The sequence below is a fragment of the Erythrolamprus reginae genome, chromosome 1 (assembly GCF_031021105.1).
Source record: "Erythrolamprus reginae isolate rEryReg1 chromosome 1, rEryReg1.hap1, whole genome shotgun sequence".
Taxonomy (NCBI): domain Eukaryota; kingdom Metazoa; phylum Chordata; class Lepidosauria; order Squamata; family Dipsadidae; genus Erythrolamprus; species Erythrolamprus reginae.
Window position 1 is genome coordinate 151734117 of NC_091950.1, and position 72089 is coordinate 151806205.

The window sequence follows — 72089 nt, forward strand, 5'->3', positions numbered from 1 at the left end:
CAACATCAAGCAGGCTTGCATCCGTTGAGTTTCTGCCTGTCGCATGGCATTTCAAGACAGAGCCTCTATCAGAGAAAACTGAGCCACACCCCATGAATCATCAAAGGGGCTAGTATTCCATTAGTTTCTGGAGATTTGCCAGATTCCACATAGAGAAAGAAACTGACCACTATTTAGGCAACTCACTCCCCGCCCCCATTGGTTCATTTATTTCTGAGGGTTATAATCACATCTAAGTGGCAAGAGACAGAAAGAGAGAGGGGGGAGAGAATTTGAGGCAGTCCTCAAGCAATAAGGTAAGAAGTATAGTCAGGTTAGCAGAAAAGTATTAAAATACATTTTGCAGACAGGGTGGAGGATTTATCATAGATTAGGGTGCTTTCTAGTGGCAGAAATATAGTAATGCAGGCACTGGTCTGTCCAGGCTGCAAGAAAAGAGCCTGACATCTAACTTGAGAAGTCTGCTTGCGATCTCAAACAAACACACAAAAAAAGACTCTCCATCGCACACAGACCCCTATTTTTCTTTAAATGATTCATTGCCACTTTCCAGATTTTAGGCAAAAGACAAAGCTTGAAAAGAGAAGAACAGGACTGTACTTTTTTCTAAGTACAGTAGTTACTGAATGTTAGGGTCCTGGGAAGGCCATTATTTGAACAGATTAACAGAGTTGGAAGGGACCTTGCAGGTCATCTAGTCTAACCCCCCTGCCCACACAGGAGGACCTTACATCTGCCTCTACCTAGGATCAAACTCACAACGTCCTGAGATTGTGAGGCAAGATATTGTTCCATCAAAGGTCAAGCGACATCTCAAAGATCATCGCATCATTTATGTATGATAAGATTTGTATGCCACCCTGAGTTCTCGGAGAAGGGCAGCATACAAATCTAATAAATTATTATTATTATTTATTATTATAAATAAAAATTATTATTATTTTAAAATAAAAATTATTATTAAAAATTTATTATTGTTGTTGTTGTTTTGTTGTTTGTTGTTATTGTTGTTGCTGTTGTTGTTGTTGTTGTTATTATTATTATTATTATTATTATTATTATTATTATTATTATTATTATTATTATTATTTAGGGTTTAAATAAAAAACATTTCCAAGTTGTGGGATGTTTTGGAAAGTTTTGTGAGGAGAAAGGTGGAAGAAAGGAAAGAAAAAACTTTTGTAGCATTGTAATGTGCCTTACCAGTCAACCCCCTCCCTCTTGTTATACACTGTGTAACTGATTCCCCTCCCCATAGGGTTCACTTTCATGGATTCTTCCTCCGCCCCCCTCCCTTCTCCATCCCCAGTTCCTGCTTTTAATTTAAGTCGGTTATGGCGAAGGGGGGAAGAGGCTATCATGTTATCTATCTCCTGTCTATCTGTACATCCAAACACAGAGGGGCAACAAAAGCCTCGGGGCTAAGCCTCAGAGGACAGATTGCACATCAGCAAAATCCACCATGCAGGTCTTAGTCTTGGGGGGGGGGCATATATCATGCCATATATATATATAGCCACACCTATCACCCAAAAACCCAGAAAGCCAGAGTTGATTCCAAAGGAGGTGTAAACTTGATCCTGCAAAGAACCCCCTAGCTGAAATGCATCCCTGCCTGACAACAAATCTACACAATGCTGCCCTTGGGCATGTATTGTATCTTGTTGTGTATTGTGTCATATTGTGAGATATACTGTCTCCGGCCTATACTTTGTTTGATTGAATTGGATGAATGTGTATGACTGTATGGGGTTTTTTTTAAAAAAAAATTAGTTATTCATATAATTCTTTTATTGTAATTTAGATTTCCTACATATTGTTACATTTATAATGTTGTACGCCGCCATGAGTCGCCTCGAGAAGAGCGGCATAGAAATCTCATTAATTCATTAAACAAACAAATAAATAGATAAATTTTGGAGCATGGAGCATGAAGACAAGGCAGTGGTAACTGGATCCAAGTTACTCTTTTGTAGTGAACATTGCTAGCTAACTACACGCAATTATAATTGCTTGGCTTCTAGGCTTTCAGAAACACTGCTGATAAAGCTTTTCATGGCATAGAGATAAGCCCTATCAAACTCCTGCGCATTATGGCTACTCTAGAAGCAAATTTGTGCATAACCCAAGGGGTCTTTCTGTTTTTGTTTTAAAGGTGGCAATATGATATGCTCCTCCATTCTCACACCAGCTTAACTCGGAATAAAATCCCAAACAAGTTTTAATGAGATTTTGCTCCAAAGTATGGGGTACACATGTTTTACAATTTTGGGGGCACTGAGAATAATAAACATGACACCAGTTGAGCCCCAACTTCTGAATGTTTTGAAAAAGAAGCAAAAAAAATTCCCTGCAGTTTAAAAAGTGGGAGGGGGAGGAAAAAAAAACCCCACTTGGTTTCTTCTTGCCCAGCAGAAAAGGTAGCAATTGGATGCCTTTGGGTGGTGTGCCTTGGAAGCCTAGAAGTCAAAAGCTGCACAGTCACCCCACCCCACCCTACTCCCTCCCCTCCCTACACACACACACACACACTTGGAGTGCACTGAGCTTGCCCTGGTTCCTGGCACCAATTCAGGCTGAGGTGTCATTGGGATCTCAGATTGCAGCAAGGGTCTGGCAGGCAGCCAGAGGCAGTCTATTTAAAAGACATGCCTGCTCCGCACTATTCAGTCTCTTTAGAAACTTCTCCAGGGGGAAAGTGTTGGGAGATCTACAAAGTGGAATTCCTTTCTTTTTCCTCTTTTCCTCCTTTGCTCTCTTTGTCAAAGAGACTTTGTTTAAAAAAAAAACCAACCCTTCAACAGAAAACCTCTTTGTTGTTTTTTAACCCAATCTAGGAAAAAGGAGGGGGCTTTTTTTAACCAAAAAAAAATATATATACAGCCAGTCCCAACCTAAAAAAAAAGAATCTCTTCTTGACAAAGCTCAGCTTTACCTGCTTTTAAGTGCTACTCCAGGCATTTTTTTAAAAAATTGCTGCAGATCATATCAGGATAGTCGAAAAGAAGCTCGTTCAGTCCTCTGCTTCCTCCCCAGCCTCTTGCAGACTTTGCTTTTTTTTTAGTGGGGCGTGTGGATTATTTTATACTTCTTTGTGCAGCCTCGCCAAAGCTACTCTTGCTATTTAATTTTTTTTTCAACCTCTTTTCCGGTGACTTTTTTCCCCCTTTTTTGAAATTACCAACCTGTTGCATCTGCAGTTCTTTACAACTGTCAGCTGCAGACAAACCTGTGATAGCCCGTTTCTTTTTATAACAATCTAGGTATTCTTCTGTTTTTTTCCTGGTTGCTTAAGCCTCTTTTGGAATCTTAAAGGAGAAGAGACTTTTTTTTCCCCTTTTTTTTTCTTTGGTCTCCAAAAAAAAAAAAAAAGAACTTTGTTTTGCCTTCTCACAACTCCTGCACCGGCCGCTGCTGCTGCCCGTCGAGAGCCTTGAAGATGTTCCTGATGCAGGCGCTGCTCGTGTCTCTGTGCCTGGGGCTTTCGCAGGGCTTGGGTTCCTTTGTGCACTGCGAACCTTGTGACGAGAAAGCCCTCTCCATGTGCCCTCCCAGCCCTGTGGGCTGCGAGTTGGTGAAGGAGCCCGGTTGTGGATGCTGCATGACATGCGCTTTGGCTGAAGGGCAGTCCTGTGGGGTGTACACAGAGCGATGCGCCCAGGGCTTGCGCTGCCTGCCACGTCAAGGCGAGGAGAAGCCCTTGCACGCCCTGCTCCATGGCAGAGGGCTCTGCCTCAATGAAAAGAACTACCGAGAGCAAGCTAAGAATGGTGAGTTCTGCTCTGGGCCTTTTTGGCTCAACTTTGTTTCTTTGCTTTCTTCTGCTGGAGGCGGGGAGGGTTGTGGGGGGAGAGAAAGGGCTTCCCTGTCTATTTGTTGCTTGCTGTGCACTGAGCATCCTTTGAACATCTGTCTTGACTTCCTTCAAGCAGGTTTAGGCATCATCGGGTCCTTTCTCTTAATCCGATTAATGCTCAGATCTGGTGCTTCTCTGGCATTCTCCTCCCTTCCCACTTGTCTTCCGCAGTGTTGTTTCTTTCTTCAGAGCTACCTTCCCCTTCCCCAGCTGAGTCTTCAGAGTACAACTTGCATAACTTCTGTGACCCTGGTTTCTCTCTGTGTCTCTCTCTCTCTGTCTCCCTCTCTCTCTGTCTCTGTCTCTCTCTGTCTCGCTCCCTCTCTCTCTCTTTCTCTCCCCCCCTCCCTCCCTCTTGAATTTCCCTTCCAGCTCTTCAAACATCACACCTCCACCTTCTTCCATCATTCCTATGTTCCTCTCTGCAGCCCAAGCCAACCACCTTCGCCATCTGTTGGTGAAGGACCTTTATAGGACAGATAATTTGGGGTACCCAGGGAAAAAATGAGCAAGACATCCCTAAGAAAAGGGTGCCAGCTGCTCCTCCCCCCCCCCCATTTTGAAATAAATGCATGTTCCCATCTGCAAGGAAAGATTAAGTCTCCAGTTCTGCAAACAACTGTCTTTGGTACTTACCCCTGGATCTCCATTACCATGACCCTTCCCCAAGAGTGCCAGGCTTAAGCAGCAGTCTATCTTCTCAGGCCTTTGTGAATGGATATATAGCCCCCTTGGCATCAATGGGGCAACAATACTGATATCCAGAGGACTCCCATTTGACTTGATTTTTCAATACCTGCCTCTGTAGCCCCTTTCCCAATCCTCCGAGGGGGTTTCCCCTCTGACTCCATCTGTAGGTTGTTGCATGGGAAGGCAGGGTGGCATCAGAATGAAAACAGGTGCAACAGAATAACGAAAAAAGAGTTGGGAGGGTGGGGGGAAAGAGAGTTTTGAAAAGAAACCTTGGTCAGCCTTTCTGCCTGGGAAGAAACCTTCAAATCCAATCCCGACTCTACTTTTTTTCCCTGGCTTATTCGCAGCCCCCTTCCTCCTCCTCTTCTTCCTCTCTCCGTAACAAAATTCCAGAGAGCTTCTTTGTTTTCTTCTCTCCCACCCATCCGCCCCCAAACAAAACCCACTCTTTTATAAGTTTGCAAACCCCCCCCCCCCCGCAAAATGCAGGGAATGATTGTTGCATCTAGCGTCCGGGGAAGAACAACAAGCTATAAGCAGCACTTCCTAACCCTCAATAAATCTTGTTCCATTCATTATATCCACCACCACCACCTCACACCCACCCAGCATCTCTTCTTTGAAAGCACTGGTTCCGTTTGGTTGTCATTTAATCTGGCAGAGCAAAAGTTTCTTTAAAAAAAAACCGAACACATTTGCCAAACTTCCATTGCTGCTTTTTCGGGGGAGGGGGGCAGGGCGGAAGTTGGAAGAAGTTAAAACCAGAGATTTCGATCAAACTACTGTGGAGGGAGGGGAGAGGAGGAAGAGAGGAGAGAAGATTTAATTTCGATTTTCCTGCCGCCTCGGAACTTGGGGGACTACTCAAAGAACTAACTTCCGCTAAAGTCAAGTAAAATATCCTCCTTGAACTCATTTGCGCTTCTTTAGATTGTGAGTACGTGTGTTTGTGTATGTGTGTGTGTAAGAATGCTGGCCAGGAACACAAGCAGAATCTCTACCTATAGGAAGAGAGAGCAACAGCAACGCTGAGCAATTCTCCTTCCTCTCTTTAGAGTTACAACACTGCCCCTTACAGACTGCTGAAACCTGCAGCATTTTAAGTTTGAATTAAATCTGAATACACCCCTGCATTTTTTTTGTCTATCTGCCCCTTTCTCGCCTTCTGTTTCCTCCCCCCCCCACACACACACATTTTCTGGTCCCAGCTGAGCAGCAGGTGCTCCAAAGTGGTGGGTGTCAGCCGAGGGGCCACAAGCTGATGCATGTCTCGTGAAGACCAAAGAGTGATTAAGCAAAACATAGCACCTCCCTCGCTTGCCCGTGGCTGTTTGAAATAACTTTTTATACTGGCTCCTGAGGGAAGGGAGGGGGCAAAATCACTGTCAACCTTGACCGAAAGGAATCCAGAGGTTGGTATATTATACTCGGGGGTGGGCTGCTGCCAGACCGGGGGGGGCGCAGTGGGGTAGCGAAAATGGAGCTCCGCCCCAGAGCACCCAATTTGCACGGTAAGATGTTGAAATAAAATTTGCCTTTCGTAAATTGCTTAAGACCCACCTATATCGCCAGGCATGGGGGAATTGAGACATCTCCCCCAGGCTTATAAAGTTTATGTACGGTATGTTTGTGTTCTATGCTTTTTTAAATGATGGGTTTTTAGATACTTTCTTTTAATATTAGATTTGTTACATTGTATATTATTATTATTATTGTTGTGAGCCGCCTCGAGTCTGCGGAGAGGGGCGGCATTCAAATCAAATCAATCAATCAATCAATCAATCAATGCAGGATGTCCTGCATAAGCCACGCCCACAGTGTGGTAGTAAAAAAAATGGTAACCCTTCACTGATTATACTACACCGTTTAATTCTTGGGGGGGGCTTAATGTATCGTAAACCACTTACAGGTAGATGTGTAGATTCGCTGAGTAGAAGCCACCTGCTACCAAGGACCAGTTCCATTGCTCCCAGAGGTACCTGGCGGTGGATCAGCGTGAGCCGTTCAAGTGCCAGGCAGTCAGTTTCATCCGGTATGGGTCTGGATGGAAGACTGACCCCAGGCTGAGTGAGGTGGACGACCAACCGGGAGAAACAGGGTTATGGCTTACTGTCTTCTAATGATCCAGACCATTGTAGCTTATTTAGTAATTGACAAATCATGGTGTAGCACATATATCTTCGGTCAATGCATCTGAATCACTTGTTTTCCTTTTGTCTTTTTCATATAAATGAAATGTCTGGATTTGTCTAATCAGTTGCATTGTGGTTTAAAAAATTACTGACCAATGGAACGAATGTGGCACAAATAACTGCCCGGCTAACCTCTATTGAGTTACAGTGAACTTGGATGGAATTGCATGGGGTTTGCAGATGGCTGGGCTGCTGATCTGTGGTGCGCAATTGTTTCTGATGCCTTCTAGGTCAGGAGGCATCAGAAACAATTGGGAAACAATAAGAAACAATCAACAGCCTGATCCACACCAACCAGATTATCCTTGGTAGCTTGTATTATTAAAATGCAAGGAAACACTCGCAAAGTTGGCTCTTCTATGACTTGTGGACTTCAACTCCCAGAATTCCTGAGCCAATTAAGCTAGCTCAGGAATTCTGGGAGTTGAAGTTCACATGTCATAGAAGAGCCAACTTTGCCTACCCCTAGGATAGACCAATTCATGTCTTGCCTCTCCGGTTGGATATCTAATATCTAATGTAGATACTATCAATACCAGGCATCTTCTTGAGATACCTGACGTATTTCAAGGGTTTGGAAATATTTTAATGGAGCTGTTAATTTCTAAATAGTTCTTTACTTTTTAAAAAAATACTTTGCTATTCCATCAGCTTGCCAGTCACCTTGTTCTCTATTCCCAAATCTTGAAAATTAATTTCAAAATACCTTGTTTTGCTTCTCATTTAAACTTTAATCCAATAATGCTAAAGGTGGACCACCAAGGACTTCTTTACCCAAATACAGAAGCTTGGTGAGAATAAATGGTTCAGATGTAATCAGATATTTATGTCTGGTGTGTGTGTGTATGTGTGTGTGTGTTAAAAAGCAGGATCTTTTTTCGAGGGCAAGAGTTGGGAGGGAACCTCTTAGCCTCAGAACAGCAAAATGTGAGAACTGTGAAGTATATTTTTTTGAAGTGTGTTTCTAAGCAACTGGTGAAAGGGAAGAAATAAAGTTTGACTTGAACTCAAAAGCTCATGCCAAGGTTGGAGAAGACTTCAAGGCGTTGAGTCCTGGGGATGGTTTATTCATCAGAACTGGCCCTGAGCTTGAGAACAATGAAAAGGGTAAAAGTCAAGGCTCTGTCTAAATGGAAATCAAGTACTTTTTAAAAAAAATAACATTGAGCACCTGTTTATTGCTTTGTTTCAGTGCATGATTTCCATTTGGACAGAATATGAATTATGTGAGGAGATCATTAGAAACTTCACTGATATTAGATCCACGGGGTGAAGCAACACAGAAGAACATCCATTCCAGGAAAACTAAGAGCAGTGAGCCCTCCATGTCCAAATATCTAAGTGGACTTACACCCTTTTGTCCCAGAGGACAGGATTAGAACTGTGAGCCAGAGAAACAGATTGCCACATGAAATAATGAATTTGCTTTTGCTGCAGGTCTTCAGACCAACCCTGGGTGATAATGTATGGAAGTTGCTGCATGGATTTTGCACTGAGCTAGGGCAGTGATGGTTAACCTTTTTGGTGCTGTGTTCCCAAAGTGGGCGTGCGCACACGCGAATTCACGTGCATGTGCCACAACTTACAAAATGCGAGTATCCCCTGCATGCATCCTGCACCCAATGCAAGTACCTCCTGCATGCATGCTGCACCCAAACATGCATTATTATTATTATTATTATTATTATTATTATTATTATTATATTATTATTATTTATTAGACTTGTATGCCGCCCTTTTCCGAAGACTTGGGGCGGCTCACAGGGTTAGTTGGGGAAAATATTTGAAGTAATGTGAGAAAATATTGTTTTATTGAAAGAGTCGTAGATGCTTGGAACAAACTTCCAGCAGACGTGGTTCGGTAAATCCACAGTAACTGAATTTAAACATGCCGGGGATAAACATATATCTATCCTAAGATAAAGTACAAGAAATAGTATAAGGGCAGACTAGGTGGACCATGAGGTCTTTTTCTGCCATCAATCTTCTATGTTTCTATATTTCTAATACAAAAACAATGTGTACACAAATCTAATTAATTAAAATTATAAGCTAAGGTCCCACTATGTTAAAACCAGTCAATCAACTCAGTCACAACCACACATCACATTTAATAGTTAGGGGGTGGGCATGATCTAGCTGCCCCATGCCTGGCGATATAAGTGAGTCTTAAGACTCTTGTGAAAGGCGAGGAGGGTGTGGGTGGTACGAATCTCTGGGGGGTGTTGATTCCAGAGGGTCGGGGCCACCACAGAGAAGGCTCTTCCTCTAGGCCCCGCCAGCCAACATTGTCTGGTCGATGGGACCTGGAGAAGGCCAACTCTGTGGGATCTAATCGGCCGCTGGGATTTGTGCAACAGAAGGCAGTCCCATAAGTAATCTGGTCCGATGCCATGTAGGGCACGTCTCCCACGCATGCGCTGGCTGCCCGCCACATATGTACCAGGCCCAAAATGCGGTGTGGGGTGACCTTGCACGGCATCCCATGCCCTGTTTTGGCTTCCAGGTTCATGTGGGGTGGCAGAAATGGAGTAGAAAGGTAGGGCACCAGTAGCAGGTTGCAGCTGGTACGGCCCAATATGGCATCCCGGTAGCAAAAATGCACAAGATTTGGCTTCTGGCTCGTGTGCCGAAGCCAAATCTTGCACCAACACACCAGTCATCAGGAGTGCTCTGGTAGTGACAGCGAAGAGGAACCCCTGCCTGTACGGCACACTGGCGGGGGAATCTGCCCGCCCCTGCGAATGCATGGCAGAGCCCCAAAGACTAGCTGCTGGATGGGAGGGTGTGTGCATGCGTGGTGGAGCTGGGCTGGGGCGACAGCTGCCGTGCCCACAGACAGAACTCTGAGTGCCACCTGTGGCATGCATGCCACAGGTTTGCCACTACAGAACTATGGGTAGGATTAGATAATCTCTAAGATATTTTCTGAGCCCTATACAGTGGTACCTCTACTTAAGAATGCCTCTGCTTAAGAACTTTTCTAGATAAGAACCAGGTGTTCAAGATTTTTTTGCCGCTACTTAAGAACCATTTTCTACTTAAGAACCCGAGCCCAGAAAAATTTCCCAGGAAATTTGAGAGCGGCACAAAGGCCCGGCCAGTTTCCTGCCATTCCCCCTGGGTTTCTCTCTCTGGCGCAGTGTATGGGAGGCAGCCTTGCGCTGGGTGTATTGGAGGCTCGTGCTCCTCCTCGCCGCCTCAGAGTCCCTCTTTTTTTTTAAGCCTTAAATTTCTGGATTTTTTTTCATTCCCCTCACCTCACCTTCTTCCTTCGGCAGCGACTGTCCTCCTTTTCTTCTTCCTCCTCCTCCTCCCACCCAAATTCTGAGTTTTTCTTTCTTTCCTAATGGGTTTGCACGCATTATTTGCTTTTACATGGATTCCTATGGGAAAAATTGCTTCTACTTACAAACTTTTCTACTTAAGAACCTGGTCACGGAACGAATGAAGTTCTTAAGTAGAGGTACCACTGTATTTTAATTTATCTGATACAGTTGCTGGTTAAGCTACCGGTATGGAGGAGGATTGCGCTGCGCTGGGCACACAGCTTCTATTCTCCTGCGTGAATGTGCGCATGGCCCAGCTTTTTTTTGCTTCTGCATATGCGCAAGAAGCAAAATCTCGTGAGGGGGATGCCCACGCATGCACACAGGAGAACAGAAGCTACACGCTGTATCAGTAGCAGCAGTAATGGGAATCCACCCCTGAGTATATGGTGTAAGTTCTATTCCTTTCTTTATGCTCCTTTAACTTTAAACTCACCACACACAGATTTTTATTTCTGGGATAGGAGACCCATAATGTATGCAGTATGTGGGTGTGTTCCACATACTTCTTCCTCCGTGGTTGTTTTTTATATTTTTCTTGCCTGTTTAAAAAAAAAAGATAAAAGGGAAGTTGGTGTGTTTAAAAAAAAATTCCTCATACCCTGGGAGGTTTTGAGTGGCGACTTTTGAGTCCCCATCTGCATTGTGAAAGGATTCCACCCCCCTCCCCCCAAGGTTCTTTAAAACATTTATAGCTCTCTTTCAAAAACCATCCACACCCTTTAGCCCTGGGAGGGAAAGGCTCCTTCCACACACTTGCCTTTGTGACAGAAGCAACCCCTGGTGGCCACCTGCTGCAATTGCAGCTCAGTGGAAGAAATAAAGCAGTACCCTCCAGGTCAGAATAGAATTCTCTTTTGTCTTTGGTGCATATGCTCTCAGGGTACTCAATCTCAGTGAACTCAATCTGTATAGTCTGGAGGACAGAAGGAAAAGGGGGGACATGATCGAAACATTTAAATATATTAAAGGGTTAAATAAGGTCCAGGAGGGAAGTGTTTTTAATAGGAAAGTGAACACAAGAACAAGGGGACACAATCTGAAGTTAGTTGGGGGAAAGATCAAAAGCAACATGAGAAAATATTATTTTACTGAAAGAGTAGTAGATCCTTGGAACAAACTTCCAGCAGAGGTGGTAGATAAATCCACAGTAACTGAATTTAAACATGCCTGGGATAAACATATATCCATCCTAAGATAAAATACAGAAAATAGTATAAGGGCAGACTAGATGGACCATGAGACCATGCCGTCAGACTTCTATGTTTCTATGTTTCTATGTACATAAAATAAAATATACATTTGCCAAGAATCATGAGGTACAATACTTAATTATTGTCACAGGGGTCAATAAGCAATGAAGAAACAATCAATATTCATACAAATCTTAAGAATACAAGCAGCAGGTTACAGTCATACAGTCATTAGTGGGAGGAAATGGGTAGTAGAAATGATGAGGAAAAAATAGTAGTAGTAGTAGTGCAGACTTAGTAAATAGTTTGATTGTGTTGAGGGAATTATTTGTTTAGCAGAGTGATGGTGTTCAGGAAAAAAACTCTTCTTGTGTCTAGTTGTCTTGGTGTGCAGTGTTCTGTAGTGACTTTTTAAGGTAGGAGTTGAAACAGTTTATAATAACAATAACAACAACAACAATAAGAAGAAGAAGAAGAAGAAAAACAATAACAGTTGTTAAGTGAATCACTGCACTTGTTAAGCTAGAAACAGAGTTTGCTTAGTGAATCTGGCTTCCCCACTGATTTTGCTTGTAAGAAAGTTGCAAAGGGTGATCACATAACCCCAGGACAATGCAATTGTCGTAAATACATGCCAATTTCCAAGCATCCAAATTTTGATCATGCAATCATAAGGGTGTGGGAATGCTTCCACAGTAACATGTATCAAAAACCAATCCTAAGTCATTTTGGCAATATATCATCATAACTTTAAATAGTCACTAAGCAAATAGACATAAGTTGGGGATTACCTGTAATTGCTGTCCCGGATTTTCTTTTCTTTTTTTTCTACTGCTTGCTTTGGCCTTGTGACACCACACCAGCTGTTCTCTAACTTAACTTTCCAGGAGGAAGTTAGTAGTCCAAGCCTACATTTACTTCTTAAAAACAAGAGCAATGGTGAGTTATTATCATACGCTGCATTTTCAACTTGCCCATTAAAAAATGGGAGAGAGAGAAATGTTTACAGCAGAATATATTATTTCTGTGTACATGGTTAGTGCATGTAATTTGTAAGCAGGGGCGGGCCACATTCCAGGTCCTACCGGAACGGGCCGACACTGCATGTGCATGCCCTGTGCATGTGTCGCCATGGGGAGTTCAGCTTCTGTGCATGCACAGAAGCCGAATCTCACACAAGGATACATGCGTGCGAGATTTCTGGGTTTTTTAGCTTCTGCGCATGCGCAGAAGCGAAAAAACCCAGAAACAGACAAATATAAGGTAAGCAGCCACCCACACTGCCGTCATTCACCTCCATTTGCCCCGCTCACCTCTCACTCTCGGGGCAAACGGTGGCAGCGCGGGCGGTGGGGGGAAGGCAAAATGAGCATAGGGAGCCGGTGAGTGAGGAGCGAACAGCAGCAGCGCAGGCAGTGGGGGGGAGCCAGCGCCAGTGAAGTTGGTGGGGAAGCCAGTGTGAGAGATGAGAGAGAGGGGCGAACGACGGCAGCACAGATAGTGGGGGCAACGACCGCAATTGTAGGCGGTGGGGGGCAGCCAGCACGAGAGGCGAGCGAGGGGTGAACGGTGGAGGAAGGCAGCACTCGCAATGGGAGAAGGATGGGCTCGAGGTGGGGGAAGGCAGCGCTCACGGCAGGTCAGGCCAGGCAGAGGTCCAGGGAAGCACCAATTGCACATGCACGCCCGGTGGCGCCACCGTGGCTAAGCTACATGCTACATTGCTGCCACTGGAATCGTATTCCCCACCATTCTGGATCCGGCCCACCCCTGCTTGTAAGGATGGCTGATTGCAGGAGGTTCCCCTCCCCCTCCCGCCTCCATATTGCAAAAAGGAGGAAATTTCAACATACAGTATGTTGATTATATTACACTGGCTGAAATGTTTGCTTTTAGCCTTCTGTTAAAGGCAATAGAGCCTGTTCCATTTTGTCAAATCTCCCAAATGAAAAGTCCCCATGTTCTGCTTCCGTTGCTACTTCCTATCCATGAGTAACTACCATTCTTGGCTCAGTAAGGCAGTGTCTTGGTTCAAATAGCTGACATTTGGATCAAGCCAAACGTATTTATAATAACCATGATTTGTTGAACAAGTCACAGGGAAACCATAAATGCTACTTGCCCACCACAATTACTGCCTAGCCTGTCTAGGTGAGGAGCCTAGTGATTAGTGATCCCTGCCACCTATTTATAGCTTTAGCTACATGCATTTGTTGCCTGTGTGGCATGATGCTCACTTAGACGAGCGGAGTGACACAACTTAGTGCAGTTTATAAAACACTGCCAAAAAAGGGGGGGGGATGCTTATTTCAGAGCTGTCCAACTGGTGCCCTGCGGGCCAGATGCGTCATGCGCAGACCCAGCCCAGCTCCACGAAGGGAGCATGATGTGATGGCATGATGCAGCAAGTTTGACCCCCTTGGCTTATTTGGATTTGCAACGCTATTTATTGGGGAGGTGTCTCAAAACCCAAAATTTTCTGTTCTGTGTTCATTTCCCCTCCCCCTACACACACACACACAGAGAGACATAGCAAAGCTGGCTGGAAAATTCCTCCAGGCTTAAAGTTGCTTAAAGTTGCCAAAGTTGGAGACCCCTGATTTTGAAGAAGGTTGCTTTATGACTATTTTTTCATCTCCCGTTTTTGCTATGTTCACATATTTATTTATTTGATTTCTATGCCGCCCAACTCCGCATGGACATTTGCAAAAAGCATCAGGAAGATAGTTCCTGTCAGGCTGCGGGTCTATTTTCTTTTGCCTCAGATGGTGTGTCGTCTTGCTGCCTCCGTTCAAATGAGTTTGCTTGGGCTGGCAATCCCAGAGGCAAAAGAGCAGCAAAGGAGCATCTGTGACTGAAAAGTGCGGGCAGGTGCAGCATCAGAAAGGGGGAAGGAAGGTTTTGGAGGTTGACCTGAGGATTGGCAGGGTAAGGGTTGGGGCAAGGGTCATGGGAGCAAGTAAATGACATGCCTTCTGCATGATTGAGAATGTGTTGTCTGGGATGCAACCAGCAATTCTAGCTGGGTGTTTTTCTTTCTCCCCATGCAAGTTTCAGATCCATGTATGGTAATAACCAAGGCTGGTAGCGACAGGCCCATTGCTCCCCCAAAAAACTGGGAAAACTCCATTTCCCCCCCTTTGTTTAATCCGCTATGATATATATACATAAGCGCGCTAGAGTGCCTTCCATCCCCTGTCCTATAGTCTCTCCTATATCTCGTATTTCTTCTCTACTATATCCTCTAAAACCTTCCTTGTGTATTATTGTGTATTGGACAAAACAAATAAATAAATAAAATATGAGGGGAGGGGGGCAGGAATCGAGAAGTTTAATCCATCAGGTCTGAGCAGGAAAGTTGAGTTTCTTGTCTTTTGTGGGGAAATGGAGAAATGGGGGGGGGTGAGAAACACCCCCTGGATTCCAACTACAGGAACAGGTTTCTGCAAAACCGCTACAGCAGATGATTTCATGTTATTTGATAATTTCACAGAGAAGCAGTAGCAGCAGCACTGGGATACCGAAGAACTACGAAACGTGACTGTCTTTCTTTGGGTGGGAGAATGGCAGCCCCGCCCTTCCATTAGTTCAATGCACAAAAAAGGTGGGGGTGAAGGGGGAAGAGTCTCCACAAACATTCAATTTCCAAGGACAGACTACTGGAGGCGAGACCTTCACACTGCAACCGTTTGCAGTAAATACTTGTTGGTTGATGAAGAAAATCTAGCACTTGCACTGAGCAGCAAATCAATGAGTCCCTTGAGCAGGGCATTCTCCTCTTTGCACTGACAACCAGGATTTTTGGCAGAAGGACTGTTTCTGAATTTTTCCTGGAGATGCTAGAAAACGTTTGGACTGACTTCACCGGTGGGCAGTTATGTCCTCTAGCAGCTGATTTACACCATTGCTCCACGTGGCTGTTATCAGCTGCATAAATATACCTTTAGCATCTGCCCAACATCCCGGCAGATAAAGACCTACATGCCATGGTGGTGCAGTGGTTAGTGTGCAGTACTGCAGGCTACTTCTGCTGACTGCTGATTGCCAGCAGTTTGACAGTTCGAATCTCACCAGGCTCAAGGTTGACTCAGCCTTCCATTCTTCCAAAGTGGGTGAGGACCCAGATTGTTGGGGACAATATGCTGACTCTGTAAACTGCTTAGAGAGGGTATAAGAGCTGGGGTGGCACAGTGGTTAGAGAACAGCACTGCAGGCTACTTCCGCTAACTGCTAGCTGTAGTTAAGATTTCACCACTGGCTCAAGGTTGACTCAGCCTTACTTCGGAGGTGGGTAAAATGAGGACCCAGATTATTGGGGGCAATATGCTGATTCTATAAACCACTTAGAGAAGGCTGCAAAAGCACTATGAAGTGGTATATAAATCTAAATGCTATTGCTATAAAGCACTGTCAAGCGATATATAAGTCTAAGGGCTATTGTTATTGCTATTCCGGCTAAACAGCTGCCAGTTCAGCAGCAGGAGGGGATAGGAAAGATTGGAGCAAACAATTTTTTAAGTTCCAGGCTACTTTCACTAAAATGAACTTTCTCTTCCAAGGCTTTTCCTCATTACTTAATCCAAGCGTGGTCCACTCTTCTTGAAAAAAACCAATGCTATCAAAAAATATACTCAGGTTGTTCTCAGCCCTGTCCTGGCTATACAGGTAGTCCTTATGACAACAACTTATGACAACAACAGAGCCCAACATTTATGCTGCTCAGTGATAAATTTGTTAAGTGAGTTTTGCCCCATTTTACAGCTTTTCTCTCCATATATGTTAAGTGAATCACTGCCGTTCTTAACTTATTAACTTGGTTGTTAAGGGAACTTGGTTTACCCTTTGACATTGCTTGTTAGAAGGTCACAAAACAGGATCCCACATGAATTCTGGGACACTGCAACCTCCATAAATGTGAATCAGTTGTCAAGCTTGGTCCTAAATGTGAAAGGTCTTAAGTCACTTTTTTCGATGCCTGAATGGTCACTACCTGAACTGTTTAATCAAAGTAGAAGATTCCCTGTATTGAATTAGTTCCCATTTGTGTTGTCCTGATTTATTAGCATACCTGTCAGTATAGGTAGGGAGATTAACTGTTCTCCTTTGCTGCTCTGTCATTCAGAACTTTATCAAGGGATGCTTGAAGACTTGGCCAGGATGTCAGAGTAAAAATAAATTCAGAGAGGCAGATATTCTATTGTAGCAGGATCCTAGAATTATTGCAAGTGACTAGCTGCTGGGCCACCAATCTTCTACAGTATTTTCATTCCTATAGGACAGTCGTGGCGAACCTTTTTTGGTTCGCATGCCAAAAGGATGTTTATGCATGCACTAGTGCCTGCACACATGCTCGGGGTGGGCAGCAGGTAGGACGGGGTGGAACGCAGTTCTACCGGTGGAAATGATGCTGCATGCACAGCTCTAGCTGACCAGAGGCAGTGACTTCCTGGATTACCGATCTCAGCGCTCCTCACTTTTTTCCTCTTTCCTCCTTCCTGGCCTCGGACGAGCTTCCCTCTCTCCTGCCCTGCTCCCTTCCAGCCTCACACGGCCACGTCCCAAGGCCAGGAGAGCCGGACCACGCCAAAGCAGTCTGGGCTACGGTCTTTTTCCCGTCGTGAAGCCCTTACTTTGCCCACAGCTGAGATGAAAAGGCATCGTGCAGCAATAACAATTCACTTGAACGATGATGATTGTTCAAGCCACTCCCACCTGGTCACACGGCTGGTAAGCCACTCCTACCCAGTCACATGATCATCAAGCCACACTCACAAAATAAGCCACACCCACAGTGTGGCAGTCAAAATTTTGGCTGCCCATTACTGCACATGCCCACACCTATTCCCTACCCCACACACATGTTCACCCCATGTGCTACACATGCGCACCACCTCTGCCCCCATGCATGTGCACAGGCCTCAATAAAGCCTCCAGAGTGTGAAAAGCAGCACAATAGGCAAACCAGAAGTCTGTTTTTCCAAACTTCCAATTTGCCCATCTGGTGGTTTTTCATACTCTGGGGCTTCCTTGAAGCCTCTGAAGAGCAAAACAGCTTTCCCCAAGGCCAAAAATCAGCTGACATACGTGCTGGAACTGACATAAGACAACGCCTCGCGTGCCCTTCGACATGGCTCTGCATGCAACCGGTGGCACACATGCCACAGGTTCACCATCACTGTTATATGACCAACAATCACGCTTATACTTTGTAGCTTTTTTTGAAGCTTTCCCCCCCCCCAGACCTAACTAGGTGCTAACGATCTTCCCAGCTCTTACCTTGCAGGTTCTTTCATTGTTACTCTTTGTGAAGAATGTTTTCCAAGCCCTAAGTCTTTGCAGGGTTTTTTTCTATTACTCTAACTTGCTCCGAAGAAGTTTCTTTCCAACCCTAACCAGGTGGTAACAATGTCCCCAGCTCTTACTAGCTTGCAAGCTCTTTCATTGTTACTCTCTTGAAAGAAGTTTTTTTAAAAGCCCTATCCAGGGGATGAAATAATGTGCTGAAGCTGACCAGACTAAGGATGCTAGCCAGATGAATGTCTGGTAAGCAGATTCTTTTCCCTATTTTCCTCCCCAAAAACTAAGGTGCATCTTATACTCCAAAAATACAGTAGATGGGAGGATTTTTTTTAAAAAAAGCCCCCATTCTTTCCACATCTACATTGTTAGAAGCCTAGAAAGAAGTTGTTTTTTTAAAAAAAATGGCTAGAGGGAAGGAGGTGAAAGGTATGCAAAGAACTAGAAAAAGTCCAGTGCTAATGGAGAAGACAGAAATAGCTGTGATTCCTGCTGGTGACCTAAGGGGAGAGAATGGCCCTCCTTCCCCCACTCACCCCACCCCATTCTGATATTGCCAAAGTACATCTCAGGTCATATTTAGCACAGAACATCTAAGCTTGCTTTATACACTATTAATCTTGTGCTGGGATAGTCTGGGCTTAGTATTTATTTACTCAGATCTTTGTTCGATTATTCCCCTTATGCACTGCCTGATTCCAGACTGACTCTGGGCAAACTCATAGTAAAAGGTGGTAGGGAGGGAGGGAGGGAGGGAGGGAGGGAGGGAGAGAATGAATGTGGGAACATGATATTCCCACAGTAGACTTTAAGCAGGACAGATTCTGAATGATATACTGGAGACAACCTCTTCCTCCACAAATGACTTAAAATCATATTATTATGAAAGACACAAAAACAGCTACAGTTCTAGAACCTGTGTGGTATTCTGATAGGTTCAGGAACTGAGTTTGTTGATTGTCCTAAACCAAAATGTGATTTGCCTGCTTGAATTTGAGTGTATTATGCAAATCAAGTCCTAGTTATTCAACAAACCAGTGTAACCTGGTAGACAGCAGACAGGCCTATGGTTGCTCTCAATACATCCAATACCATACGATGACAAAGTGTTTATTCTTTCAAAAGCATGGCATGCAGACATAATTAGCTAATCAAATCCAGCTATCTGTGATTATATTTGGATGCCAAGCCAGGGTGGGGATGTTGGGGTTTTTTTGTCCATTGGGAGGAAAGACTACCTAGATGGAAATTTTACCAGAGAGGTTTCCAGACCATAGTATTTTTCTAAATTTCCTGAAGTCTGAAATCACTTTGCTTCCATTTAACTTGAGCATTGTCTTCCAAGTTTGCATTTCCAAGAGGGACAGGTATTACTCTGGCTCTTCAACTTTCTACATCACCATCACCCATTCTGGTGATGTTGTTTTTTTTATAAAAGCCTGTTATGTTGTTATAATAGCTGCTGAGACAAAGATGGTATTCCTCTGCTTTTCTGTCCCTTAGCATTGCACTGTCCTGCAATGGATGCTACTTGAGAGTGGACTGCTAACAACTTGGTGTCCTCTTTATTAAGTGCTCAGAAATGTTAATATTCCTCCTGCCTGTATTTCATCACACTATCACGGAGCAAGTCCCAAAGGGATGAGTTTTGTCTCTTAAATAACTACCTCCGCTAAGTAACTGTCTGAAGATTCTGGAAGCAATTTACTCAGAATAAAGCCAACTGTGGCCTGCCCTGTACAGCCATTAGAACTAGGATAGGGAATCGGTGTCTCCAAATTTGTTGGAAGTTCAATTTCAATTAACCTCCGCCATTAGCAAATCAAAGAGTTCTTTGCAGCCTGCTTCTGTCAACGATCATTTTCAATTTGCTGGCCTTAAAAGAAATTGCAGAGGAGACTTCAAAACCTCCTTTTTCACAGTTTGCAAAAGTAAAACCACAGTTTGCAAAAGTAAAACTCATTCTATTGTGTCAGACTCCTGTAGCAGTTAGCAAACCTGAACGCAAGGGGACTTCATTATAACAACTGAGTGAGCTATAGCCTACTCTCTACTTAACACAGCAACATCTTTTTTTTTCTTCTGCATCACCACAACATTGCCTTCAGATCATCTTCAGCCCATGAGTGACACAAGCTAAAGCCATCCTAGGCTGCATCAGTGTTAAAGGAGAAATTACTGTTTCATTCCAACACCATCTGGGAGCAGCTGCAAGATACATTCGCATCTGTTGGGTTTTGGCATCCATTGTTAGAGAAAAAAGACAGATGATTGGCATTGACCAGGAATGGAGGCGGGACTGGCAAAGGAGAGCAAAGTCCAATACGTATATGGGTGATCCACAGTAGACATATTCCTTTCATCTGTAGATCCCTGCCATTTCTGGGAGCTGAGGATATATAAAGAGATTTAGACTTTAGTGCATAAAGTTTCCATGAAGGATTATATATTAAAAATGATCACCCTCAGGTACTGCAATCATATAGTTAACATTTATTCTGTTTAAGAAAACTTTAAAACTATTGTAAAATGGCAATCAGCTCAACTATAGTTGTCTCTTTCAATACTATTATTTTCATCACTGAAATGTGACAAGGCTTACCTCTTCCTGGAGGGGAATATACACGGCTCAAAAAAATAAAGGAAACACTTAAACAAAACAATATAACTCTGAATAAATCAAACTTCTGTGAAATCAAACTGTCCACTTAGGAAGCAACACTAATTGACAATGAATTTCACATGTTATCAGTACAGAACAAAGTATTCAATGAGAATATTTCATTCATTCAGTTCTAGGATGTGTTGTTTGAGCGTTCCCTTCATTTTTTTGAGCATTATATATTCTCCAGTCCTATCTGTAATCAGCGGTGGGCTAGGAGCCGCAACGCTAAATTGCGCTCACCGCTGTGGTTCATAAGTTCTTGTGGGACCAGCGCAATTTTGCTGCTGCACCTGTGGAGGTAGCAAAATCGCGCACAGAGCTGCAGGTAAAACCTCGCCGAAACACGGGCGCAATTTTGCTACCTCCACAGGTGCAGCAGCAAAATCTCGCTGGTCCCAGAAGAACTTACGAGCCATGGCGGCAAGTGCAATTTAGCGTTCCGGTTCATAGCCCATCGCTGTCTCTAAGATAGATCTTTGCCTTGGCCAAGGTTCTCTCTAGGCAGTTCTAGAATCCTTAGCATTCTGAATAATCTTTGGCTATATTTGTTACTTTTCCAATCAGTTATTGGATTAGGGATGACCACAGGTTTCTAGATTAGTACCAGTTATATTACTTTCATGACCTAGTCCCGTGATGGCAAACCTGTGTCAGAAGTGGCATGCATAGCCATCTCTCCAGGCATGCCAGTCATCGCCTATTGCTCTTCTGGGTTGCCAGCTGGTCTTTGTGCATGGAGGAATGCTGGAAACCAGAAGAACAGATCCCTGGTGCACATGTGAGCACTGGGAAGCTGAGCTTCCAGTTTCTACTGCACGCATGTGCACCAGCTAGCTGGTATTCAGACATGCATGTGTGGCAGAAACCGGAAGGCCAGGTGACCAGCATGCATGCACATGCCAAAAACTGGAAGCTCAGTTTCCTAGTGCCCACATGCACTCCAGGGAGCTGCTCTTCCAGTTTCCGGCACTTCCCCGCACAAGCGTGTGCTTCCATTTTGGCATTTGGTGCCGAAACCAAATTCGCCAACACTGACAATGACCTAGTCCATCTATCCTGAGAAAAAGGCAGAAACTATGCAGACTATAGGCCAGTGATGGCAAACCTTTTTTCCCTCAGGTGCGGAAAGCACGTGTGCATGTGCTATTGCGCATGTGCAAGTGCCCACACCCATAATTCAATGCCTAGGCATTTTGAAAATGGCCTCCCCCTCCCCAGAGGCCCTCTGGAGGCCTGAAACAGCCCATTTCCCAAAGGCTGGTGGGCCTAGTAGGCCCATTTTTCGCCCTCCTCAGGCTCCAGAGGCAAAAATGCCCACCCCCCCTCCCCTCGGAGACTCTCCAGAAGCCGAAAATGCCACCACCACCACCCCGAGTCTCTGGGCAAGCTGAAAATCAAATGGCTGGCACGCACATGACATTGGAGCTGATCTGGGGTAAAGGCTCACGCGCCAACAGATATGGCTCTGCATGCCACCTAGGGCACCCGTTCGCCATCACTGCTATAGGCTATCTAACATAAACAGACCAGCTAGGTGACATTAACTAAAATTACCTTTAGCAGCTGACTGCAGTTCTGTAGTACTCTCAACTATATGAATGGGGTGTTAAACCAGTGGTTTTCAACCTTTTTTGAGCCGGGGCACATTTTTTACATTTACGAAACCCGGGGGCACATTGAGTGGGGCAGGGGGGGGGGCTAAAAAAAGTTTGGACAAAAAAATTATCTCTCTTCCTCTTTCGCTCTATTTCTCTCTCCCTCTTTCTCTCTCTTCCTTCCTCTTTCTTTCTCTTTCTTCCTTCCTCTCTTTTTTGCTCTCTTTCTCTCTCCCTCCCTCCCTCCCTCTATGTCTTTCTCTCTCTCTCCTTCCCTCCCTCTCTTTCTCTCTCTCTCTTGCTTTCTTTCTCTTGTTCTCTTTCTCTCTCTCTTGCTTTCTTTCTCTCTCTCTTGTTCTCTTTCTCTCTCTCTTTCTCTCTCTCTCTTTCTTTCTTTCTTTCTCTCTCTCTTTCTTTCTCTTTCTCTCTCTGAGCTTCGCGGCACACCTGACCATGTCCCACGGCATACTAGTGTGCCGTGGCACACTGGTTGAAAAACACTGTGTTAAACAGTTCAAAGACAAAAAAAATTATCAGTTCTGCAACAGGAGACTGCAGCTGTGGTCACACAGCCATCTAACCTGTGATTTACTTGACTGTGGTTTATTGAATAGATCTCAATCAGCTGAGCTTTCACTACAGGGTAAGCCCAACTCAAACAAATCATTTTACAACTGAACATGAGATGTAAACTTACACTCTCTGTCCCTTTAACAGTGGTCTTATCTACAGCAATTAACACTTGATAATATATAGCTCCATTCTTTGAAAAGTTTCAGCTGCTTGACTTTTGCATACCAAACTACTGTTAAAGAGGCAGCCAGGCTTATTCTTCTCAGTCCATTTTTCCCCCTTGGGCAATCAATGCCTTTATTGTAAGTGATGGAGGCAACTTAAGGAGAATATAGCATGTAACAGATGGCAGCTGGAATAAATAGGCAGTGCCCTGGGAACCTAGGAAAGGTAAAGCTATCCTTGGTCTCAGGGGAAAGGATTTATTAGATGCAAATTAATGAAAAGAGAACTAAGCATTAAAGCTAAGAACATCCTCCAGAGTAGAGCTGCCCTTACCACGAGGTTAAAATTGAGACAACACTTATAGCAACAGAGGAAAGAGGAAGCACAAATGGGAACAAAATGTTAGAGAATACTGAAGTGCTAAATAACGAAGTAGCCCATACCATCTGAGAGTCTATTTTAGTAAGGGGCATCCTATAATCCCAAAGCTACATGTGCTGCTCAAATCCCCATTTTTTGAGCTCTACCCCCCACTCCCTCTGATTATGTCTACAAACTGATGCACAGGATTTGAGCTGGGAAATGGTCTAAAACAGCCACATTCCACTTTTAAAGTGATGAAAGCCCGTAAATCCCACGCACATCTATGATGGGTCCACATTTACTTTGCAGCCTTCTGTCATGACCTGTGTACTGTACCTCTTGACCAATCCTGGCCAAGACTCTTGCCCAAAACCCAACCTATATTTTTACTTTATGGTTCAATGGGTTGATGGAATAAGGGCTGGTTCACTTAACCATGAGTAAATGGATCTAAGTGTGCATGTCCAAGATCTGCTTAGTTATGATTGCTCTTAGATTTAGTGGAAAATACTCTGGAGACCAATTTTAAATGACATCAGATTTCCACTTCAGTTGATTTAGCTTTGGGCAGTAAAATCATTCAATCATCCAATCCTCTCTGGCAGATTATGAGCTGTGGTAGCACAGTGGTTAGAACGCAGTACTGCAGGCTACTTCTGATGCCTGCCGGATGCATGCAATTCAGCAGTTTGAATCTCAGTAGGCTCAGAGTTGACTCAGCCTTCCATCCTTCCCAGGTCAATAAAATGAGGACCCAGATTATTGGGGGCAACATGCTAACTCTGTAAACTACATGGCAAAGTGATCAGATGGCCTTGAAACTCCAGCCAGTATTTGAAATGAAAATGGGGCTGAGTTAGTAATAAGTTATGCTGATTAATCAAGTATTAAGCTTGGCAATGCCTGGCACGGAGACCTTATAAATTTGACTAGCACTAACAGAATCATGCACCCTCACCCTCCCCATCAAGGCAATCCTTTGGCTGCCTGGACCAAAATGTAAGAAAATAATGATGCTTCTTTTGAGAGCAAACCCTGCCTTTTAAGGAGCTTACTGTTTCAAGGACCCACCTATCTATCACTCAACTTCTCCACCCTGCAGCCCTTGCCTTTCAGGGATCTTGTTGAAATCCCTCTTTCAGCCAAAAACACCGGGACAGAAAGACACTGTATAAACAAACAGGATAAATACATTGTTATGGGTTTCCCAAAGTCACCAGGTGTATGTCCTCCAAGCAGCTGCCCTGGGGGAGGGGGGTGTTCCCATCCTGCTGAGTACTGAGAAGCCACTTCAGAAAAAAAGGGGTTGAAGGAGCTCAGGAATAGGGTGTGATTGAGACTTTGTTATGTTGAGATCCCACCTGTCTGTCTGTGTCATTTGTTTGAGCTGCATGGTTCCTGCTGGAGACAGTAGGTCTGCCTTTTCAACAGAAAGGAGAAAAAGAGGTTGGGTTATCAATGACACAGCTGGAGCTGCCTTAACAAGCAGAAAACCAACCCAAATGGTTACCATGTTTAAGACTCCAGCACCTTTTCCCTTTAAAATATTGTACAGTGTTCCCTCATTTATCGCAGGTGTTACGTTCCAGGACCACCCGTGATAAAGGAAAATCCACAAAGTAGGGGTGCTATATTTATTTAAGTATTTATGCACTATTTTAAGGCTTTATAAACCCTCCCCTACACTTTTATGCTACATGAACCTTTCCCGTTCCCTTAATAACCATTCCCACACTGTTCTGTGCTTGTATTGTACCCTTACAGTTACTCTAAAATGTTTTGAATTCATAAACCTACATGATGAAACGATGCTCCATGTGAAATGGCCGAGTGTAGGAGCAGACTCAAGATGGGGAAGCTGCGCACAGATGAAAAGTAAACAACGTGCTACTGTACTCAGCCAATCAGGCTCTGGGATACAAAGCAGTACTCTCTGGTTGATCACTTCTCCCTCAATCAACCAATCGTGTGGTGTTTACAATCTCATGTAGGCAAGTAGCATCTCATGTCCCGCAGAAAACCCACGAAGTAGCAAAAATCCGCGATATATTTTTTCCATTAATATTTTATAAAAACCTGCAATGCACCAAGTCTGCTAAAGGTGAACCGTGAACACCGTGAGGGAACACTGTACTTTGAGTGCAGTTGTGTAGTGGGAGTCTAAAATAAATTGCCCAATTCGGTGGCAGACACTGATCTGAAATAGAAAAACATAAGCAGAGTTAGATCTCAGGCTGAGAATTCACCAGGAAATGCCAAGATTTATTTATTTATTATTTATAAATAGTTATCCCAAAAGTCCATGACAAACCACTTCTTGACTGTTGGTATGAAAGGAATCTGCTCATAAAATCACCAGGATTTGATCTCAGCCTGAGGAAGTGAGAGTTGGAAGAAAAATCTGGTCCAGTTCCAAACTGGGAGAAAGACAGTGGAAATAAAATGGAAGGTGGTTGAGGAAAGAAGGATTCTGTTAATTTGGATACCAGAAACTTCAATGATAGCAGTATGTTTCTAGAGTGACTGGCAAAATGGGGTTAGGATAGGTAGACTTTTATATATTCTTCGAGGCTTTGTGGTTGAGATTCCTGTTCCTGTATAAGAAGTGTCCTTTAATATTTTAATGACTGTTGCCAGATTCCAATGGGGTCACTTAGGGGTCATTGCTGGCTCTACAGGCAAAAGGGGAAATGCAAATCCAAGCAGTTTGTCTGAGCTAATCTTGTCAGCTCTGGCTTGCCTAAATTGTATTGCTTATTTGGAATCTCTATGCTTATGAATATATTGACCCTGTGTTTCTGAATGGATACAAAATCTCCATTTTAAAAGGCCAGCCTCTTCAAGCTTCTGCTTGAGGCTATCTTCCGATGGCAAGAAGACTCGGGCTGCTTTCTGCCTTTGTTAAGGTTTTTCTCCATTCCCCCTTTGGGGGAAATATTCTATCCTGCCTCTTTTTAATATTAAGAATAAAGAATGTTGCAATCGCAGCATTGAAAAAAAAATGATTTCGGAGGGTTAGGGTTAGACCAAGGAGCAGGAGAACCCATTTGCCTGACCTCCTCCTTCTCAGAAAGGATGCCAAAGGATCCTGTTCTGCATTGCATTTGGAACCCTTTGCAGTGGAAACATTAACAGTTCCCTGCCCTGGTTTAAAAATAGTCTGTGAAAACCAAAATAAATCCTCCTCAAAGGAGGCGCAATACTAATAATTGCCCTCCAAAGCAAACAGCATGGAGAAAGAGAAGCTCCAGTTCCAGAATTTCTGTCTGCCACACACCTGTTGTCAGTTCAGAAGCCCTGCCAGTTTTAAAAAAAGAAAAAAAAGTTGGCAACTGTCATGAAAGAGTGACTCAGCATCATCCAAGCAGACCATTGGAAACAAAAAAAACGGGGCTCCTTCAAAATGTCAGGAGCACTTTGGGTACTCGGGACCGCCCAGCCCAGTCTGTGAAATGTGCAGTGGGGTTTCTTTGGCTGCATTTCAGTTCAGTGGGTCACTGTTGATAACCTTACTATCACCATGCTATCATTGGCTGCATCTTTTCCCGGGGGGGGGGGGGTGTCCAGGGCAGGAAGCTCTGCACCTGTTGAAGGTTAACCTCTCATGCAAGTTATTTCTGGCCTTTAGGAAATGGCGGGCCTAATCTAGAGTGAATTAGCAGAAATACAGTGATCATAAAAAAAGTATAAAACCTATCAGGAAAGACTTAATGGACTCGATCTGTATAGTCTGGAGGATTATACAGGGTTAAATAAGGTTCAGGTGGGAAGTGTTTTTAATAGGAAAGTGAACACAAGAACAAGGGGGCACAATCTGAAGTTAGTTGGGGGAAAGATCAGAAGCAACAAGAGAAAATATTATTTGACTGAAAGAGTAGTAGATGCTTGGAACAAATGTTTAGCAGACGCGGCTGGTAAATCCACAGTAACTGAATTTAAACATGCCTGGGATAAACATATATCCATCCTAAGATAAAAATACAGGAAATAGTATAAGGGCAGACTAGATGGACCATGAGGTCTTTTTCTGCCGTCAATCTTTCTACGTTTCTATCTATGTGCATGAAGAGTGATGTACCATTTTTTTATGACACCATTTATTGCATAAACTGGTAGGCTGCTCAATTCGTTATCAGTTCTAGGTTGCTAACCATCAGGACAATACAATGCAAATCTACCTTAGCCTTAGAGAACAACCTTTAATTGGCAGCCAACGATATATATGTGTGTGTGTGTGTGTGTGTGTGTGTGTGTGTGTGTGTATCCAAAAAAGAGAGAGAGAGAGAGAGAGATTACCTTCTTGCTCAAATTAAAGGAAGTTAGATAGGCTGGGTCATTGTTTTAAAATGCCCTCTATATTTTTAGATTTGAAAAATATGATTTGTCAAAATTGGAAAGAATGAGGGGTAATGCATGTGTACCTCATCAAGAGAGCTCAGCACACAAACGGAAATAAATGGGTTAACTAATGTTACTATCTCAGTGTTTATTCTTTCAGGCTGCCTTGTCAATAAAGCAGCAGGCACAAAAGGTTGACACCTATATGTTCCCTCAGTCTTATTCTGAGGTTTGTGCATAGTTATTATTATATATTCTTTGGGTCTAAAGAAAAAGTCCTGTTTCCAATTATGATAATTTGAAAACAAGGAATAGGTTTGGATAAGCATTCAGATCTATTTCTTAACTTTAAGAAATGTTTCATGATGGAATAAACTGCCCGACCGTTTATTATGAGTTGGACATCATCAAGAAATGGCTGGCAAGATATCAGTAAAGAAAGCTTTAAGTACCTTTCCTGTTAGGCTGATTATCCAGTGGGACATTTCATTACAAGGATTCCAGAAACTTTGCCTCATGGGCATTCTCTGGAAAGGGAATATGATAACTCTCCCCACTTTAGATTCTGGTTACAGACCTTGCAAAAGGAAATGTCCACTTATGAAAAGTAGTTATGTCAGTGACTTCTTTTGTTTTAATGTCATCTACTCTTAATTCCTATGGGTCAGGGGTGAAATGGTCCCAGTTTGCTTGTGCCTGTCAGTCATTGGAGAGACAGATGCAAAGGGAGTATGAGGCTCCACCTACCTGCCTGGACACCACCATTTGAGTTCTTTTACCCTCTGCGTTTGCACGGAATACTTTGTGCATGCACAGATGGTAAAAGAACCCAAAATGGCGGCATCCAGGAAGGTGGGCGGAGCCAGGGCTCCCTTAGTGCCCAACTCTCCGATGACTGACAGGCATAAGCAAACCAGGAGCATTCAATCCTACTATGGGTTAATTCATTCTTCAAAAGACAGCAGCTGTATGGCTTAGTTAAGATCTGTCCACCTTTGACAAGTTCCTTATACAATACAAGCTTGTATATACGCACACACACATCCACACACACTGAAAAGAGTCAAGATACAGTAGTATTTTATTAGCAGCCCTCAGCATTCAAATATAAATAAACAAAATTAGGAAGAAGCTGAGTGTGTATTTGTGTGTAAATAGAATATAATAAAAATCAGACCCCTAGGCTAATCATAATGTTTTCTTAATTTATGTATTGTATACACAATATACACAAGTAAATAAAAACACACCCATATACATACAGGTTATACTCCATAATTCATAGGATAATCGTAATATATTTTATTAGTATTTTCTTTTCAGAAAAACATTTCAGAAGAAATGTTACTGTACTTAGGAATGTTGAAAAAAATCATGTGCGAAACAAGAAAGCAAGTATTTAGAAGGAAAGGGCAATAAATTTAAATATTTAATATTATTTACCGGTATATAGTGAATTGTCTCTGGGGCCTGACTTTAGATACACTCTGTTTATACAACAGCACACAACAGATTCAAGCTTAACATTAACCGCTCCAAACTTGACTGTAAAAAATATGACTTTAGTAATCAGGTTGTTGAAGCGTGGAACTCATTACCGGACTCCGTAGTATCATTCCCTAACCCCCAATATTTTACCCTTAGGCTATCCATAGTTGACTTCTCCATATTCCTAAGAGGTCAGTAAGGGGCGTACATAAGCCCACTAGAGTGCCTTCTGTCCCCTGTCCTATAGTCTCTCCTATATCTCGTATTTCTTCTCTACTATATCCTCTATAACCTTCATTGTGTATTATTGTGTATTGAACAAAATAAATAAATCAAAATAAATAAAGATATTGTGCAGGCAGGTGAGGGAGAGAGAAAGAGAGATGCAAACTTTCACTTAGTTTCTAACAGTACAAAATCCAAAATGCTGAATGCTTTGCACACTAGCCAAGTCTGTGTGACTTCAATCCATGACTGAAAATCATGTGTGTGAATCGCACAAATTCAACCCTTGGATCAGTTTCAGATTTTTTTTATTCTTAGCAGAAAGCTATAGGTCCCCTAACTGTTGCATCATAGACAAGGTACTGTATTTCCCCCTTTTCAGCCCTTAAAAGTAGCTACAAAATAATAACAGAGGGAAAGGTTTTCCAGCCTACCACTTGCTTCCTAATGATTTCTGCCCGATTTGACTAGGTCAAGATAAAGTGCCCTTTACCTAATGATTTCATGGACAAAACTCTATGATGGGTTTTCTTTTTTAGGACAACAGAAAAGTGGTTTGTCACAGTCTTTTTCTGAGACAATCGATTGACTGATGTTGGCTAATACAACTCCAAAAATTCCCAACAGATCCCAACTATTAACCAAACTTGACCTTGCTTAAGTCAATACAGGACTTCCCTCTCCACTACTCTAGGCCGTGGTAGCGGCAATGGCTGCTTTGAATCCATAGCATGCCCATGGCAAAACACAAGCAGAATTCAGGTATGTCACCTTCAATCCCTTGTCTTTGACTTGGCAATTCTATTTCCTTAAGTTAGTATCTCTGTCTTGTTATCCTGGACATTCTGGCAAGAAAGGAACTTAAAACGCCTAAATTAGCAAAGGATACAGTTTCTTACAGAGATACTTTATATCTGGAAACTAAACTGTGATTAATCCTTCTGCCTCTCCCCTACCACCACTACCTCCTCCCTCTTCCCTCCACCATCCCTTCTGATAGCTGGGCACCAACAGCTGTCACCTGATAACAGCTTTCACTCACCACTCGCACGGTTAGAAGCCCAAATGAGAATCTTAGAAGCAAAAAGATCCCTCTCTTGTTACCATAACTCGGAGAAGATTTTGAACGAATATGTCTACCTGCCCTTCATCTCTGAAGTCATTGACAGTGAGAGGAGAGAGACATTTCTAGCAGGGATCCTTTACTCTGGCATATCTGTTTCAAGCCTGGGAAGATGTTATGAGAATCTATATGCATTGGAGGGGGGGGGGGTGGAAGCAAAAGGATATGCTTCTGTTTTGGTTTTGCAATCATGGTGAGGTTGAAGCAGCCTGCTGGGGCAATAGGGATTGGTGTCCTGATGCAATCTCCACAAGCAGCTGCTCTCAATTTGGTGACAAATGTAAAATTTATTTGCACATTACTTGAGTGCGTGATTGTTATCGGAGCTGCGCAGTGCGAGGCTATGGAGGTCAGCAAGCCTGAGTGTATCACAAGTAATTATTTTATTTTGGCACAAAATATCTCAAGTTACAGCTGGTGGGGAGTGGTGGTGGTAGAATAAGGGGGAACACACAAACATGCACAGTGGTAATTGCTTTTAACTTTTCTTGAGCCTACGTATGATAAGGCATCACACATTACCGGGAGTCACTGCTCACAGTCACTCATGCCCTCATCACCTCGAGGCTCGACTACTGTAATACTCTCTTCATGGGGCTACCTTTGAAAAGTGTTCAGAAACTTCAGATCGTGCAGAATGCAGTTGCGAGAGCAATCATGGGCTTTCCCAAATATACCCATGTTACACCAACACTCCGCAGTCTGCATTGGTTGCCGATCAGTTTCTGGTCACAATTCAAAGTGTTGGTTATGACCTATAAAGCCCTTCATGGCACCGGACCAGATTATCTCAGGGACCGCCTTCTGCTGCACGAATCCCATCAACCAGTTAGGTCCCACAGAGTTGGCCTTCTCCAGGTCCCGTCAACTAAACAATGTCATTTGGCGGGACCCAGGGGAAGAGCCTTCTCTGTGGCGGCCCCGGCTCTCTGGAACCAACTCCCCCCAGAGATTAGAATTGCCCCCACCCTCCTTGCTTTTCGTAAGCTTCTTAAAATCCACCTCTGCCGCCAGGCATGGGGGGACTGAGGTATTCTTTCCACCTGGGCCTTTACAATTTTATGCATGGTATGTTTGTATGTATGTTTGGTTTTATAATAAGGGTTTTTTAGTTGTTTTAGTATTGGATTGTTACATGCTGTTTTTATTATTGTTGTTCGCCGCCTCGAGTCTGCGGAGAGGGGCAGCATACAAATCCAATAAATAAATAAAATAAATAAATAAAAGGGAAAAGGCTTTATGCACACTCTGATCCTAAGTCTGATGCACCCACCGCCTTGTCTTCCAGGTCATAGGATCTTGACTTTCTAGGGCTGACAATTATATTTTCAGAGTCTGTCAAGAATGTATTAAATAAGAAAAGTAGAGGGGGCTGAAAGTTGTCCACCAAGACATGAAATTCATTAATAATTAAATGCATGGACCACACATATCTTCAAATCCACTGTTTCTATTAAGTATGAGTTGGAAAATGCTACCTATAAATAACATATGAGCAAAACATCTGACTTGATCAAAACTAATCTCAGGAAAACATGAACCAAAAAACGTACTCCTTGTTTAAAGTATGATCACGTATGTGGTAACATGCTTACTATCAATCACTGATTCGCATTGATTTCAAGGTTAGAATAACTTTTTAAAAAATTAATCCCAATGGTAGCAGGCAAAAAGGATTATCATTCTTAACCCAATATCTGTCATCTCCTCGAAATAATTGCCATCTGTATCACACTATTATCGGCATTTTGAGGTAGGTCAGATCAGGAACTAGAATAATAAGAAATAAGAAAACTCTGGTTTATTGATATATACTGTAATAACAGAATTTTGAAAGCCTAAATGTATTTCCATTTCCTTCCCTCTTTATACCAAAGAGACTCAAGGCAAGCCAATCTTGAGTTTCTTTCTCATTCATTCTTGTTTTCCCAGGCTAAGCTTATGTTCTAATGGCCGCACCTTATTTTCTCCAAGATCATCTTTTTACTGCTTTATACTGGTTCACTTGATTAGAGAAGGAAAATATTTTGTTACTATGTTCTTTTTTTTTCTCTTCTGTTGGCCAAATACATTTTCTAGAACTTTTGTTCCAAATTCCTGATCCTGAATAACATTTTGAATTAGATTTTCTTCTCCAGATGTCTTGGACTATAGCAGTTGTTATTCCCAACCAATATAGTCTTTGGCCATCCGCTCGGAAAGCTGATTTTAAAAAATGGTGAAAATGCTGACTTCATAAGCTAAAGTATTTGCCCTTTGAAAGTAAAAGATGAAACAAAGCTTAAAATTGCATCCAACTGGTAGATGATGCTATTTGTAGGTTGGCCACCGACCATGAGAAATAAGCAGTACATTTAGCTATGCTTTTTCTATCTCATGGTTATTGGTTCAACAATAGCTACTAGAGGATTAGTCTTTTAAGGGGAATCAAAGACATCTTAATTAGTACAGCATTTTCACTGAAAAAGGTTGATCAAAGCCAAAACCCAAACTATTTTGGTAGAAGATATACCTGAATATATAATCCAAATGTTTATATTTTCTCTTTTACTTCTCATTTCTATTCTAAAACTCTGTCAAGCATCCATGAATAATCCCAACCAAGATTTGAATCCAATTAAGAATATTAATAGTGTACACATTTTAAAATCCCTGTTCACTTTCCATGTTTGTTTTGAGACAAAGGAGGGATAATATCTTATTATTGCCTCTGCTTTTATAATTCTGTGAAGCTTGCAAATACTTCATCTTCTTGCATGATCAGTTAACTTGCCCCTGGCATGATAACTTAAAAGCACATTTTAACATGCTTTTGAAAATGCAAGTGCATTGACTTCTCAAGGGTATTCATTCCCAATAGTGAATCGTAAGATATGAGAACTGATGGATTGTGTGTTCCATTTTATCTGTATTCAACTTCCCAGAGCTACAGATGTAGCTGGTTTGCACAAGACCTATGACAACAAGGGTACTTGATTCATCTTCTGCAACCATTAGATATTTCCCGACTTTTAAGAATGAGGAATGTTGTCTGGAGGCATTTATTTGGTATCTCCTGGATCCCTTCCTTTGATACCTAGTGGGACAAATTCCTTATCATTTCTCTAAATATATCCAGAATGAAAGTGTCAGATGTTCCTCTCTTTTATGATCTTGCAGTAGGGGTAGGACATTTAACATCGTTAAATGCATTAATGGGTGTTTGACTTGAATACAGAACTCTTAATTGTATCAATTCACGTTAAGTATCAAGAATACGTCTATCAGATCTGGCATGCAAAACTCCGGAGAGCCCTCGGGCAGTAAAGACATAGGGAAATGTCTCACTGCCATTTTTACGGACCAGCTACAATAGCAAGTAATGAATGATACAAGGTAGAATCAGTAACACCACCTCCATTTGTTTCAACTGATCAAGCCATCTCTTCTTCATTCCAGTCAGAGGACACATGATTCTTGGACAAACCCAAGTTTCTGGGCAAGGGGTGGAAAGCAAGAGAGACCCCCTGCCCTCCAAAATTCCAGCTGACATTCCACCCTGTCAGCTCCAGGCACCCTTAATGCCTGGGAGCTTTTTCAACCCTTTCCTCTTGCTCTCACTGGAACAGGCAGAAAAGAATTCGAAAGATGGAGAGACCACCAAGCATTGCTCTCTGGCTGCAGTTCAACCCGTCTAACCAGTTTGCTGCTAAGACTGCCACCTGGCCAGATTTTTGTTTGTTTGTTTTGCTTCAAAACCCAAAGCTTGACTGGAGTTATTCAGAGAGATCAGCCCCAAAATGTAGCCTCTTTGAGTGATTGTCTTTCTCGGCCTCCCTCTCCTGTCCCCTGACAAGTGAGGCATAGCAGCGTTGCCAAAGAAAGACCAGAGTTGAAATTTGATTTTGGGATTACTAACACAATAGGCGTGGATAGGCACCTGCCCAGCAACTAAACTAGAAACGTAAGACTGACTTCCAATCTAAGATTGCAAGGTAAGATCCTGGCTGCTCTGTTTGCAATGATTTCAGAAGCTATAAAGCACAAACATTTCATTTCACAGATGTTTAACAGATGAACAGAATTGGAAGGGACATTGCAGGTCATCTAGTGCAACCCCTCTGCCCAAGAAAGAGACCCTGCATCTGCCCGTACCTAAGATCTAACTCACAATCTCTAGGCCAGAGCAGCTGTGAATAGCAGACATTGCTTCCATCCTCTTTCCCCACTTCCAAATGAAAACCTAAATCCCTGCTTTAATAAAGCAAATGAATTAGACAGTTACTTGATGCCCCCATTATTGTTTGTTTTGACACTGCATGTTACGTGAGCACAGCATTGGTGAATTACTAACCCTGATTTAGCATGTTGTGTGACCTTCACCTAAGTATCTCTCCAGCTTCTTCCTTAATAATATTAGGCTAGGTCTCTTCCTTATACTATTTCTTCTCAATTTTTTTTGTTGCTGGCCTGCCCTTCCTAGCTCTTTCACATAAATAATAATGATGATGATGATGATGATGATGATGATTCATCAACAACAACACAATTGAAAGGGACTTTGGAGGTCGTCCAGTCCAACCCCCTGTTTAGGTAGGATACCCTTCACTACTTCAGACAAATGGTTATCCAACATCTTCTTAAAAACGTCCAGTGTTGGAGCATTCACAACTTCTGGAGGCAATCTGTTCCACTGATTAATGGTTCTGTCAGGAAATTTCTCCTTGTTTCTAAGTTACTTCTCTCCTTGTTTAGTTACCCATTGCTTCTTGTTCTACCCTCAGGTGCCTTGGAGAATAGGTTGATTCTTTCTTCTTTGTGGCAACCCCTGAGATTTTTCAGTCACTACTATCATGTCTCCCCTGATCTTTCTTTTCATTAAACTAGCAATGCTTCTTCATATATTTAAGCCTACAGTCCCCTAATCATCTTTGTTGTTCTTCTCTGTACTCTTTCTAGAGTCTCAACATCATTTTTGCATTGTGGCGAACAAAACTGAATGCAGTATTCCAAGTGTGGCCTTACCAAAGCCTTATGAAGTGGTATTAACACTTTGCTTGATCTTGATTCTATCCCTCTCTTAATGCAGCCTAAAACCGTGTTGGCTTTTTTGGCAACTGCTGCACACTGCTAGCTCATATTTAAATGGTTTTCCACTAGAACTCCAAGATCCCTCTCGCAGTTACTACTGTTTACCAAGGTACCACATATACTGTGCCTGTGCATTTTGTTTTTCTTGCCTAAATATAGAACCTTGCTTTTTTCACCATTGAATTTCATTTTGTTTGATAGCGCTCAATGTTCAAGTCTGTCAAGATCCTTCTCTATCTTGAGCCTATCTTCTGGAGAGTTGGTTTTTCCTGCCAGTTTGGTGTCGTCTGCAAATTTGATGAGTTTCCCATCTATACCCTTGTCCAAGTCATTGGTGAAGATGTTGAAGAGTACTGGGACTAAAACAGAGCCTTGTTCCACTGCATACTTACCTCCATGTAGATATAGTTCCATTGGACATTACAAGTTGAGTGTGGTTGGTTAGCCAGTTTTGAATCCATCTGGTGGATTGAATCCATCTGATAATTATACCCACATGACTATATCTTTAGGTGTGATTATTATACAATGAGCACCAGTTTAGTGTAGTGGTTAAGGTACCAGGCTAGAAACTGGGATACTATGAGCTCTAGTCTTAGGCACAACTGGGTGACCTTGCATTAGTCACTTTCTCTCAGTGCTAGGAAGCAGACAATGACAAAACACTTTGAAAATCTTGCCAAGAAACTGCAGGGACTTTTCCAAGAGTTCAGAGACTGACTTGCAGGCAGCCAAAAAAAAAAAAATCCTCCACCTTATAGGCAGTACTACCACGAGGTTAATCAGTAGTATATTTCTGAAAATCATCACTGGAAATAAAGATAGCCATTGCCCTTACACGCTGTTTTTAAATTATTCATTAATGTCTTCTTAGGAAGTACTCGTGTCTGTTAAGATAGCATACTGTTTGAAGCGGACTCCTATGCTCATCAGACCTGTCCTGTCTCTCTGGTATAAAAATGAAGGCTGGGAGTTTTTAGTAGCCTACTGTATTAGCAGTTAGCCATTAACAATAATGGGCTAAGCAAGCAAACAAATCACTAGGTTGTTTTTCTCCCTACACTTTCATTTGTAGGTATAAACCAGCATAGACAAGTGTTATGCAAATTGCCATATTTTTCAGAGTATAAGACGCACCTTCTAAAAGAAACTGAAAATTCAGGTGTATTTTATACTCTGAATGTAGCTTTTTTGAGGGGGGGGCTTTTCCCCCCAGCCCTAATTAGGTGCTAATGATCTTCCTAGCTCTTACCTTACAGGGATTTTCATTGTTACTGTTTGTGAAGAATGCTTTCCAAGACCTAAGTCTTTGCAGGGGGTTTTTCATTGCTCTAACTTGCTCCAAATGTTTCTTTCCAGCCCTAACAAGGTGCTAATGATTTTCCCAGCTCTTACTGGCTTGCAAGCTGTTTCATTGTTACTCTCTCCCAATAAGGTTTTTTTAAAGTCTAACTAGGGGATAAAATAATGTGCTGAATCTGATCAGACTAAGGATGCTAGTCAGATGAATATCTGGTAAGCAGATTTTCCCCCCAAAAAACTAAGGTGCATCTTATACTCCGGTGTGGTCTTATACTCTGAAAAATACAGTAATTTTGTGTGTTTCTGTTGTGGGGTTATGATTAAATTGAAATTTCCCCTTATCCCCGCCCCTCAAAATGCCCCTTTGGACTAAAATATTAAGGTTCAATCCACCAAGGCTCAGACATTGTTGTCATTACATCATAACTTAATCCAGGGTTCCAATCTCCAGTCTTCTCCAAAGCCTATTTTCTTCATAGCAAGAATGCTGGAACTTTTGTTAAATGATGCTATCTTGCCCAGGGGGGAAAACTGAAACTTTCCCCCAAGTCATCTTCTGGACTAATTCCATGTCCATCTCAGCAAAATAAATACTGTAGCCGTGTGATATCTTGCTTAAACCAACTAGTTTATTTAATAATAATAATAATAATAATAATAATAATAATAATAATAATAATAATAATAACAACAACAACAACAACAACAACAACAACAACAACAACAACAACAATAACAACAGAATTTTAAGGGACCTTGGAGGTCAGAACCACTTTGACTGCAATGAATCTATGCAATGTTTTAAGTTGGTATAAAACTCGTTAGAACTTTCAGAGTTTCTAGGGAAGACTCTAAGTCTGTTTCTTTCTTCAAATCACTTGCAGTGTTGGAGAGTAAGCAAAGGTAGTTGGGAAGAAATGGACCTTGTCATCTTTCTAATCTGCTTACAGGGAATCATCTTTTACTCACTCTAAGCAAACCTCTTTACTACTGCGGATTTTCCCCCCCTCCCTAATTTATAGTGTTAGCTTTGTGGAGGACACTGTTGTAATGGAGAAGTTTTAAAATATGGTAACTAATTTGCACACCATGCAGATTATACTTGTGTATATCCAGTCTGCTCCCTAGGTAGCTTAAAGATGGGAAAGAAGGAAAGTGGGTACTTTATCTGTCTCGCTCTCGCTCTCGCTCTCTCACACAAACACAGGTATTTTGAACCAGTTGGAAGTAGGTCAGGTCCACTTACACTGCTGAATAAGATGGGGAAAGGTCATGAGAGTACAGGTACAAAGAAACCCACACAGTTCAAGCCACTGTCACTCCTCAAGCCTCTTTCACAGAAGATGTTGCTGAAGTATCCTGCATGACTTTCCCTGATGGCTACATCTGTCAGTGATAAAAACCATATATGGAATATCCATGTGCAGAGGCAGCGTATCTTTTTAGAAGCACAGGCTGAGGTCTAACCGGAGCAAAAGCAATTGATTTCATCGACTGCTATTCAGCTTTCGAGAAGCATTTATATATTTGTGCAAAAGGCATGCCCAGGAAGACTTTTCTTCCTTCCAACATGCTGGAGCACACATTCTTTCTTCCCACACACACACATCTGCTTTTTTTGTGGCATCTGAAATCTTCCAGGATTTAAAGCCAGAATTTCTGCCAAGGATTTTATGGACTAGCTTTAGAGAAGGAAAGTTAAAACCCACCAAAGTAAAAACCCTTCCGAGCCTTACAACCCCTATATCATGCCTCCCAAAGTAGACCTTGGGGTTTGTTTGTTTGTTTGTTTGTATGTATGTTTGTTTCTTCGTTTTTCTTGGAAGCCGTTGGTATCTTCATGTCAGGACCCAAAAGGGAATTAGAAGTTGGCCAGTGCTTCCCCGCTGCAACTTGCCGACAGATTCCAGTTTTAAACTGTTTATATTTTCAGTAATTTATAACCAAGTTTACTTTTCAGTAATTTATAACCTGGTTTATTTATAACCATATGATTTTTCTCAGGCATGTTATGCATGCCTCTGGTGCCCTCTTCAGGATGCGGGGTAATGATCTATCCGTGGGAAAGAAATTTTGCATAAAAGTACTACTTTTCTGCTTCTCATTGTGCTGGTGTATGTGTGTGAGAGAGAGGGGGGGAGGGAGGGCACATGCAATTCCATTAAGCATTTGATTTATCTCAGAAAATGGTGGCTGAGCCTACAAATAAACACTCATTTAAAACAAGCAAAGAAACTGTTGATGCATGCTCATAGTTGATTAAACTTGAATTGGGTTGGGTTCTTTCTCTAAAATAAAATCTGGACAAGTGCAGGTATATTTGGAGCATGAGGTGAAATTTAAGGAGCCAAACTAATTTCAGGCGATTAAGGTACCAGATTAAAAACTAGGAGATGGTGAGTTCTAGTCTAAATTTAGGCATGAAGCCAGCTGGATGGCCTTGAGCCAGTCTCTCTCTCTCTCTCTCTCTCTCTCTCTCTCTCTCTCTCTCTCTCCCTCCCTCCCTCCCTCCCTCTCTCTCCACCCTCAGCCCTAGAAAGCAGGCACTTCTGAAAACCTGCCAAGAAAAATGCAGGGACTAGTATGAGCAGTTGCCAGGAAACACCACTGAAATTGAAAGCAACAAGAACAAAAAAGAGATGCACCCACATGTACCAGAAGAGCCTCACTGCTGGTTTGCTTCCTTGCGCTGTGTGTGGGTGTGCGCATGTGCGCATGTTCACTGCAGAAAACCAAACTTCTGCGTGTGCGTAGAAGCGAAAAACAAGATGGCGGTACCTATGTCACCATCGAGAGTGCCGGTTGGAGGGCATGGCCAGTCAGCCATCGCTGCTGGTTTAGTGAGCGTGGGGAAATCCCTGCTACCAGTTCTATAGAATTGGTCTGAACCGGCAGGAACCCACCACTGTGTCGTCGCTGTCAAAGCATAAGCCTATGATCAAAGAGGGTTGAATCTGGTTGCCATCATTGAATTTTAGAGATTATTTTGAGCTGCTTCCCACCTCTACCTCCCAGGGTTGTTGTGAAGGTAACATGAAGGCAGGAGCGGGCTGCTAGAAGGAGCGCTAAATTGGGCTTGCCGTGGCGGCTCGTGACTGCTAGCAGGGCCAGCATGATTTTGCTTTTGCACCTGTGGAGGTAGCAAAATCGTGCACGGAGACACAGATATGCCCGTATTACGGCATGCGCGAAAGAAAAAAAAATTGCCGAATCACGGGCACACCTGCTACTCCATGTGCGATTTTGCTATTTCCACAGGTGCAGAAGCAAAATTGCACTGGCCCTGCTAGCACTCGCGAGCCCCCGCAGCAAGCCCAATTTAGCCTTCCGGCTAGAAGCCCACCCCTATATGAAAGGAGGTCTATGTTTAGGATCCCTGAGGTTCCTGGAGAAGAGGTTAGATCCAATCTTAAGAAAACAACAAATCTCAGACAAAAACTGCACGTTATCCTTGATGGGAATAATCAAATTTGTATTTTTTTTTAAATTAGGTGAGGTTAAGGAGGTATTGCCACTATTTTTGCTGCTTTTGTGCCGTTACCAGCAATCTATAGTGTAGGAAGAGCAGGCGATGTATTCTTTCACCGCTTTATCTCCATGCCTATAAAACTGCCTATTAAATTTCCATATAAGATGATGCTGATAACCCAAATGCCAGACTACAATAAAAAACAAATATGGTCAAGGAACATCCTTTTATGATTAGAAGTCAGAGAAGTGCCTTCGGTATTACGAAAAATATTTTCCTGGCCTCTAGCCCATCAGTATACAGTATTTTGAATTAACTGATGTCTCCGAAGACTATTTTATTTATTTATTAATTTATTTATTAATGGGATTTGTAGGCTGTCCAACTCTTTACGAACTCTGGATGGTGACTACTTAATGGACCATGTGCAATAATGCTAGCTGTTATCAGAAAATAACAAAAATTAGGGTTTCTTCAAGGCAGGCCATAGCTACCGTGTTTCCCCGATAGTAAGACCCCCCCGATTGTAAGACATATGGGGGGTTTCAGGGGGGTTGGCTAATATAAGCCATACCCCGAAAGTAAGACATATGTCTTACTTTCGGGGAAACACGGAAGTATTCAAAAGAAAAAGGAAAAAAAAGAAGAGTGTTTTTAGGCTCCTATCTCCCGATCTAAATTGCTTTTGAGCAGACCGGATTCGCGAGTCCCGGTGCATCCGCTCAGGTGGGGAAAAAATAAATAAATGTTAAGGCGCGGAAGGTAATCCGATCGGTTTGAGAGCCGGCTTCTCCTTCGCGCGCCCTGAATTCGCTTCGCCTCGCCTCCCTCAGCCACCTGCGCTCTGCATATGCCTCCGAGATGCAGACCCCCTTCGGGCACGCCGGGTTTCCCAGAGGCTGACAGCCCAGCCTCTCGTTAACCCGGCTGCCGACGGGAGGGCAGCCAGTTGCGAGCACAGTGGAGGGAGGCGGAGGGAGGGGAGAGGGAGCCCGCCTCCTCCTTCCCCGAGGTTGGACGGCGGTAGAGGTTCTGCAGGCGGCAGCGACGGGATCATTTCGGGTCTGGGCGGGCTGCTCTGTTGCTTTTTTCCCAGCCGCTACTGGAAGGGCCCGGGCAATGCCCCCAGCCGCAGGCGCAGAAGGCTTAGCGGGGACCAGCGCCGTCCTTCGCTTTGCCAAGCTGGGGAAGAGGCGGTGGCAGCGAAGCGAAGGACGGCGCTCCCCTCCGCTCGGCTCGCTTCGGACCAGCGCCGTCCTTCGCCTTGCCGCGGCGCCACCGCCTCTTCCCCGGCTTGGCAAAGCAAAGGACGGTGCTGGTCCCCGCTAAGCCTTCTGCGCCTGACTCGGCGAGGCGAGAGGGAAGAAGGAGAAGCGCAAGTGGATGCGGAGCGCCCGGGAGGCATTTATCCGCCCGGGAGGCATTTATCCGTCCTTCGCTTTGACGGCGCTGGTCCGCCTGCTCGGCTCGCTTCGGACCAGCGCCGTCAAAGCGAAGGACGGATAAATGCCTCCCGGGCGGATAAATGCCTCCCGGGCGCTCCGCATCCACTTGCGCTTCTCCTTCTTCCCTCTCGCCTCGCCGAGTCAGGCGCAGAAGGCTTAGCGGGGCTCCCTGGGCAAAGGCCAGGGCGCGGTGGCGGGCAAGGCGCATAAAAAAAACCCGGGCAAGAAGAGCCCTCCGGGAACAGCTACCTTCACCCTGTCAGTGGAGGCGGGAAACGGCGGGGGGGGGGGGGTCTGAAAGGACACGCGCGCCGCGACGTTCGCACGTGGCTCCATGCCTTCCCGGCACCCGTAGTCCCCTTCACTTCCTTTGCATCGCGTCCCCCCCACCCCCCCAATCGTCCGGCCCGTAAAGCGGTACGGGGCTGGGGGTGGGTGGACGCCAAAGCCCGAAGACGAGCCGGCCCCGGTGCCCAGGACAATATAAGACATACCCCCAAAGTAAGACACAGTGGGGCTTTTGGGGGTAAAAAGATAGTAAGACACTGCCTTACTATCGGGGAAACACGGTAGCATGTTAGCTAAGTCTGAACTGCTCAAAACTGACTTGTTCCCTGCAAGGGTTTTCCCCTGCGGTGTCCTAGAATTCTCAAGACTACAGTAAGAAATGTCTAATTGCTTCAGATTACCCTGCAGCTACTTAGATAATCTTATTGTGGCCAAGAGCATCTCCTCCCCATAAAGATTTTCAAGCTCCACATCTTGGATACTTCCCAGGTTGCGCTTTTGAGATAAACTGTACTCCAATATTCTCAACCTGGAGAGATTAGCCAAATGCCACAGAATTAAAGGGTTGTGTTGCCCATATATCTGGATGGAGCTGAGGAAGCCAGATCCAAAGATCAAATGCCTATTGGCCATGTCTGCCTAGAAAGAAAATCCTTCTGGAAATGAGCAGCAAAATTAGCACCAATTGGAGATGAGAGAGTGTTCAGAAAACTCTTATTGCTTTGGATATATAGATGTAGAAAGCCATGTTTCTACTCTTTCTCCCTGTTACCAGCTTGTGCTGCCCATGCCCCTCTTCCTTGTTCAAGGGGTAGACATGGTCAATAGAGGATTCCATAGACTCTGGAAGTTAAGATTCATTTAAATTGGGAACCAGAAATAACCCTCTTTTGCTTTAAGAGCCATATTAAAGGTCATAAGTTAGCTAAGTATAGCTGTCACCAAGTTGCTCCTATATATAAACCACCCTGGAGCTCTGAAAATGACCATCTATTAAAGACATCGTATTGGCAGGGATCAGGTACAAAACATAAGAGGTGGGGTGTATTTTACTTCTAGAATTCACTGCCACAAAAGCATGGGAAAAGCCACTAAATGTGAACTGCTTTCCAGAAAGGAAAATAAAACTAAAACAAATACCTGGACAAGAAACAACTGCCAGCTAGACTATGAAACTCAGAAAAGTAAAATTCCTTTTAAGTGGCAATGTATTTTTAGTGATCAAATACGGAGGATTAGCAAGAGGCTGGTATCAGCAATTTGTCTGCTTTGAAACTTCTTGGGTCAGCCAGTAAGCCAAAATCAGAACTGGGAGGGAGGGGGGATAATTCTGTTAATTCCTTATAGTTTTATTCCTTAACTTCCCTCCCCTCCCTCCCTCATATTCTCTCTCATACACAAAAACACAAACATGTAAATTAGTGCAGTTTTCCATAGACTTTTCCTAACATATGAACGTGTGTGCATGTTATTTGTTTTTAAATGCAAATATTTCCCAATAGTAAAATGCTTCTCTCTTTTTTTGCATACTTTTATTGAATACACGCTTGAGAGGGGATCTTCTCCCCTCCCCCATGCCATCCATGTTAAAAGTTTGCTATTTGCTTGCATTGGAGGAGATCTCAAAATGAAATATTGACTTTAAAAAATTCTGATGGTCCAAATTTTTTAATCCCTTTGACAGAATATACACTGTTACTCCCGCTAATGGTAAATTCAGCTGGGGAATGTCCATTGAAGCCAAAATACTGTCAAGGTTCAGGTAGCATCCAAATTAAATCAGAGTCCAAGTCATACTACTCCTCAAAGTCCCAATTTATTGCCGGAGCCATCCTGGCACCTACACTGGGAAACCTGAATCTGAGTTTCCCACCCAGTGGAAAGTTCACATCCCTTGTCTTTCATCCACAAACTTGTCACATTGCCCACTCAGATTGTATCAACATGGCAAGTCCTTCCTCTACTTCCACCCAGGTGGGTGGGCATAGTATGGCCTTGAACCACTCGAAAGAATGGTTTGTGGTTGCATCTGTCCCCTCATGAAAATCACCGCTCTCAAGTTCCCATATCATTAGGCCTTCTATAGATACTGTGGCAAGCCATTAATTTATCACCAACTTCTGCACCGGCTTGGCAGGCAGCCTCTCCTCAAGAAAAAAGCATATCCTGCAGTGGAGAGAGAGATCACAAGAGGTTAATTGATTTAAACACTGATGGGCGTTCCAGAGCTGAATTCTTGATGGGGAGGCACTATCCTGAAGGGAGCCTATTCATGATCTAGGGGTGTTTTCCAAGGTCACAGCCATAGTTCCCTCTAAGCTGAGCAGTGAGCAATCGCTCACTTAAAAATCATCATTAACTCAGAGTTTTCCAAACCTGCCCAGAAGCTGAGAGGGAAAGAGTGAGAGGGAAGGAGAGAGAGAGAGGAAGAGAGAGAAACAGATAGAAAAAAGAGAGGAAGGAAAAGAGAAAGAAAAAGAATGGGAGTAAGGAAGAGAGAAACTATTTAAGTGGCATTTTGATATTGATAGAGTTGCCCTATTATGAGCTCACTGTTATAGACACACAGTACAGTATTTTATTTTGAAATTCTCTGAGGCAAAACAGGGTGGGGTTTTTATTTGTTTGTTTGTTTGTTTATTTGTTTATTTGTTTATTTCTGTGCCACCCAGTCCCGAAGGGACTGCCGCTCAGACACCATACTTTTCCGCCCCCCTCAAAAAAAAAAATTAGAGGGAACACTGGTCACAGCTATTGCTGGATGGGGTAGACTAGCCTTTGCCAACTTCAGTTGGCTCACCAGCTGTAGGCCTACCTGAAGCAGGATGACCATGCAGTAGTAATTCCCTCTCTCATCGCCATTTGGTTGGACTATTGCCTTTGGATAATTTCAGGACCTTAACATGCTGCTGCCTTTAAAGACAATTCAGAAATTGCACTTGGTGCAAAATGCAACAAGTCTCACATGTTAGTTGCCATTTGATGCCACAAACACAGCTTGCTTGTCTGATGGGCAAGGACCATCTTCTTCAAAAGCAAGCCATCCAACATAGACAATGTCAATGTCTAGATCTTTGCTGATTAGGCATCTCTAGGAGCCCCACATGGCAGGCTATGTACTGGACTCTAACCTTTAATGATATCATGTGATTCTTCTCTGAAATACCACTCCCCCCCCATCCTCAATAATTTGTGTTTAAAATGGAAAAATCATCGTTACAAATTTAGCAAGGGAGTTTTGATTTAAGTTCACCTTAAATTATTTAAGTTCACTGTAAAATCTCCTCTCGTCCCCCTTTTTTTTTGAGGACTAAAGTGGACAAGGTAAGAAACAAAGAGTTGATGATCAAAATGGGTCCATCACATTAACAACACTCAAGTATCAATTATAAAAATGAATGGATTTCAATGTGTCACAGTACATAGATAGGAGGAAAAGACCTATAGCTAAGATTGGTATGCTGCATATATGTCCTGGGTCTTGACAAGTTGTCTTTATTTTAAATAGCTTGTTTAAACTATTGTCTAAACTATAGTTATTGTCTAAACTATATCTTCCAAAAAATTTGTTGTCAAAACTGGGTGCATAAATCTCTGTCTGTGAGGCTTCATCTTCATCTGTTTGAATGAGGTCCAGTGGGTTTGAATGAGGTTCAGTGGTCACATAGCCAATGTCTGAAGCTAAAGCAGCATTGAAAGAAACAATTTATGGACCAATCCTCAAACTTACAATTATTACTGCATCGCCATACTTGTGTGATCAAAATTAGACTGCCCATCAGTCGGCATATTGATCAGTTGCAGTTTTCCAAAATCATGCGATCCCCATTTGAAATTCAATACATTGATGAGCAAGGTGACAAGTCCAAACACAAATTGTAAATGTGCTTTCTTGTTTTTCTTCCCATCTAGAAAGGGAATCCCGGGAGCATGAAGAACCAACCACTTCTGAGATGGCTGAGGAGACCTATTCATCCAAAATGTACAGAAACAAGGGACTCGGGCGCTACTCCGAGCTAAAGGCAGAGGCAGTGAAGAAAGACCGCAAGAAGAAATTAACCTTATCTAAGATTGTGGGTGGAGCAGAAAATACTGCACACCCTCGAGTTGCTGCTCCGGAGCTAAGACCAGAATTCGAATTGGTAAGAGCTATCCTTCCTAAGACCTCTAAATCTTCCTTTCTCTATATCTTTCTGTCTTGCTTTTCTCCCTCCCACTACCTTTACTTGGAGTGGAGGCCATTACCCAGAATACTACGGAATACTATGAGGCAAACTATAGAGTTGGTGGACATCCAGCAAGACAACATTTAAAGCTCAACATGGAGTGGGGAAACAGTAATCAGAAGTGTTTTGGGGGCAGTATTGGTCAACATTTTTATGAATTACCTGGATAAGAACCAGATTAATAATGATGATGATGATGATGATGATGATGATGATGATAATAATAATAATAATAATAATAATAATAATAATAATAATAATAATACAAGAGCAACAACAACAACAGAGTTGGAAGGGACCTGTCATCCAGGTATCTAATTTTCTTCTAATTGAATTCAAGATTAATTTCCTTTAAACCTTGTTAAATTAATATCCTTCTCCTTTAGTACTTCAGATATGTCATAGTGCCTACTCCTCCTTCTTATGTATTCTCCAAAACCCTTATAAGAAAAAAGACTTTATTAACTACAAACAATAAAAAAGAAAGAAAATTGTAATTCAAAAAAGAAGGGAAAGAAAAAAGAGAAAAAGGGGAAAAAAGCAAAATAAACAAAGAAAAAACCAAACTCGATTATCATAACAATATTATAACAATATAAAAATTAACCAAACCATTATTTTAAATCTTCAATTTATTTGTTTGTTTTATTATTTGTTCAATGCCCTCTGTTTTGATTTATTCATCTTGTTTATCAGATCATTTTAGTACGGCTTGTCTCTCTGATTTTATGTTTTTAGCTGATTTGTTTGTTTGTTTTTCAGTTTTGTAAAAAGTGGCCCAGAGTCCACTGACGTTGGTCACTATCTTTAAATAAATAACAACATTAGTCTGCACACTCAGATAAATTGAGCCAGTGTCAAGATTGATGTCCCTATGAGTATACTCTGGTTAATATAGCCCCAAGTTGGAAGCTCTATGTTCATCTACTTTAGCCTCGAGTTTCTTGGTATTCCTTAACCAACCTTTCTATGTTTGCTTCTCTTTCTTCAGGGCCCTTGCCGCCGGCAAATGGAGGCATCATTACAGGAGCTCAAATCTAGCCAGCGAATGATCCCTCGAGCTGTTCACCTTCCCAACTGTGACAGGAAAGGTTTCTATAAAAGGAAACAGGTATTATTTCTTGCTAGATTGACAATAAAAATGTGTGCTTTGTGGATAAGGACAAAGAAATAAAGAAATATTTTTTTATTATTATTATTTTTTCATTGTCAAGCCAGACACCAGATTTGAGTTTCCATCAATGGGAAACTTCTTGTCCCACCGTCATTTTGGAACTTTGAATCACAGGCCATAACTAAGAGAGAAGTTAAATTCATTCAGTTATAGAAGCCCAACAAAATAATGGTGAGAAGGCTACATTTTAGATTCAGAATCACTGCAATTGTTGTACATGCATAGTGTCAGATAGGATACCTTTTCTCCTGTGTTAGATGGGAGGCCAATCACTATTTATTTATTCATTCATTCATTCATTCTTTCATTCATTCATTTATCAAATTTCTAGGCCGCCCTTCTCCAGGGGACTCGGGACGGCTTATAGAGTACACATTTATTTGTTTGTTTGTTTGTTTGTTTATTCATTCATTCATTCATTCATTCATTCATTCATTCATTTATCAAATTTCTAGGCCGCCCTTCTCCAGGGGACTCGGGACGGCTTATAGAGTACACATTTATTTGTTTGTTTGTTTGTTTATTCATTCATTCATTATTTTATTTTTATTTATTTTGTCAAAACATGTACAAGATAGCAGGTATTGGTATGAACATAAACAAAAGCAAAGTAAGTACAGGTAAATTTGGACAATAGGACAGTAAGACAGGGACAGTAGGCACAATGGTGCCCTTATGCACTCCCTATCTCAGAGGTGCACTGCATAGCCTTCTCCTGCACCCCAAATAAATGAATTTCTGACCTTTGGGGTGGGGGGGATATTCTATAAGATCAGCCCTGCTGAGCTAAGTAACGAGCTGAATTTATATTTCTGCCCTCCTCTCCTGATAGCTTGATGACAAGTTGAAAGTTCAGGTTAATTCCATGCAAGGTAAATCAGGTGTTTTAGAAATGGCAGCCCAGCTAACCTCCTGCTCACTATTGGTCCTTTTCCTTCCCCTCTTTAGTGCAAACCATCTCGGGGCCGAAAACGTGGCCTGTGCTGGTGTGTGGACAAGTATGGATTGAAGCTGCCAGGAACTGATTATGTAGCTGGAGACCTGCAGTGTCACAACTTTGACAGCGGAAACACAGAATGAAGATCCTGGTGGCCTTTCTTTCTGCCAGAGCCCTTCCCCACCCATCACCCGCCCACACCTCACGATGCCCCAAAAGACTGAATCCTTTCATCTCATTTAAGGAACTGTGGACCTCGGAATCTACAGCAGATGTCATCAGCTTCTCTCAGTGGCAATGACAGAGACTGAAGGAGAAAAGGCAACTCATTGAGTCGAAAGGGAAGGAAGGAAAGGAAAGAAGGAAGAAAGGAAAGGAAGGAAGGAGAGAGACCATGATTCCCACCTCCATGCGACAGGGCCATCAAGAAGCTCATAGGCCACCATGCTTGACTCTAGCCTACCACCCAGAGAATCACTGACCTAGGAAGCTTTCAGAGGCACTTGAATAATAATGTCTTTTCTCCTGTCTTTGATATTGCAGTTTAAAGCCTTTCCAGTTTTTGTTTTGTTTTTAAAAGTACTTAGTTTAAACAACCAACTCTTAGGACAAGCAGGCCTCTCATTATCTATTATCTATTTGGGCATGTTTTTGTTTCTTTCTTCTTTTTTAAAAAAAATATGTTCATTTCTCTCTTTCCCCTAACAAGGACTAAACGTGTGCTGGTGCCCTTGCCCTCTATGACTTCCCTTTTATTAAAAAGCAAAAGGTCAGATGACAACAAAATCCTATAGTGGGATGAAGCAAAATTAAGAATTAAAAACATACTGTCCTCAGTGGGTTACTTTTCCCGGGACAGCAAGAGGGTTCAACCTGATTATTTAAAGTGTCTTGTACAGTCCTTTCTTATGTAAATACAGATGTGTGCACAGATGTTTACTCTTTTGTTCTCGATTGAACAATCCCATTTCCTTACAAGCAAAGCCTTTTTGATTTTAATTGTGCATGAAGGCCCGGCGACTTGTTCAGGGGCTACTTGGAGTCAAAGGTGTTCAGAGTTGTGTATTTGCAGGAACAGTGGCCAACAGTGGTTTGCCAGGCGTCTTGCAGGCACTTAAAGCCTGAAATGTTTGTTGCTTCTATAAACACACCTGTGGATTTCCACCTTCTGACAGGCTAAAACAGTAAGATCCTTTTGCTTTTTTAAACTTTGGAAGGACACCCGATTCTTCACTACGATATCCCGAATGCCCTTTACAATGAAAATTCCAAGAGGCTAGCTAATGATTCATAAAATTACACATGCTAGAAATGTAAACATGATCTGTAATAAGGGAAATGTCTTACCGCTTCCCGATATCTACAATATTTAGAGAAGTCTCTGTAGGGCAGAAGCCTCTACTATTTCAAAGCCTACTTGAGTGAGTGGCCCTTTTTCCCCTGGCCTCTCTCTCTCCTGACAGAACTTCGGCATCTCTAACAGCTGCTTAGTAGGCAGAAATTCAACAGTGAAAATTTGATCTACTACACTAATGTGTTATTTGTCCTGGGGAGAAGCTGCATCTATTTAATTTTTGACAGTGCCCCACTGTGAAAAACCTAGGGATTCTGTCGGGAAAGGAAGAGAAACCAAACCTATACAACCACTTGCATAGACCATTGGTTCAACAGCTTTGACGTTCAGGCTTGGGCAGACCACTAAAGCTGTTTAATTTCTTTGTAATTACAATTGTTGCTTTAATTCTTTGTTATGTTTCCATGGACACTGCCATAACAAGGTTGTTGTTGTTCTCCAATGCCCATAACAATGAAAGGCAAGGCAACAACAAGAAGGAACAACTCCCATTCTGTTGTAGGATGAATCCTTGAAATAGCAGCCAGCAAGAAATATTGGCCCAACATGATCTGATTAGCCAATATAAGACAGTCCTGAATATATTTCCCTTCCAAGAGAGGACTCTAAAGGACTTGAGGATCTTGCTGGTGTTGACTGCAAGTACTTCCAAGCCAAGTGCTGATCAAAAGCAGGGAGAAAAAAGCTGGCTTCCTAGGAGCAGGAACAACAAGCCCATAACTGTCCAGCATCTGGAAAGGGTGCTACAGATGGGAAAACCAGAAAACACCCATTATGCACAATGCTCACAGCTAACATAGATGAAAGGAAATAAGAAATCCTCTCGACAGGATTGGCTATTGCATCCAAGTGACTGTGTTGGGTTTTGCTCCTTGGCCCCTTTCCTTTCACTACTAATATTCAACTAGGTTCTAAAACTACATTGGAAAGCTAATGAATATCTGGCATTAGCAGGGATATGGGAATTGGCAAGAAAATTGGGATATTTGGCCTCACCATGAAAGCAGAAGGTAGATGGGCAAAATCCTCTCCTTAGAAGGATGGATGCAAATATTTATTTCTTCAGTGTGTATACATGTTTGAAGTCTGATTAGTTGTTGGTTACTATCCACCATGAATGGAAAATTCAGCTCTAACCATTTGTCCCACGTCTTGATATCTGATCCAATTATTTGTTATTTCCAGAAATTGTCACCTCTAAGTGCTCCATCTGTCATCTTCCCTGGGCTTTGGCAGCAGTGATTTCATAGCTATTCTTCTTAGAGTTGAGGCTCAGCCTATCATGAGCTTTCATACAAACAAATGGTTGAACTGTACTTTTGACTGAAATATTTGCTACTGTGACAGCTGTACCCAAGTACTTTCCCCCTTCCCATCCTGCTTTAGGATAGAGGATAGTTTACTATCTCCACTGGGCTGGTAGCTGGTTGAATTGTTTCTGTCCTCTTCTTTTCTAAGAAAGCCCTGAAATATTCTGCTGGCTCTATAATTAGTCAAAGGCCTAAGCTTTCCTTTCAAATTCTGTGAGAGTTAAGATGCTAGAGACCATTAATGCTAAATAATGACAGCTTCTCCAACGTGGCAACTCTCAAAAGTATTGGGACAATGATCCTCAAAATCCCCAGGGAAAAGCTCTCCTGTTAGGATGGCATCAATGGAGTCAGGTAGGAGAAGGTTGGCCTACATAACAAATCCAGAAATTGTAGGACTGGACTTCTCCATCCCAAGTTATACCATGCATGAAAAGAGTACGTATCGCTGTGATGGTGAAAGGAGGAAGAGGATCTGTGCCGTTGGCAAATTGAGGCACTTTTTTTGCCAACATCTGTGGTAATTTATGCCCAAGTAAAAGAGATTTGTGTGTGATTTAGATTTTCTGTCAGGTCTTTTATGAGGATTAGGAAGAGTTAAATCCAACCCCCATCAATCATCACTAAACCATAATAGCCAGTCAGGGGTCTATTTGGAAAAATGGCCAGCGTTCACAGGGATGGAATGACCTAATATTGTGAAAGAGTAACTTAGAATTCCTTCAAGTGACCAATTGCTGCCTTGATTATTCCTATCTTCACTCTGGGCCTGACATTTACAGAGGAAGTTCATTTAGAAAATCCCTTTGCCTTCCATCCATTATAACTGGACTAGACCAGACTAGTCTTTCTCTTGTATGTCATATCTGCTAGCTTCAGACGTTTGCTGGTAGAGGTTTAAGTTTGGTCCCCTTTTAAATGAAACTGACCCTGCCTAAGGATCGGTTGTTTGACCTTCTTTGTTTTTTATAGAGCAGAGACTCTTAACAAAAGCATTTATTCCCATGCACACATGATTGTTTTAAGAGAGAGAGAAAGACTGAGGATTCTAAAATCAACACCCCTTTCTGTAAAGCCTTAAAGAAGGGAAGATGAGTTATATACATCTGCAGGCACATCTGCCTAGAACGTAAAGTGGGAGATGATCCACTAGGCACACAAGAAAAGTAAATGAGGCAAATTTACAGGTCATGTTGGGTTTCTATTACTATAATAGGGTTGCGGGTTTTTTGCTTAGCTCTTTCCAAAGTATCCTGACAACAATAGCTTTCTAAGAGTGTCCAGAATCCTTCTATATGGCTGCATTTCCTAGAAAGAGAAATCATTGTTAACTTAGAAAGAAAAATTACTGTCAAGTGTCAGTCTGAGATACAAATTCATGCTAAATTACTTAAGACGAAAGAATGTAACTCAAACTCTTCTTCCTTCCTTCCCTAGTTTTAACTCAAACCATGTAATTTCCTTTTCCTCTCCCCCTACCATCCTTGATATGTTGTTCCTTGACACTTGAATAAGTGCATGAAAATATTACTTTTCTTCCTCCATAAACAGACTTGAGGAAGGTCACTGGTCTTCCCATCCGTGAGACTCATAAAGACAAATTCTACTATCAAGGGAAGTGACTTGGGGGAGTAATTTCTCCTTGTAGCTGTTCCTTTGTCATCCCTAATGCAATATTTATGTCACAGCTGTTTCAGAAACTAGTTGACTTCCTCCAAGGATAGCCCCCTTCATCTTATTATTTGGCTGACTGAGATAACAAAGAGAAACCAACCCAAGTACATTAGCTGTAGTAGAACCTCCCTTACATCTGTTGACTTAAATAGCCTGGAGGATAGGTCACCATTGTAGACTTTAACCCATAGAAGTCTTCACTGGATTGCTTGCCCCAGCACTTAAAATCTAGAAATGCAATGGAGATCCTTTTCAAAGCCATCCGTGCAAGCTTTAGTTATTCTAGGAAAGGTGACTAATGCAAATTTGGAGAGGGGGTTCTTCCCCATGAGGGCAGCTATCCTTAGAATTAACATTTATTCTTTCTCCACCTGTTAATCTCCTTTACCTTCAAGTCCAGCCATTTCAAAGAAGATAAAGATGTTTCCGGCAGTTGGTTCAGGGTAAAGATCATCTTCCTTTTTTTCCTGCGAAGGAAAGGTCCTTTTAGATTACCTGCCCAAGCTCCAAAACAATTTGATCAGCCCTGCCCTAAGTGGAGGAAAAGGGATGCAAGTCACTTTGGCCAACAACCCTGTTGTTTCTAATCCCATCTTTATCCTTGACCAAAGGGAGAAGGCTCCCCTGTTTTCCCACCCCAAAATGCATGACCCTCCTCCCATCAGAGGAGCAAATCCCAATGAGAGGAGGTAAGAAAAATGATAAAAGACAAAGCAGTGGGGGAAGCTCCCTTCAGAAGTATAAAGAATGGAAGTGCCAAGGAGGCTATGGAGGCACCAAAGGCAGTAAATTCTGAACTCCAAGAGCATCATCAGCCAACTTGGATTAGGAGCACACCTAGACCTCTAACAGGTTCTCCAACCTGAAGGCTCTCCAGATGTGTCTTAACAATCTCCAAATCCTAAAACACTCTGGCATGGCATCAGGGTTCCAATGTATCTGGAAAGCACCAAGTCAAGAGACGTCTTCTCTAGAGAGTCACACTGCAGCTGATAATATTCAAAAAAAAAGGCAGGCAGCTTCTAGAATAGCCCAAACCTATTTGCAGCCAGAGATCCTTTGTCAGTGTTGTGGTGGACAAATGTATTTTGAAACCACTAGTTCAAAGAGGAGGACTGCACTATTTCTCCACTTTAGCTCTCTCTATCCTTCCTTCCTTCCTTCCTTCCTTCCTTCCTTCCTTCCACTTTTGACAGAGCCTAGATAACTTATGTAGTAAGCCAGTCACCCCAGTTCCCAGCTCCCCACCCACCCTGCCTTCTTGTTAAGAACTGCTTGGCTAATGCCCCAAAACTTGAGTCCTTCCATTTCCAGCCTTGCCCCATTTAAGCCTTTCCAATGCAAATAATTACACCCCACGATAGCACAGTGAACAGACAAGATTCCGAGATTCCTGCCTGGTTTTGTTTTTTGACTTTCATTACACCCATTATCCACTACACATTTTACAGTAGCTTTTAATAGCTTTACATACATACATACATACATACCTTAGTTCTGTGGCTGTTTTGTTTTTGTTTTCCTTTGCAGTAAACAAGAATATTCATACTCTTACCAGTGGGGGGGAAATGCAGTTTGTGAAGTAAAAAAAACTGACAATGGATGAGGAGTGTAATGCTCTGTTTAGCATTTTGTACTTAAAAAAAAAGAATCTCACATTTTATTAAAAGGTGAAGATTGCTGTATACTATTTATTCAACTTATAATTTATGTTACTCTTTGATCTTTGTCTTTTCTTATGACAAAGCATTTATTTAATAAAGTTATGCATTCAGTTAAGTCTGTGTGCATGGCCTAAAACATGTCTGTGTGTTTCATATACGTGGGTTAAAACTGGCCAGCCTGCTACTAAGCAGAAATCATTTTGACTTTCTTTGGAACTACAATGTATTCTTTGGAACTTTCAAAGTATTAGTGGGTGTGGACAAAAGACCTACAGAGAGATGGAGATGGATCAAAAACCTATTATTACACAAGTCTTGGAGGATATAGGGCACCTCATGGCATACCTGAGCATCAGTATTATTTATTCATTCATTCATTCATTCATTCATTTATTTATTTATTTATTTATTTATTATTTTATTTATATACTGCCCTCTCCGAGGCCTCAGAGTGGCTTACAACATATAATACAGTAGTCTAAATCCAATTAATTTAAAACTAAATAATCTAATCTATAATCCTCAATTTTATTAAAAATCAACCGTACCCACTCAGACAACAACCATACATGACATTCATCAACCAGGAGGAGGGGGGAGATAGAGTCTAATCGCCCCAAGCCTGGAGACATAGATAAGTCTTAAGACCCTTGCAGAAGGTGAGGAGGGGGGGCAGTACGACTCTCCAGGGGGATTAAGGATCCATTATCCTTAATTCATCAGGGTCCCCTCCTGTTTTACATCACTTTTCCACTAAGAGTCAATAGTATCTGCTTTTTCACGGGAGATAAAGATAAAAGAGTTTGGAGTATCCTTGGGTTAAAGTCAAAGCTACACCATGATGACACCAGAAATTGTGAATCAAAAATATTCCTATCTAGATGATGAAAACATTTGTTCTATTCTGTTGTCCTCTTGGGTGTAGTCACATTGCGCAAGATGGAATATTGATTAATTTGCTAGAATGTAAATAGCTATTGCTATCAAGTTTGAAACCTTGCATGTTGAAGCTGAGCTAGGGCAACGGCTCATGTGCCAGCAGATATGACTCCCCGTGCCACCTGTGGCATACGTGCCATAGGTTCAGCATCATTGCCCTTTACCATTTCAGACAAATGGCAGTCCAAAATCCCCTTGAAAGTCCCAAGTGTTGGAGTGCTCACAACCTCTGCAGGCAAGCTGTTCCACTGGTTGAACGCTCTGGAATACAATTGCTTTTGAATACATCCCCTGTATTCCACTATTATGGTTGGTTTACTTCTCATACTTTATTTTGTCCAACTGAAACGTGGTATACCTCATGTCCCAGTCTCCTATTTTCCCCACAGCAATAACCCTGTGAGGTGGGCTCAGCTGAAAGAGAGTACTTTTGTGCTTGCTTGCTTGCTTGCTTGCTTGCTTGCTTGCTTGCTTGCTTGCTTGCTTGCTTGCTTGCTTGCTTGCTTGCTTGCTTGCTTGCTTGCTTGCTTGCTTGCTTGCTTGCTTGCTTGCTTGCTTGATTGATTGATTGATTGATTGATTGATTGATTGATTGATTGATATGCCGCCCCTCTCCCTTAACCACTACACCCAACTGTATCTTTTATGATAAATACTTTTTAAAAAGATCAATGAAACAATCATTTCTGTCATAACAACAAACAGACTTGGGGAACCTTAAAACCTATCTGGATTGACATAGACTTTCCCTGAAAATAATCTCTACAGTGTTATAACTCACCATTATTTAAATTCAGGGGTGGAGTGGGGCACAATGACTGCTACTTCACCTTTCTCCACAAGAGGGAAGCACAGATTACAGGTTCCATCCAAGTATCCCCCTGGCAATAAAAAGTTACAAGTGAAAAAAAAAAAAGAGTTACAGAGAACAGAGTTACTGCAGAAATGGTCATAAAAGTGCTACATTACATTTCCATCATAAAGTATAACAAACACAGAGTATACCTATCAAAGAGATGGACCAATGTGACACGGTAATGCACACAATGTGTACGAATCATGGTCCTATCTATCATCGCAGCTGTTTTCACATCCTTGGATTGGTGGTGGGATCACATAAGCCTTTCAAGAGTTGGCACGAATTATTAGCAAAGGGTTATTTTTTAAATGCATGCCTATATAGTACATCTATTTAACCCTGGCTGCTTTGAATTATTGAATAAATATTAAGAGAATTACAGAAATATCCCTATCAAAATATCCCTATCAAAATATATTTATCAATATACCAGCATTCTGGAACCAACAACACCCCACCCCACCCCCGAGATCCATACTGCTCCCATTCTACCGGCTTTCTAAAAGCCTTGAAAACCTCCCTTTGCCAGCAATCCTGGGAGCTATGAGCAATTGACACCTCTTTAGTTCTGGCCATAGTAAGATTGCATGATATGGTATAATTGTATTAATGGGATTTTAAACTGTTTTTACATTTTTTTAAATTGTCATAAACCACCCAGAATCCTTTGGGAGTGGGTGGCATACAAATTTAATTGAATTACAGATTTGCTAAGAACCCAGTACACAAACACTCCTGGACTAACATTTGCACATCTTTTTCTCCAGAATTTTGGAAGTCCATGGTTCATTGTGTTTGCAACTTTTGCCATCTTTTATATTTTCCTAAGGGGCAGGGAGTACCTAGAGATGGTTTGGTAGCACATCCTATACCAGCATCTCCTAAACTTAGTTTATTTCTGAGCATCAAAACAAATAGCAATTAAAGGCCTCAAAGGATGCTATTGTTGATGCAGCTCAGCCAAGTAAAACTCAGTAACCCACCAAGCTATCAAAATTGCACCAAAAAGGGGGAGGGGCAGAGAATTTATCCCATCCATAAGATAAAATTTAAAAATGATAATAAGTTCCGGAAGCTCTAGTTGATGCAAAATGCAGTGGCCCACCTTGTTTTATGCCAATCTCGCTGTGCACATGTATCACTTCTCCTGTGAGAGCTGCATTGGTTGCCGATCTGCTTCCAGGTTCAATTCAAGGTGCTGGTTGTCACCTTTAAAGCACTTTGTGACTTAGGACCATCTCTTGCCAGTCACATCTACCCAACCCATTAGAGTGGGGCAGCAGGAAATGCTGTGGGTCTCATTCCTGAGGGAAATACACCTGGTGGGACCAAGAAAAAGGGCCTTCTCCATGGTGGCTCCTCTCTCTGGAACATCATTCCCCCAGAAATTAGAATGGCCCCCACTCTAATATTCTTCTGGAAGATGTTGAAGACCTGGTTCTGCCAGGGGGCCTGAATGGGATGGAGCCCAATAAATGGCTCGTGTGATCTGCTGTTGCTGGAGCGGGGAGTGATTGTATTATATTATACCATATTAATTTAATTTATTCCTTTTATTAGTTTCATTGTTTTAAATGTGCTTTTATATTCTGTAAGCCACCTTGAGTCGCCGTGGGCAAATAAGCAGCGATATAAATTCAATAAATAAATAAATAAAAGTTGGTGGGATCTCTTTCAATTCCTATGACTTTTTTTATTACTTCCCTGGATTGGCAGACATCCCGGTTGCTCATCCCAAATTTTGAGATAGGATCAGGGCAAAACTTGTTTCACATTAATAATATGATATGGTAATTTTTCCAGCATCCAAGCAGATTGAAATATTTTCATTGGTCCTTCCTTGTTCCAAAGGAACCTTGTTGCTAGCCAAAGCATATTTATTTATAATGCCTGCTTTTGGTGTCAAGAATGTGCCTCTTTATCCCACTTTGTTCCTTTGGTTAAATCCTAATACCAAGAGAAGAACATTTTCTTCTTATAATCAGACAGAAAGCAACTTGCTTTCTCAGCACCCTCAACACCACCCCAAACATGGAGAGAAAATTGTTCCCAAAGCTATTCAAATTTCCTTAAGGCTACAGTAGGACATCTGAGAGCTTCTGATTTCATTAATCTTGATCTGTAAAACAGAGGAGGAAGGGTGATCAGGAATCTAGGTTGATTAATTCAGTGATTTTCAACCTTTTTTGAGCCGCGGCACATTTTTTACATTTACAAAATCCTGGGGCACACCACCAACCAAAATGACACAAATTAAATAAATAAATAAATAAATAAATAAATAAATACATACATACATACATACATACATACATACATACATACATAACCCCCTCGTATATACAATCCCATGTAACATCCCCTTATAAATACTGTCAATCATCAATCATCCCTACTCAACTTTATATCTCATTTCTGGGTACTTCTCCTGTCTTTCCCCCTTTTCTCTCTCATGTTTGTAATTTCTCTCCCTTCCTCCCTTTTTCCCTCATTCCTTTTCCCTCTCACTTCTCCTCTTTTTCCATCCCTGTCTCTCTCCCCCCCTTATGTGTGTGTGTGTATACACACTGGAACCATTTCCAAAACCAGTTGAGGGCTGGGGGGGTTTCTCTTTTATTCTTTTCAAAAAGAGGTGTGGGCTGGGGGGCATTTCTTATTATTTGGGTGCTTTTTACCATATGCTTCAAGAATCACCCCTCTCTCTCTCTTTTGTTTCTCTCTCCTCTCATTCTCTGCCTCAATCATTTCTCCTTTTTTCTCCCCTTTTTGTTCTCATTTCTCTCTCCTTTCCTCTCCCTATCTGTCTCTCTTGCTTTCTCTCTCTCTTGCTATCTCTTTTTCTCTTATTTTCTCTCTCTCTCTCTCTCTTGTTCTCTCTTATTTTCTTTCTCTCTCTCTTGTTCTTTCTCTCTCTCTCTTTTTCTCTCCCTCCCTCTTTCTCTCTTTTTCTCACTTTCTCTCTTGTTTTCTCTCTCTCTCTTGCTTTCTCTCTCTCTCTTGTTTTCTTTCTCACACTCTTTCTCTCTCTTGTTCTCTCTCTTGCTATCTCTTTCTCTCCCCCCTTTCTCTCTCTCTCTTTCTCACTTTCTCTCTATCTTGCTGTCTGTTGCTGTCACTCACTCTCGTTCTCTCTCCGTTCTTCTCAGCGGAGGCCAGTGAAGGTGATATTCAATGTCGGGAGTGCGCGAGCGTTTGAGCGTGCTCCCTACCCCCCTGCTAGCCGCTCGGAATATTCAAAATAAGAAAAGCCTTCACCGGCGAAGGTTTTTCTTATTTTGAATATTCCGAGCGGCTAGCAGGGGGGTAGGGAGCGCGCGCAACCGCCCGCGCGCTCCCGACATTGAATATTACCTTCGCTGGCCTCCGCTGAGAACGGAGAGAGAACGAGAGTTGGGCCATTTTTTGTCTCCTGCGTTCCGGGTGCGGGAGGAGCCACGCCGAAAGGCAGGAGACAGCGGAGGAGGAGAGGGGGCGGGCGGGGGGCAGCGCCGAAAGGCCGAGGGGGCCGGAGGCACCGTGGGGAGGCAGGGGCGGTCGCGGCTCCCTTCCCTTCTGCTGCCGGCGCCTCCCCGCCCCCCCGCGGGCTGGCAGGGAGATGAGGAGCGCGCTTTCGGGGAAGCGACGGTGCTTTGGGGAAGCGACGAGAAGCCATGGGCGCGAGGGGGCCGACTTTCAAAGCAACCTTTGCCGGCCTCCCGTGGGAGGGTGCCAATAGCGGCGGGGGGGGGGGCAATAGCGGGGAGGGCGAACCGCCTCGTGGCACACCTGACCATGTCTCACGGCACACTAGTGTGCCGCGGCACACCGGTTGAAAAACACTGGATTAATTGATCAAAATAGAACTGGGGAAAGAGAAAATAAGGAGAAATATTAAATCCTAGACAGGATACAGATGGGATTGTATAACAGAGACTTTTTAAAGCAATCGCATCTATTCAGGTCTTTCAGTGCTGGATCAATGCATGGAGGTTGCAAAAGAGCTAGCACGTCCATTCCTTCCTTTTTTTAGAAATTAGCTATAGATACATGGATGGAGAAATGTGTTAAAAATGATTGCTGGCCAGATATGACATTGTGCCTTTTACCAACTCTGCTGATTGACTTACTGATATCTTTTTTCAATGTAATTTTCCTGGACACATTCATGTAGAGGGTTTTTTGGGGTTGTGATCCAGTTGATTGCCATTGTTACCTTCTGGAATTTTGTCCCCACCTATCCATAGGACCTGTAAGCAAGGATTATCTGCTGGTCTCCAATTGAAATATTAAGCCCATCCCTATTTGGTTTTTCTAAGCTTGATGCTTCTTTCTTCACAAGTGTGTTTGTTATTCATTATAAATCACAGTTCCTATGTTGCCTCCAAATGGTGAGCAGCAGAATGAGCTAAGTAGACTACATATTTTACCTCCTAATATGTAATAGACTACTTTATTTATTTATTTATTTACTTACTTACTTACTTACTTACTTACTTACTTACTTACTTACTTACTTACTTACTTACTTACTTACTTAGTCCAATACACAATAATACATAATAAGGGTTATAGAGGATATAATCAGGTTGAATGTATTAAAGGGGGAATAGAGGAGAAAATAAAGGAGTGAAATGTAACTATGAGAGAATAGCAGAAAAAGATATAGGTATAGAAGAGAAGATATAGGAGATATAGGAGGGACAATAGGACAGGGGACGGTAGGCACTCTGGTGCACTTATGTATGCCCCTTACTGACCTCTTAGGAACTTGGTGAGGTCAACCGTGGATAGTGTAAGGGTTAGTGTTGGGGGTTGGGGGATGATACTACAGAGTCCGGTAGTGAATTCCACACTTTGACAACTCGATTACTAAAGTCGTATTTTTTACAGTCAAGTTTGGAGCGGTTAATATTAAGCTTGCATCTGTTGTGGGCTCTTGTGTTGTTGTGGTTGAAGCTGAAGTAGCCGCCAACAGGCAGGATGTTGCAGCATATGATCTTGTGGGCAATACTTAGATCATGTTTGAGGCGTCTTAGTTCTAAGATTTCTAGACCCAGGATTGTAAGTCTAGTTTCGTAGGGTGTTCTGTTACGGGTAGAACTGGTCCTAGAAACACTATTGTACTACATGCTGCAGAAGGAATTGAAATTAATTTTCCACCCTGTTCGGAGATAGGGCACCGAGGCCTTGACTACAGAGCTAGGCAAACTCAGTCCCAATAGTACATGTAGCCTCTGAAGCCCTGTCTATTTGTGAAAAAGAAAACTTTTGTAAACCTTCAGATAAGCTGAACATGATTGGGGGAGTGGGAGGAAGCAATTATCCTCAAAATTTAGAGGGAATCAAAAATTCTATTTGCATTATGTAGACCCATTCACTGTTGCATATAACCCACCCACTACCTCCTCCCCCAAGAAAAAAGGTTATTTTCAAATGGCAATTGAATGCTCTTGATTTTTTTTTTAAAACCTTTCATTTTGTTCATTCAAGAAGCTTCTTTGGTTTTGGAGAAACCGAAGAAGCTTGTTGGTTGAGAAGCAAAAGGCTTTATATTAGATTTAGATAATTAGATAATAATTAGATTTAAGGCATGGAATAGTTGATTTGAGCTGATATTCTTTTGTTTGAAGAGAACTAAATTTATATCTCTCATTTTAAAGGGAAGTTATTTTAAAATAAGGGTTATGAGATAAGTAAGAATACAAGAAGTGTATTGAAGCACTATGGCATAGAGCAGGGGTCCCCAAACTTGGCAACTTTACAATTTGTGGACTTCAACTCCCAGAATTCTCCAGCCAGCATAGCTACCCAAAGCAATTTAAAAATGCAGGCTGGAGAATTCTGGGAGTTGAAGTCCACAAGTCTTAAAGTCGCCAAGTTTGAAGACCTCTGGCATAGAGTTATTAGATAAAAGTAAATATCCAATAGTAATTTTGATAGCTAATAGCGTTTTGAACTTGAATGAGAACAGAAAACTGTTGTGGTTAGCTCTGGTCCAGCTCCTGCCCCAAGGACTGTGGATGTGGGGGAGATATCCACATGCTGCAGGCCTGTTTTGCCCCCGGTGGAATCTGCTGATGAAGGCTCCTCTGACCAAGAAGACATGAGTGACAGGGAGGAGGAGAGTGTGGCAGACAGCTCAGAAGGCGATCAATTATCTAGCTCCTCCTTGGATTCAGAACAAGAGTTAATGATACAGCCACGCATGCGGAGAGCGATGCATAGGCAACAACAACTGAGAGATTATCAAAGAAAATGAGGCCACCTGTGGTTGGGGGGGCTGTGGTCATTAGTGAGGCTGCAATAAATAGCAGCCTGTGGGTTTGGCCATTGTGGAGGATTATCTGATCCTTGTGTTTCATGACTGCTTTACTGACTTTGACCTTTTGTGTGCTGATTTTTCCCCGCTTGGAAACTAAATCAGAGCAAAGTGTGTTTCACTTTGTGAAAGAAGAAGGACTGTGAATTACCTCACAGCTGCAAGCTAAGTATCACAGAACTGATAAGGGACTTGTACAAATTACCAGTTGGTTTGGAGACCAGTGCTCTTTGCTATACCAAAAGAGGGCTTAGTTTAAGTGAATTTTCATTATAAAGAACATTGTTTTGAATTTTCAAACGTGTGTGTGTCTGAAATTTGTACCTGTGAATTTTTGGGAGGAGTCTACCAGAGAGCCCGACAGAAAAAAACAATCTTTGAAATCCAGGTGACAAAATTAGAAAAGGAGGTAGCACAAGATAAATAATGTATACTGAAGCAAAACAGATATAAATTAAGAATTTTAATTAAGAATTTGGTGATTGATATTTATTTATTTATTTATTTATTTATTTGATTTTTATGTCACCCTTTTCCTTAGACTCAGGGCAGCTTACAGCGTGTTAGCAATAGCACTTTTTAACAGAGCCAGCATATTGCCCCCTCAATCCGGGTCCTCATTTTACCCACCTCGGAAGGATGGAAGGCTGAGTCAACTTTGAGCCGGGATGAGATTTGAACCGCTGACCTACAGATCTACAGTCAGCTTCAGTGGCCTGTAGTACAGCACTCTACCTACTGCGCCACTCCGGCTCACATTGTATTGTATTGCCTTGAAATATGAAGTTATGTGATTTTGTATGTTTGTAAGGAAGGAGAATTTTTTTAAAAAAAAAAACAAATACCCTCCCCCCAAGAAAAGAAAAGCGAAAAGTTTTCAAGGCTGGGGGGAACAAGAAAATCAACCTGTTTGTTGAAAAGCACCTGGGTGATTGAGAATCTCCATAGACATCCATTAACTGTGCTTTTGACATTTCATCCTATTTAAAAGGGACTAATGTAACATTTGTAAGAGGCACCTTATGGTATAGCATTGTATTATTCAGCCCTCAAAGTTGCTGAATGCTCAAGTATCTGGGTTGCAAACAGCAAATATGAAAGCTCTGACCATGATATCTAGAAGATCCATGGCTGCTGCTTAATGCTTCATTAAATCTAAAGTCCTCAATTTTTTTTTCATGTATCTTTCTTGGTGCTTCCATTATATAAGCAATGCAGACAGCTTGCACATTCTTCTGATTTGGGGAAGGCATTGTGGGGATGGGACATAGACATTTTGATAAAGAAATCATCTGGTTCCTTGTATAGGCTGGTTATGGCCCACATCACTTTAGGGCAGAAGAAGGAACATAGTGACCTTTAAAAAGTACACCTTCTCCTTAGAGGGAAATGGATTGCATTGAAATTGCCAGTTCTTTGTCTTTTCTTCTTTTAAATACAAGTGCTACTTCAGGATCCAAGAAGCAATAGAAGATGAAATATTCCTTGGTAAACTGTTGTGGTTCAGCCTGAGGCTGCTCAGGGACCGGCTGTGTCTCTGCTGGCTCCATGCCCGGAGGAGGGGGCTGAACAGTCGGACGGGGGAGAGGAAAATCAGGAATGGGATGAAGGAGAACAGCATGAGAGCCCTGGGGGGGGGCTCTCCCCAGCCAGTAGTTTGGAGTCATTAGGTGATGAAGCTCAAGCCGTCATTGACATGCGACAGAGACGGTCAGATCAAAGAAAGGAGCAATTAAAGAAGTATTATCAGCACTGAATTAGGAACAGCTGGGTTTGGGTGTGGTCCTCCTTAGCAGGGTTTAAAAGGCAGGCAAGCCCTTGAAGCCATGTGGAGTGTTATCAGTTTGGAGTTGCGTTATCCTGTCTTGTTTCTCGGCGTCTCTGTTCCTGGCTTGTGGCCCAGCAGCTTTGGAAGACCCGTGGGAGGTGTAGGTCTGCTATCTACAGCCTCGGCTTGGCAGCAAGAATTCTGTATTGCTGCATGGACTTTTGCCTTCGTGGATATATCTGAAGATACAGCATTTTCCTGTTTGTAAGGACATTTTCTGTTACCTGTGTTTTTCTTGAATTTTATAAAACTGCCTTTGCCTTTTACCAGTGCGTCTGGCTTCTCTTTTTGGGTTGGTATTGGCTTCTGGAGTGACCCAGACAGAACAGTAAACTAGGCCCTACATGCTCAAAAAAAGATGAATGGAAATTCCCTTGAAAAACATTTTCAGCTGATAAATTCCATTTCTCTATGTCTGCCAAGTTTTGAAGTGGGGGGGAATGTTTTCCATAACTCTAAAATCTTGGGATTAAAGAAAAGAAATACTTGGAATGGGCTGAATAAATTTTCCACAACCTTGGGCAGGACAAGGGAAAGATCAAGAATAGAAAAACTTGGGATTGTAGCTTATTTTTCTTTTTTAATTGACTTAGTTTAAAGATAGCAGGAAGCTAGCATATGTATACCCCTGTGTCAGAAGGCAGGTAATGTGTAGTCCAAACATTTGCAATCAATTGATGCAAGAGCTTTCAAACAACTAGCCTTTCAGTCTCCAATCACTTCTGATTCCAATTTATCCAATTATTATTACCCCAGTCTATTCTGCCATTTCTGGATATTTTTTTTTTTTTTTTTGAAATGTGAGACACTATGAGGATTGGCATGCCTATATGCAACAAACCTCCAGTATTACTTCCTTTGGACTAACAGCAAAGAGGAAAGAACTGCCAACCAATCAGTATTCAAAATTAAGCCAACTTTGTGGCCAGCCATTTTTCCACTCTTCAAAAAAGTAAAAGGCAGATCATCTCTTTCAACACTTAGGAAAGTTAAATCAAACCATTCAGAAAAATATCCCAAAGATGCTTTTTCAGGAGGCAACTGGACTTTACTTGTGGTTTTTTTTTTTACTTTTGAAGGTGTTTTGTTTCTCTTTTTTTTTAAAAGTAATTTTTATTAAATTGTTTTAAAAGGTATAGTCAAAAAGTATATACAGTACATTGATATACAGTGATCCCTCGATTTTCGCGGTCTCGATTTTCGCGAAACGCTATACCACGGTTTTTCAAAAAATAATAATTTAAAAATAGTCCGCGTTTTGTTTTCTACACCACGGTTTTTCCCGCCCGATGACATCATACGTCATTACCAAACTGACGTCTGCCATTGCTAATTGCCCGAAATCTCGGCCAATCAGCTTTGCCATCGCAAAAAAAAGCAAAATTTTCACCCGACTGCTGATGGACAGAAATCTCGGCCAATCAGTGTTGTTTCCCCGCGTGCTTTGGAAGTTTTGGAACTTGTTAAGACTTGTTGGAAGATGGCTCCTAAACGTTGCATGCGGAGCGGAGGTGGTGACGCTAAAAAGAGCAGGAAGATGCTGACAATTAAGGAGAAAATTGAACTTTTGGACATGTTGAAAGAGGGACGCTCTTATGCAGATGTTGGTCGGCATTATGGGATCAACGAATCGAGTGTGCGATACATTCGGAAAGACGAAAAGAAGATAAGGCAAACTTCTCTGATAACATTCAACAAGGCTGCAAAAAGAATGGTGACGCCTAGAAACAAACGCCTTATGAAGATGGAAGCTGCTTTGTCCGTGTGGGTACAAGACTGCTGCAAAAAGAGCATTGCTTTGGATACCAGCACCATACGGACGAAGGCACAGCAACTGTACACCCGTCTTGCAAACACAGAAGGAGGCGATGCAGATGAGGGAAACGCAGGTGAGGGCTGGGTTTTTTTATTCTGTCATTATTTAAGTGCTTTTACCATACAGTACTGTATGCTTTCATTCAAGAGTCACTTCTCTCTCCCTTTCCTGTCATTCTCTGCAGATGAAGGTGCTGGTGAAGGTGCTGATGACTCTGAAGACCCCCAGCCATCAACATCTTCTGCTTCTTCAGCCCCATCCACATTCACAGCAAGCAAAGGGTGGTTCGAGAAATTTCAACGGCGCTATGGCCTGAAGAGTGTGTCATTGCATGGAGAAGCTGCCTCAGCAGATACAGGTGCAGCCGAAAAGTACGTCCAGGGCACGTTTAAAGACCTAATTGAAGAAGGGGGCTACCTTCCAGAACAGGTGTTCAACATGGACGAAACAGGCCTGTTCTGGAAGAGGATGCCTTCACGGACTTTCTTGATGCAAGATGAAGCCAAAGCCCCTGGCTTTAAGGCCATGAAAGATCGGGTAACTTTGATCATGTATGGAAATGCAGCAGGCTTTTTGATGAAGCCAGGGCTAATTTATAAGTCACGAAATCCAAGAGCACTCAAGAACAGAAATAAGAATGCATTGCCAGTGTACTGGATGCATAATCCTAAAGCATGGATTACAAAAGCCCTCACGCGGGACTGGTTTCATCAGTGCTTCATCCCACAGGTGAAGGATTATTTGGCTGGCAAAGGACTCAATTTCAAAGTGCTTCTCCTAATGGACAATGCTGGAGGCCATGATGACCTGGCACATGAACATGGTGGGGTACAAGTCGAATTCTTGCCACCAAACACCACATCGCTTATCCAGCCGATGAATCAAGGTGTTATCCACACATTTAAGGCACTGTACACGCGCAATTCCCTTGGAAGCATCGTGGAAGCAATGGATGCTGATGAAAACTTTACATTGAAGGCCTACTGGTGTCAGTACACGATTGCATCGTGTCTGAAGAACATTCAGAATGCCTTAATGTATATGAAGTCACAGACAATGAATGCCTGCTGGAAAAAATTGTGGCCAGAAGTGGTGCATGATTACAAGGGATTTGTTCCCGAAGAAATTCAACATGCTGCAGTCCAGAACTCTGTGGAGCTGGCACAGGCACTGGGTGGAGAAGGCTTCGTTGACATGACACCAGATGAAGTCAATGGTTTGCTTGATGAGCATGGCCTACCCCTGACAGACAAAGATCTGGAGGAGCTGACCAGGTCAGTGAGTGAAGAAGAGGAGGAAGAGGAAGCTGAACAAGCTGAGGAAGAAGAAGATGTTGGCCTAACGCTTGAGCGGCTTGCAGAACTGAACAGAGCTGCTGCACATGTACAACGCATGGTGGAACTTTGGGATCCCAACATGACTCGCTCTATACAGTTAAGGCCTCCCTTGACAACACCTTTGCACCATACAGAGCCATGTTAGCCCAGAAAAAGAAAATGCGCCAACAACTGCCCATAACTATGTTTGTCACGAAAACCAAGAGGTCTGTCACACCATCACCTGCAGCGTCCATTGTAGAAGTGCCCGATGAAATGGTGATAGAAGAAGATCCCGAGTTATCCTAGTTATGCTAACCCCCCCCCCAAAAAAAATGTAAATAAATATTGTTATCATTTATAACTATCAGGATGACTAAGTGTCTTATTCAATGTGTACAGATACAGGTAGAGGTAATGGGAAGGGGAAATGGTAATTAAGGGGAGGGTAAATGGTAATTTATGGGTTAACAGTGTTGGGACTGAGTGGCATACAGAAGAATGAATGAATGACTGAGTGAATGAATGAAATTCAAACACAGGTGAGGGCTGGGAGTTTTTATTCTGTCATTATTTAAGTGCTTTTTTAAGAAAGGAAGGAGGGAGGGAAGGAGGGAGGGAAGGAAGGAAGGAGGGAGGGAGGGAAGGAGGGAAGAAAGGAAGGAGGGAAGGAAGGAGGGAAGGAAGGAGGGAAGGAGGGAGGGAAGGAAGGAAGGAGGGAAGGAAGGAGGGAGGGAGGGAAGGAAGGAGGAAGGAGGGAGGGAAGGAAGGAAGGAGGGAAGGAAGGAAGGAGGGAGGGAGGGAAGGAGGGAAGGAAGGAGGGAAGGAGGGAAGGAAGGAAGGAGGCAGGCATTCTAAAAGCCGAGAAGCCGTTGCCGCCAGCGCTGCTGCAGGAGGACTCGTGCCCCAAGAAAGCCGGTGAGAGGGGCGAATCGGGCGGGCGGGGGGGTAGCAGCGAGGAGGTCGGAGGCACTGGGTGGGTGGCCGACATTAAAAGCAATCATTGCCAGCCTCCACACTTTCGTCGCTCTCCGCCTTCAACTTCAAGCCCTTGCGCGGCCATGGAAAAGCGGCGCGCATGCGCAGATGGTGTTTTTCCTTCCGCGCCGCTACTTCGCGGAAAATTGATTTTTGCGGGAGGTCTTGGAACGTAACCCCCGCGAAAATTGAGGGATCACTGTATTTACAATATTTGCAATACACACAAAGAAGGAACATACACACCGAAACAAACAAACAAAAACACCATGAACAATTACAAAATTACAAATAACATTAAAAAAAGCTCATCAATATCTTCTTGAGGGGAGGAAGGTTTCAATCTTATCAAATATCAAGTTATTTTCTGGTGAATAGAAATCACCGGCATTCACTATTGTTCTTTTTTGGTTATCAATATCTTTTCTATTATTGTTGTTGTTTTTTAAACCGCCTTCAGTACACTCTTTGTTAATTAATTTAATTACATACAAATTTTGTCTTCACAAAAACAGTTGTATTTGCATCATATCTCATCTTTTCGTCAGTAAATACATATCTTAACACATTGTTATTGTCGTAATTCAATTTAAAGAAACGGTTTCGTTTCTCATCCAAGAAGTTTCTTCAGCTCTGACAGGATAGTATTCTGTGCACGGGCCTCAGATCGAACCCCAACTCAGAAATCATTTATTTTATGATAAAATCCACTCTTTATCTGAGCACAAGCATATATAATAAAACGCAAGGTATTTTAAAAATGGCACAGAAGAAGTTACTTTCTCTTTAAAGTGAGCTGTAATCTAGGTCTGGGAAGAACGCCAAAAGCTCTTCTTATTCTTTAGATAAAGTCCATTCATTTACTTAAACATATGCTTTTGCTCACCAAAAGCTTTCCCCAGCTTAGCATCCAACAAAGAATGTCTGTTTGAAGCAGAAATCATGATTTTTAAGCCTTGTTCAATGATACCACTCAGCCTCACATCTATTCCATGAAACAACGTTGAGTCTCCATGCCCCATTTTCCACAATCCCATTCCTTTATACTGTCTGTAAGTGACATCATACCTCAAAGAGGCTAAGGCTGTAAGCTAATACCTTTTACTCTGTAACTTCTCTCGCCTTCAAAGCAATCTTCTATAGCGTGGGTCAATCCAATGGCTTTCCACTCTCATGTCTTCCTCACTCTCTGACTGGGACCACTCACCCATTGTCACATCAGCCCCCTCTAGTGATTCCTCAGGGTCACTCAAGTCATTTTCTGCCTCATTCTTGCTCTCTGCTTCCTCTGGCAACTCCCCTGGCCCAGGGTATCCATAGTGGCCTGACTCATCCTCATTATTAAAATTGTTAATTGATTTTATAAAATATGAACACACACACAACATACAACAAGTGCTCTGTGATTTGTGCCCACCACCAGACAAACATTCACACCCCACCACCAAATTGGGGTTGTTCCTTCTATATACCATTTCAACTCAAGAGCAAAATATCTGTTTACATATTATAAAGTGATTCCAATTTATTCCTTGTAGCTTGGTCTCAGATTCTACTAGCCATATATGGTCTTACCTTGTGCCATCTTCCCATCAGTTGTCACAAATCAGTTTCATTAACCGAATTCATCCTTTTATCCATAATCTCAAATTGAATATGATCCACCATGTAGGCCTGGCTCATCCTCCTCAGAATCTGACATAACCTGAGGTAGACAAGGTGCACTCACAACAGATAGGGGGAATGGAAGGATTTATATTCCTTGCGGACAGCTGGTAATCTGCATCCTTTTAGCAATACTTGTCAGATGTGTGGACTTCAACTCCCAGATGTGTGGACTTCAACTCCCAGAATTCCCCAGCCAGGGTTGCTGGCTGGGGAATTCTGGGAGTTGAAGTCTACACATCTTCAAACTGCCAAGGTTGAGAAACGCTGTTTTAGAAAGTGCGCATGGAAGTTTATCAGTGTCACTTGAGTAGTGCTCCTGTAGTATTCAAAGAAAAAGCAATAAAGTCCAGTTGCCTCTTGAAAAAGCACCTTTGGGACAACCATAACTTGGATGATTGAGAATCTCTACAGACATTCAGACAATAGCATTAACTGCAGCAATCGTAATTTATAATTTTTGAAAGCATTTTTCTAAACTGTATTATATGATCTACAAAAGGGACAATTCAGAAACAGGGACAGAATGAGCACATCTATTTCTTATCATATCTTCATCCCAGTCTGAAAATAAATTAAGGGGGTGGAATGTGTTAAATTCTATGGCATTGCATTAGAAATAATTTCCATAAATAATTTCCCACCATAAAATTTTGAAGGACACAGATGAATTTATCTGGGCTAAGAAGTAATGTCAATCCTGATTAGTATTTGTAGGGGTGAGGGGTTCCAGAGAATACCAGAGCTGTAGTCATTAAAAATGCCACTCTCTTTCCCAAGTAGGGTCATCTACCATCATGGCTTCATGACTTTACAAAAGGCTTATGAGGTCAAGAAGGGCAGAGACAATTATCTATGGGAGATAGGCAGTACTGCAAATAATCTTGCTGTATCATTTTATGCTTTACAGACTAGAGGATAACTAGCACCTGAAATTGCACCTGAAAGTCTGCTGGAAGCAAGTGTAGCTCGCAGTGTAGTTACATGGGCATATTGTAATGCACCCATTACTACTTCCACTGCTACACTCTAGACCAATTGCAGCTTTTGAAGGTTCTTCAAAGAAACCATCACTGGAACTTCCTCACAGAAATCCAACAAGAGACAACTTCACTTGAGTGATAATGACCAGCAACTCCCTATCCAGAAATGGATGAAACTGGTACTCAAAATGTAGCTTTGCAAAGATGATCCTGACTATGGTTGCAACCTGCTCCTCAAGCAGGAGCTATGGGTCTAGGTAGGAGAACCCCATAGCATCCTGGTTCTGAAAGGTTGCAAGGCCTTTGATTGTCATGCAATGGTCTGGTCGAGGGTCACTGATTGAGCTATTGCCAGTCACTAAAAACACCTGTAGAAAAATGATCCTTAGAGCTACTGCTGAATTACATATGCTTGTTTAGGACTTACAAAATACCATTGTTCTCTTTTTCCCCCCAGCAAATATAATGCACAGCCCTAAACCATGCTTTACTTTCATTACTGTTTAACAAGCAAGCCATAATGATCTGGCTCTGGACCATACTTAAAATCATGTCACAAGCCATGGTTTTCAAATCACAGTGGCAAGACAGGGGTGGGTTCTGGCTTACGTCGCTGCCGGTTTGCTCCTTGACATGCCATGCAAGTGTGCATGCATGCACAGTGATAAAACAAGATGGCAGTGCCTATGGTGCCAACAAGAGAGCCAGTTTGGGGGCGTGGCAGGCCTGGGTTTTTGCCAGTTCTAGCAACCCATGCCGCCAAGTTACTACTGGTTCCATACAATCAGGAGGAACCCACCTCTGTGGCAAGCTTCATGCACCAATCCAAATCAAAAGCCAAAAAGTAAAAGTACCTTAATGCAATATATAAAACAAGATTGAGAAGAGGGCAAAATGTTGAAGAACAGCATTAATTAAACTATCTGGTTTCAAGTAGCGTTAACTTGAAGAAAGTGGTAGACAGGGCAAGGTTAACAGGTTACATGTTTTCTGACTGGTAATCAAAGAGAACCTTAGGCATCCAGAAAACAGCCATTAATGAAAACTGAGAGTGTCCCAAAAATCTCTCTCCCAGAACATGGTGTCCCAGAGTCCTAACAATGGTAATCATTCAAAACGTTAAAACATCACGTTCCTAAGGACACAGTCAGGAAGTAAGAATTCTTCAATCATTTCTGGCTTGTCAACGATTTCCAACCACCTAAATCAGTGTTTTATAACCAGAAGTTTGGCAAGTACTTTCCAAGAATTCTACTTTCTTCCTGTTCGTGTCTCACCCAATCTCTTCTTGTATTATTAAATAGATTAGTTGTTACTCTAAAGAGAAAAATGATTGGGAAAAGGGAGGGGATGGGCCTGGCATGGGCCAGAATATTTCAGCATATTATGCACCAGAAAG

At 42.5% G+C, this 72089-nt stretch overlaps 1 protein-coding gene across 1 annotated transcript; it reads left to right on the forward strand.

The window, feature by feature from the left end:
- Positions 1 to 2626: 2626 nt before the first annotated feature.
- On the forward strand, positions 2627 to 54144 carry IGFBP5 (insulin like growth factor binding protein 5). Its single transcript, XM_070729777.1, has 4 exons — positions 2627 to 3770; positions 45582 to 45811; positions 46887 to 47006; positions 48018 to 54144. Exons 1-4 carry the CDS (start codon positions 3440 to 3442, stop codon positions 48147 to 48149), a joined length of 813 nt encoding a protein of 270 aa, XP_070585878.1. The 5' UTR covers positions 2627 to 3439; the 3' UTR covers positions 48150 to 54144.
- The last annotated feature ends 17945 nt before the right edge of the window (positions 54145 to 72089 follow it).

Excerpts from the sequence above, each read along its gene's own strand:
- IGFBP5 (XM_070729777.1), top strand. The coding sequence starts at position 3,440 with ATGTTCCTGATGCAGGCGCTGCTCGTGTCTCTGTGCCTGGGGCTTTCG. Across the intron at positions 3,771-45,581 it reads CCGAGAGCAAGCTAAGAATG|AAAGGGAATCCCGGGAGCAT; the intron begins GTGAGTTCTGCT and ends CTTCCCATCTAG. Across the intron at positions 47,007-48,017 it reads GTTTCTATAAAAGGAAACAG|TGCAAACCATCTCGGGGCCG; the intron begins GTATTATTTCTT and ends TCCCCTCTTTAG.